At 41.7% G+C, this 60,948-nt stretch overlaps 3 protein-coding genes across 14 annotated transcripts; 2 read left to right on the top strand and 1 right to left on the bottom strand.

Annotated features, from left to right (window-relative positions):
- The first annotated feature begins 1,688 nt into the window (after window positions 1–1,688).
- On the top strand, window positions 1,689–9,692 carry NFE2 (nuclear factor, erythroid 2). Of its 6 annotated transcripts, XM_079141560.1 has the most exons (5): window positions 1,864–1,983; window positions 4,543–4,782; window positions 6,206–6,355; window positions 7,110–7,279; window positions 8,404–9,692. In XM_079141560.1, exons 4-5 carry the CDS (start codon window positions 7,166–7,168, stop codon window positions 9,412–9,414), a joined length of 1,125 nt encoding a protein of 374 aa, XP_078997686.1. In that variant the 5' UTR covers window positions 1,864–1,983; window positions 4,543–4,782; window positions 6,206–6,355; window positions 7,110–7,165; the 3' UTR covers window positions 9,415–9,692. The 6 variants fall into 6 exon arrangements, with proteins under 6 accessions (XP_078997689.1, XP_078997688.1, XP_078997685.1 ...); XM_079141559.1 differs by lacking the exon at window positions 6,206–6,355 and having other exon boundaries at window positions 1,847–1,983; window positions 4,603–4,782; XM_079141558.1 differs by lacking the exon at window positions 6,206–6,355.
- A 3,625-nt stretch (window positions 9,693–13,317) lies between these two features.
- Window positions 13,318–20,047, bottom strand: HNRNPA1 (heterogeneous nuclear ribonucleoprotein A1). 4 transcript variants are annotated; one of them, XM_079140959.1, is made up of 12 exons: window positions 20,024–20,047; window positions 18,879–18,995; window positions 18,440–18,586; window positions 18,129–18,339; window positions 17,943–18,035; window positions 17,764–17,856; window positions 17,484–17,558; window positions 17,122–17,280; window positions 16,372–16,527; window positions 16,063–16,127; window positions 13,653–15,829; window positions 13,318–13,455 (listed from the first exon to the last, which is right to left on the bottom strand). In XM_079140959.1, the coding sequence occupies exons 1-10, from the start codon at window positions 20,030–20,032 to the stop codon at window positions 16,072–16,074; spliced, it is 1,116 nt and encodes a 371-aa protein (XP_078997085.1). In that variant the 5' UTR covers window positions 20,033–20,047; the 3' UTR covers window positions 13,318–13,455; window positions 13,653–15,829; window positions 16,063–16,071. The 4 variants fall into 4 exon arrangements, with proteins under 4 accessions (XP_078997085.1, XP_078997084.1, XP_078997083.1 ...); XM_079140958.1 differs by lacking the exon at window positions 20,024–20,047 and adding an exon at window positions 19,539–19,877 and having other exon boundaries at window positions 13,653–13,727; XM_079140957.1 differs by lacking the exon at window positions 20,024–20,047 and adding an exon at window positions 19,539–19,870.
- A 151-nt stretch (window positions 20,048–20,198) lies between these two features.
- Window positions 20,199–53,067, top strand: CBX5 (chromobox 5). Of its 4 annotated transcripts, none has more exons than XM_079141008.1 (5): window positions 20,199–20,348; window positions 38,338–38,517; window positions 43,720–43,906; window positions 47,298–47,395; window positions 49,065–53,067. In XM_079141008.1, the coding sequence occupies exons 2-5, from the start codon at window positions 38,381–38,383 to the stop codon at window positions 49,213–49,215; spliced, it is 573 nt and encodes a 190-aa protein (XP_078997134.1). In that variant the 5' UTR covers window positions 20,199–20,348; window positions 38,338–38,380; the 3' UTR covers window positions 49,216–53,067. The 4 variants fall into 4 exon arrangements, with proteins under 4 accessions (XP_078997134.1, XP_078997131.1, XP_078997132.1 ...); XM_079141005.1 differs by having other exon boundaries at window positions 20,202–20,348; window positions 47,295–47,395; XM_079141006.1 differs by lacking the exon at window positions 20,199–20,348 and adding an exon at window positions 36,287–36,424 and having other exon boundaries at window positions 47,295–47,395.
- The last annotated feature ends 7,881 nt before the right edge of the window (window positions 53,068–60,948 follow it).

Genomic DNA, 60,948 nt, shown 5'->3' with positions numbered 1-60,948 from the left:
ATGCCCATGTATGTGACCCAGATTCAAGCCCCAGTCAAGAGATTCTGAGCCCACATGTAATATATAATGAAGTCATTTGGATTGCCTTCTGTCCTACACAAATCATGCATGCACAGTCATGATCTGCTGGGATAGAGATGGAATGCAAAGCACTTAGCTATGGTTTGGCATGGGCATTGATTAATCCCAGCAAGGCAAGCTTGCTCATGAGGCTCCTTGAGGTATCAATATTTCTTTTCTCCTTGCTTGGTTATATTGCTGGGTTGTGGGGGTCTTAGGAGAGAACTGGGGTGGCTAAGGTAGTGGTATAATGCCGAAGGAACCTTTGGAGGGCTCACAGCAGCTGTTGTTTATCCACTGGGACAGAATATTTTCCATTATTTTCACAGCGAACACAATCTTATCAGAATGTGTTGGCTGAACGCCAGCCCTACCTTGGAGTGGCACCTGTCTGCTTCCCCAGTCTTCAAATGTTTCCAGTTTAATTTGAACATCATGAAAAGAAAAATAGAGAAAAAGTAGCTGACTGTGGTGGTGCATGCCTGTAATCCCAGCACCTCTGGAGGCTGAGGGAGAATTCCAAGTTCAAAGTCAGCCTCAGCAATTCAGCCATTTAGCGAGGCCCTAAGCAACTTAGCAAGACTGTTTCAAATTGGACAGGGCTGGAGATGTGACTCTTGGTTAAGTTCCCCTGGGTTCAATCACTGGTCCAAAAAAAAAAAAAAAAAAAAAAAAAAAAAAAGAAAAGAAAAAGAAAAAGTGTAAGCTGCAGCTCTAAGTACTGAAGCTAGACATGAAGGATTTTCCTTACAGCTGAAAACTACTCAAAATTGGGAGGAAGAAGGATTTCTCCTCTCTAATGAGAGATCTGTTTGGCCTGGAGCTTGGATCAAACTCTTGAAGACAAAAGCAGGAATGAGGGAGACTTCTAGGGGTACAGGTAGGCTGCTTGGGGACGAATCTGATAACCTGCACATGCATCCTGGTCTGTCCAAGGTATGTGGCTGCCAGGTGGCTTGGATATCTTGCCTGGAAGAAAGGAAGCAGAGGCAGAGGCTCCTTTATGGGAGGTGAATAATCTCCTTGCTGGGCAGCCCTCCACCCAGGTCCCCTCACACACTGACAAAAGAAAGCAAAACAAAACAAAACAAAAAACTTGGCCAAGAAAGAAGCCTTTGTTCCCCAACATCTGAGGCTGAGGGGGAAAGGGAGAAGTCTACAGGTGAAAGGACACATCAAAGCAGCCAGCAGCAGCCCCTCCTCCCTCAAATAGGTCCCTAACCCTGTTCTCAGGGCCTAGGTGTTCCTTAAACGAAGGCAATGCCCGAAGGCTATGCCCTATATGCCCACCTGCCCATACAACTGGGAAGCTAGACTGCTGGTCCTTACCTTTAGCTGCCCTTCACCTTGCTATGACTCAGTTTCCCTGTCCCTAAGAGAGCCACGGGGGCAGAGGAAAGCGGTTCCAACCTGCATACAGTTTAGAGGTCACTCTCGAGTGGACCATCAAGTTGAAATTCATCGTATGCATGGGAGAAACGCAGACCTGGCTGGACTCCTGGGCTGAAAAGGAGGGCTGGGAGAGGCTTGAAGCCCTGCATGCCCCCGCGGGCCGGGAGTAAGGCGGGGGCAGGGTGTGGGCAGAAACCACACCGGGCTCAAGTTTCCTCTCTTGGCCAGAAGGGGCAGGAGGAGAGGAGGGCCACGGGGAAAGGGAAGGGTTGGAGGAAGGACTGAGAACTCAGGCCGAGGGCTTCAGAGACAAGGCCGGTGCTCCAGCCAGCTTCGGGACTGCCTGCGCTCAGCGGGTTGGAACCTCCACACTCAGCGCCAGGCAATGGCCCGGGGGCGGGGCGCAGCCCTGGCCGGTTCTCAGAGGTAACAGGGATCCTCGCCCAGGAGGTGTCAGTTCTGACCTAGCCTCCCCAGAGACAACACCCGGAGCCTCATCTCTTGCCTCACCCTGCTTGGATTCTGCCACAGGTGCCTGAAGGGTGGGGTGGGGGAGGGGAGTGATTCTAAGTAGAACCCCAGGGGCACGCTGGGGAGGTGGAGGAGGTGGAGGGAGAAAACTTTCTGAGTGTTTCTAGGAGACCTTCCCAGACTGCCCCTGGTTTAGGAATTTGACATCTTTGGGAACTCCTCTGGGAGAAGATCTAGATGGCTTCTTGGGTGTTCTGGGATCCTTCTGATGGGAGGCTGTGGGTGCCGACCACATAGTGGTCCTCAGAGGCACTCCTGAGGGACTGGCGAGTAGCGAGAAGGAACCTTTCAATTGGTGGGTGGTCCTGGGGATACCAGAAGACCCTTTTGGTGTTTGTGTTATGGTAACACCCTTTCCTTCACACGTTTCATTCTGCTACATCGTCCAGCCTGCTGGGAAGACTGGGTGAATGGCGGGTTTGGAAACACTGGATATCTGGACATCTGAGAAGTGTTGCTTCAGCAGGATGTGTTTAGTCGGGTGAAGGGTGCTGGGTTCTTGCCTCCCATCGCCCCTTCTCTCTTCTGGGCCCAGTGGCAGTCGAAATCAGCTGGCACTGGAACAGAGAGGAAGGCATCCCAATCGCAGTGTCCTTCCTTCCATCTGGAACTTGGCTACTTGGGGAGTGGGGATGTGGTGGAAGGGAATGGGAGTGGGCTATGATCTGCTGAGGCTGGGAGTCTCTAGTCATTGGTCTCAGAGGAGTGGAATTTGGGGTGTAGGGATAGAATGACAAGATAGCAGAAACCTGTCTCCCTCTCTCCCTTGTTCCCATATACATGTTTGAGTCATGTATGTCCCCAGAGGACTGAGCTCACTCTGCCCAAATCTCTCTTCCCTTTTCCTTCCCTTAGTTTCTCTATCTTGTCTCTGTGTGCCTCTGGCTCTTTGGAAGTTCTTCCTAATATTTTTAACTAAGTTGGTCACCTGCCAACCCACACTCCAAGTTTTACTGATCCTTCCCCATCCTTCTCCTGTATCGACACCCAGAGAAGTGGGGGTAGGCTAATAAGCCTTAGAACAGGGACCCTGAGGCAAGCCCCCTCTCTCTATCATACCCCCTTGTCAAAGAGCCCTGGGGCAGCAGTGGGGGCCAAATGTCTTCCTCTACCCAGCATCCTTCTCCAAATGATTCTGTATCCCTGAGCAAAAGGCCCTTATCATTCTGTGAGCATTTTGGGACTGTGATATGATCTTCCTGGGGGTTGGGGTATAGCTCAGGGTTAGAGCCTTACTTAGCATGTATAAGAACTGGATTCAATTCTCAACACTGCAAAAAAAAAAATCTTCTGACTGGGAGACCATCTGGAGAGTTAGGAGGATGGATTTTAGTCCCCGATGATGGCTCCATTTCTACCTGATCCATAATGTTGAGTAATAAGAGAAGGAGTGGAGTACAGTGGTGTGTGACTTCAAGATTAGAGCTGCTTGTTACAAAAGAAAAGGGATACAGGGAAGTCCACTTCACTTTACCAGTATTTCCTTTTTTTTTTGGTACCAGGATTGAACCCAGGGGTGCTTAACCACTGAGCCACATCCCCAGCCCTTTTTAAGATTTTATTTTGAGACAGGGTCTCGCTGAGTTTTTTAGGGCCTTGCTAAATTGCTGATGCTGACTTTGAACTCACGATCCTCCTGCCTCAGCCTCCCAAGCTGCTGGGATTACAGGCTTGTGCCACCACACCAAGCTGTGTCTGCATTCTTTATGGCCATTCTCTTTGATTCAGTTCTGACTACACCCTCCTCAGGGATCTATCCACTAGCTGCCAACTTGCTGGTCCTCTGAAAGGCAGGCTCCCAGGACCCCAAAAGCCTATTGTTGTTATAAAGATCATCACTCATTCTTGAGTTTTTGGGAACATCAGGCTCCCAATTCCCCTGTAGCCTGGAGAAGCAACCCTGTTGCTTCACCAGACAGCTGGCTCATGCTGGTCCAGAGGTCTCCAACTCCTCTCAGTCTCCTGCCTCCCCCTGTTCTTCTTCCAGTTTTCTCATTTTCCTATTACAGGAAGAGGGTGGAGACCAAGCTCCATGTCTTCATTGGAAAGGGTTGATATGGCCAGGTGTGGTGGTGCATGCTTGTAATCCCAGCTGCTCAGGAGCCTGAGGAGAGAGGATGACAGGTTTGAGGCCAGCCTTGGAAACTTAGCAAGACCCTGTCTCAAAATAAAATAAAATAGAAGAAAGGACTGATATCTAGGCTCAGAGAGGAACTGCCTGGATCAAGTTTTGTTTTGGTGGTGCTGGGAATTGAACCCAGGGTCTTGGGCATGCTAGGCAAATACTTTTACCAACTGAGCTATATCACTAGCCCCTGAATCAAAGTTTTGAAGCTAGAAGAAGTATAGACAAAATTTGCTGATCTCCTTTCTGGCTTTGTGTTCTTACCTGTAAATCCATACAGATGGACTCTTTTAGTGTTTCTCATGGTGAAATTGGCCTGTTGCATGATGATCATCAGGCACTTGTTAAAAGGCCGGTTCCTATTTCCTGCACTATGAATTCAACCCTGCAGGTTTTTAAGAGCTTTCCAGAATCTTTTTTTACATGTATCCCAGGTGAACGTGGTACACAAAGTCTGTGACTCCCAGAGCTAGATGCAGTCTATTTCCTCTCAGCTATGAGGTCTTCAGTCTTGTCTCCATCTGATGGAAGAGACTGAATGTGAGATAATTTGTCCAACGTCCTGCATCTTGAAGGCCAGAGAACCCGGTCTCCTGCCTCCTAGGGCAGAATCTTTGTACTGCACCTTAGACTCAGATCCAGGAAGACAGAAGGAGAGACAAAGGAGGAGTGAGGTGGGTGAAGAACTGTGAAGCAAGAATCAATGTCCCTACCCTCCAAGTCCCCTTCTCCATTCACTTTGCCTTTGGGCAATTTCCGCCAAACCTGGGTGGGGGAGGGTGGGTTTCCGGTGTTGAAATGGCATCCTGGACAGACATAAACACCCCACCCACTCTGCCCACTGGCCAAGGGCCTGTGCCTACATCAACTCCTAGCTCTGGGGATGGCACTGTAACAAGGTGGGGAGGCGAGGTTCAGGGAGATCCTCTTTCAAAAGAGGATCTTGCCCCTAATTTTGTGGTAAGTCCAAGAGTAAATTTCATATTAAATATTTGTGATGGTCTATCCTTGTGGTGATTGGCCCAATGTTATACATATGAGGTTATCCAGTCCTGTCCTCTGTCCTTCTATAAGTTTCCTTCATGGCTAGCCTGCTTTTCTTTACTTATATGGCGGTGGGGGGGGGGGGGGGCGAGCGTGGGCACGCAGTGTCTGGCCCTAAGAGATCAGGAAACCACTGCCAAAGCTACACAGAATCTCTTGCTGAAGACAGGGTGAAAAGATGAAGGGAGAATAGGTGTCAGGGAATAGGAAGGTAGGACAAGGAAAGGGACTGGCAGAGAGAAGACAAACAGGGATGAGAGTTTACTGAGAATTTTAAGTTGTCAAGCAGAAAGAGACCTACCTCCAAGTTCAACTTGTCCAACTCCCTAGTTTTATAAATGAGGAAAGAATAGGCGGTGGAAGGGAGTGTGGTACTCAAAGGTCTAAAGAGATATTGCCCAGTGGGGCATGGTGGTGCCTACCTGTAATACCAGCAATTCAGGAGGCTGAGGTAGGAGGATTGCAAGTTTCAGGCTACTCTCAGCAATTTAGTGTCTCAAAAAAAAAAAAAAATGTTGGGAGGCCTGGAAATGTAGCTCAGTGGTAAGGTGCCCCTGGGTTCAATCCCTGGTAATAAAATATAAAAAAATAAAGAGATATTGCCAGAAGAGAAAAGAGACTGAGACACCACAGAAAGAACTGGCTGAGATAGACTGCCAATAGAGGCCATAGAATGGAGACCCAGGAATGGTACCTGGGAGGCATTATGGGTGAGCAGATCACATCCTGCCACTTTTCAAGCTTGGGTCAAAGACCTTGTAGGATCTGTGGAAATCTTTTTTTTTTTTTTTTTTTCTTCGTACTGGGGATTGAGCCCATGAACTCTTTAACACGGAGCTACATCCCCAGTTCTTTTAATGTTTTATTTTGAGACAGAGTCTTGCTAAGTTGTTGCAATCCTCCTGCCTCAGCTTTCCTAGTCACAGGGATTTCAGGTGTGTGCCACTGCATCTAGCTGTGAAAATCAATCTTATAAATTAATAATGCTTGTAAAGCATTGAAATAGTTCTTTTTCTTTCTTTCTTTCTCTTCTTTTCTTTTTCTTTGAGACAGGGTCTTGCTCAGTCACCAAGGGTCTCACTAAGATGATGGGGCTGGCCTTGAATTTGTGATCCTCCTGCTGAAGGCTGAAGTCTCCCAATTTGCTGGGATTAAGGGAGTGCACCAACATGCTTGGCTTAGAACAGTTCTGACAAGTACTTAGTAAGTCTTTGCTATGCTTGTCATATTTACTTGGAAGAGGAAAGACCCCTGTCTATGTGAGTTGGGGTATGGCCAAGATGACCCTGTGGGAACACAGGGAAGAGGTCCAGTGTCTCCAGAGCCCATTCCTTTTTTGCCTCTGCTGTCTGTGGCTGATAAACCTCTTATCTGGCCCAGGCAGGGGAGCCCAGGGTCAGGATAGGAGGAGAGGGCAGGGCTGCTATCAGCCACCAGGCCTGGGCCCTATCTCAGAGAAGGGGAGGGGCTGTCTGCACTTCCCAAACACACTCCTTGGGGATCCCCACTCACTCTCATCTTGGGAAGAAAAGGCTGAGATCCTAAAACTGAAGACACAGGAGGAAAGCTGGGATGACTCCTGATATTTCTTACCCAAATGGAAAACCAAACCAAGTTTAAAAGATTCAGAAGATCTGACCCTGTCTCTGACCAGGAATAGAATTTTGGAGAGTAAGAAGTAGGGCAAGGAGAAAGCACCTTGTTTGAAATTAAGGTAAAAGTTTACTGTGCTCCTAAGGGAACTGGCCATGGCCATGGTAGCTGAGAGGGAGACCACAACACACAAAAGGACTTTCCAGCCTAAGGAGGTGGTTGATGAGTCTAGCATCATCAACCACCTGAGGAGGCAAGGTCTCCCTCCCCTCAGGTAAAGCTGGAGGGAACACCACCACAGAGAAAGGACAAACTTGTTGGCCCTAGCAGAAGCTTCTTTAATGCCTCTCTTTCTTCCACACAGGTTGCTGGTGCCCTTTGGGCTTTGGGGGAACCTGGACCAGACCCTGGCCCAGTAGGATGCCCCCGTGTCCTCCTCAGCAGAGCAGGAACAGGGTGACACAGCTGCCCACTGTGGAGCTGGGCGAGATGGAACTGACTTGGCAAGAGATCATGTCCATTGCTGAGCTGCAGGTGAGCAGGAGGGGAGAACTGGGAGAGGGGTGGAGGGAGCAGGCCTCAGGCTGGCGATGTTGCTGATTCTGGAAAAGAAGTGCTGGAGAATGGGAGATGTGGATGGAAACATCTAGGGACAGTGGGGAGAAGGGAGCATGGATGACAGGTAGGGGTGATGGGGAGGGAAGTGTTTGATTAGGGTGGAGGCCCCTCTCAGAAACCAACTGCTCACCTCTCTCTACCCTCTCTCCTTTTCTGCCCTCCCTTTCTCACCTTCTCTAACCTCCCTCTCCTCCAGTCCTGCTCATCTTCCCTTATTTCCTCCCCCTGCCCTTAGCAACAGGGCCCCTTTCCCCCAGGTAGCAGAGCAGTCGTTCAGGGGCCTCAGGAAGGGGAGTCAGACTATGCCGGGGTCCTCTCCTCCTACAAGTTGGACAAAGGGGTGTCTGTTGGCCTAACAATGATGCCTTTGTCCCCAGCTGAGTTGGAGCAGGGTGGCTCCTCTACGTGGGTTGGGGGCCTTGTTTCCAGCATGTTCTCTCCTTGCTGCACCTGGGCAGATACAGAGGGACTGAAGAGTTAGAGGGTAGCGCTTGTGCAGGCTCCCAAGGTGCTTCTTAGCCCCCAGTCCTGGCTCTGTGCCTGCCCTTTTCCTTTCCCAGCCACCAGGCCTGGCACCTTCAGGATCTGCCCTAGGCCCTCCTTCCACACAACAGCTCCCTCTGCTGGCATCCAGAGCATGGCTAGGGACTGAACTTGACCCTTTGACCCTAGATTACCATAGCAGAATGGGGTTCTGAGGGGTCATCTTAGCTAACAATAACTTGCCTTCCTGAAGGAAATAATGGAGCAGGAACCATTTTAATCCAGTAAGAGCTTCTCTTGAGGAGGAGGTTCTATACTTGTTCCAATGTTAGGTGGCCTTCTCTGAAGTCTGACCCCAGTGACCTCTATTCTTGCTTATGCTGCTTTCTTCTTGGAATGGTTGCATCACTACTTTGCAAGAAGCTTACAATTTGGGGTACATTTCTGTCCTCTTGTTACTGCTCATTGGGTCTTTTGGAAGGACCCCATTTGATTCTGAGATAGGACTGGCTTCTCTTTGGTAGCCTGTCTCCGAACTCTTTTCTCTTTCCTTGCAGGGTCTAAATGCTCCAAGTGAACCATCCTTTGAACCCCAAGCCCCAGCCCCATACCCTGCACCTCCACCACCCCCAACCTACTGTCCCTGCTCAATCCACCCAGATGCAGGTTTTCCACTTCCTCCACCACCTTATGAGCTCCCAACATCTGCGACTCATGTTCCAGAAGACCCCCCATACTCCTACGGCAACATGGCCATTCCAGTCTCTAAGCCACTGACCCTCTCAGGCTTGCTCAGTGAGCCCCTCCCAGACCCCTTAACTCTTCTGGACATTGGGCTGCCAACAGGGCCACCAAAGCCCCAAGAGGACCCAGAATCAGACTCGGGATTATCCCTCAACTACAGTGATGCTGAATCTCTTGAGCTGGAGGGGACAGAGGCTGGTCGGCGGCGGAATGAGTATGTAGAGATGTATCCAGTGGAGTACCCTTACTCACTTATGCCCAACTCTTTGGCCCACCCCAACTATGCTTTACCACCTGCTGAGACCCCCATGGCCTTAGAGCCCTCCTCAGGCCCTGTGCGCCCTAAGCCTACTGCACGGGGGGAGGCAGGAAGTCGGGATGAGCGACGGGCCCTGGCCATGAAGATTCCCTTCCCTACGGACAAGATTGTCAACTTACCGGTAGATGACTTTAATGAGCTGTTGGCACGGTACCCGCTGACTGAGAGCCAGCTGGCACTAGTTCGGGACATCCGTCGCCGGGGCAAGAACAAGGTGGCTGCCCAGAACTGTCGTAAGAGAAAGCTGGAAACCATTGTGCAGTTGGAACGAGAGCTGGAGCGGCTGGGCAATGAGAGGGAAAGGCTTCTCAGGGCCCGGGGAGAGGCAGACCGTACCCTGGAGGTCATGCGCCAACAGCTGGCAGAGCTGTATCGTGACATTTTCCAGCACCTTAGGGATGAATCTGGCAACAGCTACTCCCCTGATGAGTACGCTCTGCAACAGGCTGCAGATGGGGCCATCTTCCTGGTGCCCCGGGGGACCAAGATGGAGGCCACGGAGTGAGCTGGCTCAGAGGAGATGGGAACTGATAATGGGGATTTCCCTCTTTCCCTTCTGATAAAGGGAACCTCGAGATCCAGAAGACACTGAGTTTTCTAGAACTAAAGAAGAAAGGGGGAACCCTGGCATTTGGAAGCTTCAAGTTGTGTTTAAAGAGGCTTGCCTTGACTGGGGACTCAGCTCAGTGTCTGCAGCTCAGTGGTAGAGGGTTTGTTTGCTTGCATAGGATGCTTAGCATGTGCAAAGCCCTGGGTTTAATCCTCTGCACTGCAAACAAACAAGAACAGGGGATGGGAATGAAAATGAGGCTTGTCTTTAGGCCAGGGGAGGGGTTTAGCTTACTGGCCTCCAACCTCCACCTCTAGTATAGACTTTGGTCTATAAAAAGTTCTGCAGAAATAGCTTTCCATTGTGTTTTCTTTCTTGAGGGACCTGGGCAATGAAGTTGAGCATTCCTAGGGCACTGTTTGTTGGGGGTGGGGAGGGAATGCTGCCAAACTCATTTCAAGTACACACAAAATTTAAGCTTGAGCAGTTTGGAGATCTACCCATTTTCATCCCCCTTTACAGAATCAGGGGCAATGGATGATCTGAGGAACCCCACACTCCCTGGTGGCCAGTAGAGCTGCCAAAGCATGGATGGACCCTCCATGCAAGGTCCCTGAGGTTTAGATTTTTTTTTTGGATACTGGGGATTGAACCCAGGGATGCTTTACCACTGAACTACATACACATACTCCAAGTCCTTTATTATTTTTGAGAGAGGGTCTCACTCAATTGCCCTGAACTTGCAATCCTCCAAATTGCTGGGATAACAGGTGTGTGCCTTCATGACCTGTTTAGATAGACTCTCCTCTCTCAATCTGTGTAGCACAAAAAAGACAGCCTTTTTTTCCGTCTCCTGCTTCTCAACTTTGGTCATGATGTGCCAGCGCTCTCAGAAAACTGAGTTTGATTAGATACCAAAGTTTCAGAGCATTTCATACCCAAGCCCTGGTAAAACCCACTCCACAGTGAAGTAAAATGTGCATTCCTATAAAAACTTTGGCTATGTTAGATAAACACTACCCATCCTTGTTCTGGGACCCTCTTCAAGACCTTGAATATCTTTATTAACCTTATTCCAAAAAAGTCAGGATATAAAACTAAGTTTTAAATTCTTTAGTCACATCAAAGTTCAATCAAACCTCCCTGACACCATACAATCTCTTTGTTTGGAGTTGGGTATTTCTCAATCTTCTCAGTCACTGAATCACACTGCTTACCTCTTTGCAATGTTTTACCTCTAGCCTACTATACAATTTTACAAACTCCATCCCAACAGGGAAAACACACTTTCAGGTTCTGATAGTACAGAGTTTGAGACCTAAAAGACAAGTTATGTGGGACATGGGAGATGTAGAATCTTCAAGCTTACAGATTCTCAAACATGTGGGCTCTAGCCTGGGTTTAAGGAATAAAAGAAGCCTCAAGCTTCCTATTTCTAACAGGTTTGAAGATATTCCAATTTGCCAACATTATATTTTCTCAAAATACTGAAAATATTCCCACATTTCAAGTCATAAAGTGCAGCAGGGTCTTAGACTCACTGTTCAGAAGTTTGATTGTATCCATGAAGGACATCAGATATTGAGGATTTTTCTCTTCCTATCCAAGCTCACTGAAGGTAATTCACAGGCATATTTAGATAGTCAACATATATTTACTCACTAAGCTTTAGGTATTGGAGAGTGAAAAGGAAAGCCCTGCTTTCATGATCACATTCTAATGGGAAGACAAAACATGTAGTTGGTATGTGCTAATCTAAAGCAAAAGTTGTAAGTTATCTGGGTTATAAGATCAAGTGGTTACAGGATCTCAAACATCATTAGTCTTATTTCCTCATGTGAAAAATATGGAATTTGGGCTGGGGTTATAGTGCAGTAGTATAGTGCTTGCCTTGCCTAGCACTGAGGCACTGGGTTTGATTCTCAGCACCACATATAAATAAAGGTCCATTGACAGCAAAAACAAAACAAAACATATATATATATATGTATATACATATATATATATATATATGTATATACATATATATATATATGTATATACATATATATATATATATATATGTATATACATATATATATATATATGTATATACATATATATATATATATGTATATATATATATATATGCGCGCATGGAATTTGCCAGGTATGGTGGCGCACATCTGTAACCCAGTAGCTCTGGAGGCTGAGGCAGATCACAAGTTCAAAGCCAGCCTCAGCAATTTAGCAAGACCCTGTCTCTATAAATAAAATATAAAAAGGACTGGGAATATGGTACTGTGGCTAAGGCTCCTGGGTTCAATCCCCAGTACCAAAAAAAATAAATAAAAAAAATTTACTTTTCATAATCTTGTGCAAGTAAAGCATGTAGCAAAGTAGAATATGGTAAAACTCATTTTTCAATAGGAATTATATTAGCAATCTATGGGGTCCTAGAATTGTCCCTTCCCTCCAAATGATTATCCAAAAGAAATCTTTTAGCAAATCCAAGTCATGAACAGATCCCTGACATCACTCTTCAGAAGACAACTTGGATCCATACCATTGGATATTTCCAAATAACAATATGAGCAGAGGCAGAATTTTCCCTGTACCTCACCTTGTTCTTAAGAATTTAGGGCCGTTAGCAGTGGTACACACTAATAATCCCAGTGGCTGGGGAGGCTAGGCAGATTCAAAGTCAGCCTCAGCAAAAGTGAGGAGCTAAGTAACTCAGACTGTCTCTAAATAAAATACAAGGGCTGGGGTCTATTAAGTATTGGGTTCGGTACCACAAATGACAGCTTAGACTGGATACATGAACTTTCCTTGAATATAAACTCATACATTTGCTTCTAGGCTGCCCTTTTTTTTCCTGGTACTGTGAATTAAACCTAGGGGTGACCTACCACTGAGCCACCCCACCTAAGGCCTTTTTAAAATTGATCTAGGTCATGGATAGTTGGCTTAACTCCCATTTCCCTGTTCTGTTGTGTTCTAGCGTTAAATCATTTGGCAAAAGTGTATTTTAATAACTACTGTCTAACTTCTCTGTGTTGAGAGGTTCCTGTCCAGATAAAAGTTGTCTTGAAATTAAAAAAAAAAAAAAAAGATCCAAGTTACTCAAATTGGTCTCCCAACTTGTGATACTCTTGCCTTAGCTTCTGGAATTGTTAGAACTAGGCATGAGACACCATGCCAAGCTTCCCCTGAGTTTTGCTCATCTTTCACTTTGGAGATGGATCTTGCTGCATAGGCTAGCCTCGAAATTATGATCTTGCTTCAGTCTCCCAGGTAGCTGGGATCACAGGTATGTGCCATGCTTGGCTGGCTTAGTACCTTTGAGAAATACTTCCTTTCCATAACTAGTTCATCTTTTTACTCCTGGCTTGAGGTCTTAAATCTGACATATCTAGTAAACGAATACTTGCTAATCAAACATGAGTTCTATCACACTCCTCCACAATGGACACACAGCTCCCAGAGATTCACTGAACTCAGTGCCACAAGTTAAAGCTTATATTAACTTGATCTTTCCTTGCCAGGGAGCTAGAAAGAGGACATACATGCTCTGACAGTGATAATAAACATTCTTCTATTGGGTCATATTATATTATTCCTACTATGCTTTTCTGTTTTTATTAAAGCATGACTCAGTGGGAATAAACCTGAATATATCACAAACATATAGGTTTAAGGGTACAGTACATGCCTCCAGTTAGCTTAAGGCCCTGGGTTCAATCCCTAGCACAAAACAAAAAACCCATTTCCTATTTCCTATCTTCCAATTTGAAATGGTCTCAAAGATTGCAGCATCAGGTCATTTACTGTAAACATGGGGGTGGGCGGGGAGACAAGGAAAACAAGAAACAAAGCTAAATATAAACAGTTTATTAGAAAGCTCACTCACAAAATTGAATGATTACAGAACTGCAGAACAGCTAAAACCCAACTGCATGGCAGTGAAAATGAAGTACAGTGACTCAGATAAAGGTGGTCCTCACAAGGATGTTCCTGCAGAAAGAAAAAGATTTATCAGTATTTATGTAAGCAGAGTGGAAAAGACTACAATTTCATCCACTCATTGATAACACTGAGTTGCTCTAATTATAATTACAAACAACTGAACATCACAAAAGCTTTTTGTTTTGGTTTGAGAGGCAACTTCTCATTCTTAATCTGAAAAAGTGCTCTTGATTGTCAAAACTTACCTTTTAGCAATGAACTTGGACAGAAGATTCTGTTTTAAAAACTGAGCTGTTAAACCTGTGGTAGCAGATTCCTCCCTAGAAAAGTAAACAGCCTTTTAGAACTAACTCTTTTTTGAGACCAAATCCCATCTTCAAGCTATACCTCCCACCTCCCATTAACAGCCCACCCAACCTCCCACCATTTTGGGGAAAGGATTCTAATCATTACTTTGAGCCACTGTTTTAAGATAATGGGTCAAAGGAAGGTAATAAATGAAATTAAAGGGCAAAAATATACTTTCACAATGGAAATAATTTAATGTGCTCTCTTCCTTCAATTGGGAGCCAACAAAGAGTAGGGTGTTAATTTAAGACAATTCATCTCCAGAAAAACCAAGTGCAGCTTTACTGGACTAGTTTGGCTCAATTTATTAAAGGAGAATACAACAGAAAACTGGATTTTAAGTAACTAATGGATGTAAGTAAAATCTGTTCTTACCTACCAGCATAGCAATAAAACCTTTCCTCCTGGTTCTTACTGCTAGTCCTAAGAGTCAGGTGTGCCTTACTCTTGTCTGCCTCCTTCCTTGCGATGATCACTGAAACTTCACTCCCTCCTAGCTTTCATGGAGCGTGCCGTGGCCTGCCCCTGGCTTATCTGTACTCCACATACCACAAGTGTCTACTCTCAGCTGCAGAGTGTCTGAGCTCGGAGTCATTCGCGCTATACTTGCTAGCAGTTCCTAGTAGCTGAACATCTCCTGGATCTTTAAAGGCATTGTCACGAATCCTGAGGTATCTGCAAACTCCCTCAATAGTTAAGGTTCCACCTGCTATTGCAAACTCAGCCAGTATCATGGAACTATCATCCATGCTTCCCCACCCCCACCCACCCTCCCACCCCCACCACCCTCCTCCCCAGAACTTCCAAGTAACACACCCATGGGATGGAATACAGTCCTATAGAATGAACAAATATCTATGCTACTAGGTACAATGGCACTGAAATTGAGAGGGCACCAAAGGGAAGGCTCAAAAGGATCTACGCACAAATAACAATTATTGGGTCTATTTGGAATTTCTATACAATTAACACTTTAGGATGATTGTGTCATCTTTTGTGTTTTATTTAAAGGAAAACTGCAGTTAACATTAAATTACATAGAGAATATGGATCCTCACAGTTGTAGTTTTATTCTCCAGGTAACTGATTGATCTACGATATAAACCTTTTTAGGCCCACCCAACCATGACCCAGCAAAACTGCAGTTTTCCTTTAATGTAAGCCTATTTTCATATAAATTAAAATTCTTACTGGTACTTGTCATTTTATAAAAGGTCTCCCAAACACTTCTAATCTGTGGACTTAAGGGGTGGCACTAGCCAGCAACTGGTTTCTATTCTCTGGCAGAGCTTTGAACTTGCATTGTGATAGAAGCATTCAACATTTCTCAGGGGTAGTGGGTAGGAAAAGTACAAATCTCTGCCAGTCCCAAATCCATACAGTTTTCATTCCATTCAAGAGAATTAAATCGTTTATTGATTACACATGATAATGGATGATACACAAGCTTCATTCCCATCTATTATTTATCTGGTACCATTATTCAATTTAGGTATTGCATAGGATGTGCCAACAATCATTTTTATAACCAAATAATTCCATAACTGTGCTTGGGTGACCCTTTCAATGGTGAACTTCAGGTCACAAGAACTACAACCAAGGTTTCTGAGCCTGGCATCATCCTGAATGAATTCTAACTTCACACTGTTGGGGAAGTTTTACCAAGATGGCTTCAGAGTAGACTAACTTTACACAGCACATTTAAAAAAAGACACATTTATTCAGCGTCATGATCAGACTATTACATTTAGCAATCAACAGCATGGGTGCAAAAAAAAAAAAAAAAAAAAAAAAAAAAAGAAAAAAGAAAAAAAAAAAAGTCTACATTAAAACCCTTTGTTGGAATGCTTTACACTTTCCACAGAACAGAAACTAAAATAACCTGTTATACAATTAGTCACAAATACAGTCCTCGAGTTTTTTTTGCCCATACACATGAGTATTGTCTAAACCATGTCTTCTTTGTAGCAGCTAGGCCCTGCCACCACTGTGCTTGGCTGAGTTCACAAATCTGTTGTAACCTGTAGCTTCCCTGTCACTTCTCTGGCTCTCCTCTCCTGCTAAGCTTTGTTTCCTGTTGAACAATATGGAATAAAGTTGTTAATCTAAACATATTAAGACTCAAGGCTATAATCCAATAGCAAGTTGTTTCCCACAAATTTTGCTAATCTGAATATTAACTTAACATCCACAATTTACTGCAATTATAATGTTAACTATGTTGCACTGCTCAGCTATATTAGGGTTACTGGGTTCATCAGCAATTATAAAATTAAGCCAACACATAAAAAGGTGCTTACTACTTACCTGGCAATATTAAAACCTTCTGCCACTGCCATAGCTACTGCTGCTGCTGGAACCGCCATAGCCACCTGCAAGAAAATTGAGGTAATGAGATGTTCAAAGGCTATTAAATGACCCTCACCTAAAGCAACAAAGATTTATGAAGAGGTCATGAGTTTTTTCCAATCTGATTGCAAATTGCTTACAATTTAAAAACTACCAGTTTTTTGTTGTCTACACACATACCACCTTGAAAAGTTAACTCCTTACTAGTTTTAGCTATAAACTGGCTGTCCTATGAAATCAACCAATGTTACAAATATGTGATACTACCTTGGTTTCGTGGTTTGGCAAAGTATTGGCCTCCACCACCGTAAGGTCCAGAGCTTCTGCCTCCAAAGTTTCCACCCTTCATGGGTCCAAAATTTGATGACTGATTGTTGTAATTGCCAAAATCATTGTAGCTTCCACCACCTCCAAAATTGCTTCCTAGGAATGGAAAGAGGGACTTGTCTGTTACTTGGGGAAGATGACTGATAGTACCCAATTCTGATTAGTGTTCTGAATAAAAGAGGTTATATTAGCTGCCTGCCTTTCTCCCCAACTGGTGGCTCTAAATCCTTGCATTTTATTCTCTGGGCAAGGCATTCAGTTGAACAATCCAGCCATTTTAAGTACATCAATTCAACTCACCACGACACAATGTTTTCCTAGTGGCATTTACAAGCACTCTCTAGCCTTAAGGCCTTTCTCTTCCACATCCAAGGCAAGTGCAAACACGAGCTTTTTGCATAAATCAACTAAGTGCCTAAGGTTCCAAGGAAGTTTCAAACTAAATATCCTGCCATGGTACTGCTCATCTAACTCAAATTTAAGACACCACTATCCACATACCCATCTACTTATAAGGGAGTGAGGCGGCCCCAGCTTAAAGCCAGGAGGAGGTAGCACAGCAAGCTTGTTTTAAATGTACCATGCAGTGTACCACACAATGCTTCAAGAGCTCCAAATTCCAATACAGGCACAAACACTAAAAGTCTAATCTAGCTATCACACCAAGTACTTGGATCACTGGATACCTACCACTACCACCGCCAAAGCCGCCTCCGCCTCCTCCGTTGTTATAGCTGTCATAGCTGCCACTCCCGCCATAGCCACTGCCCTGGTTTCCATAACCCTGTCCACCACTTCCATAGCCTCTGCTTCCTCCAGAGTAACCAGGGCCGCCTCCTCCATAACCACCTACAAGAATACAATTCTTCTCAATAAGACAAAAGTATTTAACAGCAAACACCAGTGCAAATTTAACAGCTAAAAGCCTCCTTACAGCATGCGAATTATTGGCCAAGTTGAATTTATCATGCACTAGTTTTAGTCTCTACCAGCCTATTCTAAAGGTATAGGTTGCCAAAAATCTTTACTTACATATTCCTTTAAAAACTTACCATCATTACCAAATCCATTGTAGCCATCCCCGCTGCCACCATATCCACCACCACCACGGCTGCCACCAAAGCCACCTGTAATAAAGGTTTTACACCAGATGTACAGTATGTCAATTGCATGCTAAAACCAACTTCTGGTTAGTGACAAGGCAGAACCACAACTAACTTTCAAGTGTAGGCTAGTAGGAACTACTGTGGGACGCAAAAAGGATGTCATCTACAGCAATGGAATTACACGGTCACTATCAACTTTCAATAAGCCTTAGATAGCAATACATACCACGACCACTGAAGTTTCCTCCACGACCAAAATTGTCATTTCCACCAAAACCACCTCCACGACCACCACCAAAGTTTCCAGAACCACTTCGACCTTAAGATAAGGAAAAATTTTTAAATGTTCAACCACATATTGATTTACAGTAACTCAAAAAGTTATCTCTAAAGTAGTAAATGTACCTCTTTGACTAGATGAAGCACTAGCCATCTCTTGCTTTGACAGGGCTTTCCTCACTTCACAGTTGTGGCCATTCACAGTATGGTATTTCTGAACTAAAAAAGTTCAAAGATAAAAGTTTGGTCCCAAGACTGAGAATTCACATGGATCTTAGGAGCCTTAGTAAACATCGGCAACGTGCTACTTACTGACAATCTTATCCACAGAGTCATGGTCGTCAAAAGTTACGAAAGCAAAGCCCCTCTTCTTTCCGCTGCCTCTGTCAGTCATGATTTCAATAACTTCAATTTTCCCATACTGTTCAAAATAATCTCGTAGATGATGTTCTTCAGTGTCTTCTTTAATGCCACCAACAAAGATCTTCTTCACAGTTAAGTGGGCCCCTGGTCTCTGAGAATCCTAACAGGAGAAAAATTAAGTTTTTTAGAACACCCCCAAATCTGATGTTATCAGCAGCACACCTCTAAATGAGTGTGGGGGCGGTGGGGAAATCACTCACTTCTCTTGAGACAGCTCTCTTTGGTTCCACAACTCTTCCATCCACCTTGTGAGGTCTTGCATTCATGGCTGCATCCACTTCCTCCACAGTGGCATAAGTGACAAACCCAAAGCCCCTGGAGCGCTTGGTGTTTGGGTCTCTCATTACCTGTGAACATTGGTAATTCATTTAACACATAGCCCAACTCCACAACGCAATGTCATTTCTATTTTAAGGCCAAGAAGAAACTTTATATATCAATCCTGCATACAAAGCTGTCCAGTTTCGCGCTACTGTAGATTTAAGGAATAGCTTTGTAGACTGAAGAACACAGTCAGTCCCTTTGTCACGATATTTCTATTTTATTAATCACCTTCACAAAGCATTCAGACAGGAGTAATATCAGGGTAACCAAGGAAATGAACTAATTCTACTGCCCTTTGTCCCTTCCAAGCCTTACCACACAGTCCGTGAGTGTTCCCCATTGCTCAAAATGGCTTCTCAGACTCTCATCAGTTGTTTCAAAGCTCAGCCCTCCGATGAATAGCTTTCGCAGCTGTTCGGGCTCTTTAGGGGACTAGAGTGGGGAGAAAACGCGTTTAAGTGGGACTATATCGCGGAGGCTTCCCTTTAGGACAAACAAAACCAGACACCAACGTGCATATAACTTATTGTTCGGTCAAGCCCCAACAAGCCACGTGGTTGTCCCTATCACGGGGGGAGTTGGTGAGTGTGTTGAGGGCTGGGCAGCACCAAGCGCATGCGCTCCTACTCCAGACGCACGCGCAACAAAAGGACTGGGCGAAGGGGTGCATCGTCAAGAATGCACTAATACCTCTATGAAACTAGCCCATGAGACAAAGCAAAAACAGACCGTATGTGTCTATGAGTTTTGCCACCAGTAATGATCCCAGCGTGATAATTAACGATTAGCGGACAGCGGCCTCATGGCGACGACGAGGACAACAAAATGGCGACCTCAACTTTGGGAGGAGTAGGCCCTGCTAGCGACCGAAGAACTGTTGAAAGCGCTGGTGCAAGCCGCGAAACCACGCAGCATCCCACCGAACTCCGGAAGTGCGAGAAAGCCAAGTCAAGTTTTAAAGAGTGTCTGACTCACCTCTGATTTAGACATGACGGCAGCAGGAACAGAGACTTCAACGATGCTTTCTCGGCGGCGTCCACGGGCAGAAAGGAGTAAGCTAACCAACGTATCCACCAGCCTACCTTCAGCCTCGCCTTTTTATCCCGCCTCCTCGCTTTCGGCATTGGCAGACTCCGCCCTCCCAAATCTCTGATTGGGTATCTGAAACCACTTACTCCTACTATTGGTCTGTGGTGCCGTACTGCTATGTAACGTCATCCGTTTGGGCGTTCTACGCAAACTCCGCCCCCTGGAGTCCATTGGTTCCTGAGCTGCGATACTCTTAAACAGTCTGATTGGCTAGATCGCCAATCATTCATATTTGAATAAACCCTGGGTAGATAAATGCCCTTTTCGTCCTTCACACCCATATAATACATTCATCTCGCTTGGCAAAACATGATTAATGCTGTAAGTTAGATAAGTAGCTTATAAAAACTTTTTTTGCAGCCACTACTTACAGAGCGCATGTGTAGTAAAATGGCGAGTATGCGCAGGCGTATTGTGAAGTTCCGCCCGCTTCTAGGAACACGTGAAATGGCGGGCGGGAGAGGGCGGTGAACCTATGGCGCCTGCGTAGTGGCGGGAGTTGTGCCCTGTTTTGCGCAGGCGTTATGGGCGGAGAAAGGGTCCGGTTCCAGGATTGGTTGCGCAGGCGCAGGGAAGGATCCGTTTTGGCGGGCGGTTGGCGTTGCGCAGAAGGCGGCGGCAGCGGTGGCTTGTGGTTCGGCCCCACCACAGAGGAACAGGGCAGACGTTAGTGTGAGTGATCACTCTCGATCCCGGGTAAGTGGAAGAGAGTCTTGTCTACGCATACGAGGTCTTGAATCGGCTCCTTTTGGGCCCGTTATTGTGTGAAAATGAATGGACCGCGGGGTGGGGGGATAGTGAAAGGGCACGATGCAACGGGCCAACCAATAGAAGAACAGGGGGCGGGATATTTTGTCCCTGCAGGTTCTTTGGAGCTGTGCAGCCGAAGAATTTGACTGGCAAGTGTATAGGCCAATTGGGTCTGCTTTGAGCTGCCGACTGATCGGCGCTTGGGCCATCGGAATGTGGGAGGCGGGTTTTCCCCTCCTGAGCAGCGTCTTACTGAGCCAATGAGCACGAAGCGCGCGGTAGGTTGGCCTTCCCAAAAGAGGCAGCGGTTTGACTCCAATGGGGAGCGCGGGAGTCGGGCAGTTGAATGGATGGACCAAGTGCGGAGCCAGTAGGCGGACGTGCACTCCAAAAGAGGGAGTTCTTAGACTTGGAGTTAAATACCTGTGATCGTGCGTGGGGAATGGACATTTTATCCATAATGACTAATCTGATGAAACCTTTAGGCTTCCATCCCATACACCATTTAGGGAAAATGTTTACCCCACATCGGTACATCACACATCTGCCACTTTAGATTTTGGGGAACGAGGAGTCTATAGACTTACTTTTTTTTTTTTTTTTTTAAAAGACTTAAAATGTTAGAACAAATAGGAGAAGTATGCATGTACCTTTATGGAAGGCATCCACGAAAAAATCTACATCATAATCACATTTCCACGGACAAATAGGTATGTCTGTAGATTCACAGAGAAAGTTTTGAAAGACTACATATCTGAATGTAACACATGGGATCGAGGCAGATTGGATTTCTGATGTTTAAATCTTTTCAGAGATAATTTGTCATTAAAATTAAATAAAAAATCAAATCAGTTGTTTTTGTGTTTCCAGTCATCACATTTCTCATTACCTCCTTTCTCTTTATATATGTCCTCGCTGCTTTTCTCTTGCTCTCTTTCACTGAGGAACTATCCTCACATAAATGTATCCTTCTCACCATTAAAGATTTCCCAAGCCCCTCTTTTCTGCTGTTCTTTGAGGATGTCTGGTTTTGGGTAAAAAAGTTGCTTAACGAGGGTGTTGGGGACTGAAGAACCATCCATCACCTGGATCACCATTCATTGCCTTTTGGTTAGATTTCGTTCAAAGTGGATTTTACTGCTATCTTCTGTTGATAATACCCACTGTGCTTATTCTAGGGTTTTTTGTTTTTTGGAAAAAAACATTTCTTATTACATATTGGCTGTATCAGAATCTTTTTTTTTTTTTTTTTTTTGTACTGGAGATTGAATCCAGGGACACTTTACTACTAAGCTTTGTCCCCAGTCCATATTTTTTTAATTTGGAACAAAGTCTTGCCCAGTTGCTGAGGGTCTCCACTAAATTGTTGAGACCTTCCTCAAACTTGCAATCTTTCTGTGATTTCAGGCCTGAGCTATCTCACCCAGCTATATCAATCTTAATATTTCATTGTTCTCTGGTTAATGTAGAGTGAAGGGGGAAATATTTAAATGCTAATAAAATCAAATATATATGAAGTAAATTTAGGATGAGAGACTTTTACTGTTTTGTACAAAAAACATTTCAGTGAAGCTTATGATGAATAGAGAAGTGATATCTATGTTAACTGGTACTTGCAAAAGGATAAACCTACACTACTAGTTGTAAACCTGTTTATAGGTTATGCTAATAGTGCAGTGGCTAAACTTTAAAGAACTAAAGTGGTAGTGGGTTAAGGATATGTATCCTTGATTTATTTAGGTTTGAAAGGAATACCAAACAACTATTTAAAATAAATAAATAAATCTTGATCTAAAATGACCAATGCTGGAGTTTATTTTCTTCAGAATATCTTATCAATTGGAAATTAGGAAATGCTGGAGATGATGGATGAGGTGTTGAGAGAGTGACCTTTGGTAATAGAGCACCATATCTCACCTGATTTAAGTATTTTGACTTTGGATCAGAGTCTCAAATTCTCTTTTGACCTTGACTCAGTGAGAAATAGATTTTACACTGATTCTGTATGCACATTGAAACAACTTTCACCAAAGGTGCAAAGAACACTGACACTTTCTCATTTACAATATATGTTAATTTTCTTAAAATCAGGTCAGTTTCCACTGATCTGATTTCACAACTGATCCACAGTTTTGTTTTTGGGGGGGTGGGGTGGGGGGAGGTGGGGAGACCCTGATCTGAAGAATGGACAACCAGATCATAGCACCTTAGATTACTCTATGAGTGAATTCCTCCCATCTCCAGAATAAGCTACCTAAATTTATAAATAAATTTATTGGTGGTCCCTTATTTGGCATTTTTACCCACGTATTTATTTTACTTTGAAAGATTTTAGCATGTGAATTGAGCATTTCTAGTTGTGAAGTAAAAATTGCTTATTTTATTATGAAGTTTGTTTTAATGTGATAGTAGGTTTGATGAACATTTCTCAATGGTGGGAATATTTTAGTGGATAATTCTTCATTGAAATTCTGAGACTATCACATGGAAAATCCTAACTAGACTTACCCTTTGCAAACTTGGTTTGGTTGTTAACTTAAAACACTCTGCAATAAGACAAAGTTTTGGGCCTCCATTAACAAAAGTTAAAGCACTTGCACTTAAGAGTTTAGAGGCCTACTATTGCAACTTAACCTAATAGGATTACTTATTAAGAGTAAATAACACCTGTTCACTGGTTTGTCTGAAAACTCCTAAATAGAAGGCTTCTATATAGGTAGTACAGAATTTGCCATCCTCCTCCTGTCCTAGCCTCTGGAGTTGCTAGGATTATAGGTTTGTACCACTACCCATGTCCAGCTGTTTCAGAGTCTTAAGTAAGCAGGATGGTAATTGGGAGAGAAGGAAAGAGCATATACATCTGAAGTGACTTTTTTTTTTTTCTTTTCTTTAAATGTCTAAGAAAATTTTGGAGATTTTCATAGCATTTAATAGAAAAGAGAATGGTTACTCAGGATGCAAAGGCTTCTGAGGAAGACTAGTGAGTATTTATTTTTGGTGCTGGGGATTTATACCCACCAGAACCTCTTGCATGCTAAGCTAGTACTTTGTCATGCCCCCAGCTCCTTTTTTAAAATTTTTAGGCATTTTAGTAACCACACATGATTTCCATATTTTACTGGAATCACTCATTTCATAAGTCCATGTGGTAAAGCAGGTTTAATTTTTATTTTGTTCTTTTACTTGGTCTATTTTTGTTTCATTTAGTTTACCTGAAATTGGGCCTAAAGCTGTGCTATGGATATTGATTTTAAAAGCAAAATATTAGTGTGGTTACCATTTGATTCAGTACGGGTATTTACACATTGTTATTCATGAACTTGGACTCTGGGCAGTCATCTTTTGTCACTAACATAAACTTTGATTTTCCTTTCTTGCTCATAGAGGGTGATTTTAACTGATCATTGTACTAATAGGAAGAAGTCCAGGTCGTCCTGAGAAGAGTGGCTTATGCAGAGTTCAAGATGCACATTTGTTGAATTTCTGTAAGCCATTTGAAGCCACATATTCATTTCTGATGACAACTTTACACTTGTGCTGGCAGAACACCCACAGTGACAACTGCTGTCTATGTTTAGTCTGTCCAGGACCTCAACCAGCTAGTGTGTTTGTGGAAAAACCTACACTGTTCTTGTTAGCAGCTATGTAAATATTAGACCTCTCTGAGTTTGTCTTCTCAGGTCTGCCAATTTATTTTTGGCAACTTAGATCCTGTGGTTGCCTCAATTTACCCTTTGAAATGAGGGATTAAAGGTTTTAGTTATTCTTTGGGTTAAGTGAATGCACAATTCTTTTTGAATCAGTACACGGTTTTATGTATGTCCAATTTATGATGGGGTTTTGTGTTGGGGAATGAACCAGGGCTTTGAGTACATGCTCTTACTTCTTGAGTTACACTTCAGATCCCTTGTGTTTATGAGGTTTTTTTTTTGTTTTTTTGTTTTTTTCCTAGTGCTGGATGTCAAACCCAGTGCCTCACGTGTGTTGGCAAGCACTCTCCCATTAAACTGCATGCACAGTCTCCCAGTTTATGATTTAAAAAATTTTACTTCCACTGTTTATTTGCTTCCTGTGGCTCCTACAACATCCTACCACAGACTTAGTAGCTTAACACAATAGGAATTTAGCTGGGCACTATAGCGCCTGCCTGTAATCCTAGTTACTCTGCAGGCTGAGGCAGGAGGATCACAAGTTTGAGGCCAATGTTGGCAACTTAGTGAGACCCGGTCTCCATAAAATGTAGAAAGGGTTGGGGGGTGTGTAGCTCTAAAAAGAAAAAGGTCTAGGGACATAGCTCAGTGGTAAAGGGCCCCTGGGATCAATTTCAGTATCCCAAAAAGACAAAACAAAAAAAATCCCAAACAACAACAACAAAAATCCAGGAATTGATTCTCATAGTTCTTAAGACCGGAAGTCTGCAGTCAAGGTTTTGAGCCCCTTGTGGCGGCTCCAAGGGAGAGTCTGTTCCTTGCGTCCTCTAGTTTCTGGTGGTAGTTACCAGTCCTTAACTTATGGATTCATCTCCCTTTGTTCTGTTTTCATATTGTCTTGTTCTTTGTGTTTGTTTCAAAACTGCCTCTGCCTCTCTCTTATAAGGATATATATCACTGCATTTAAGGCCAGATGATCAGGACTAATTTCTCTCAGATCTTTTTTTTCCCATGTATTTATTGGTGCCTTATAATTACACATAATTGTCAGATTCTTTGTTACATATTCATACATGTATGCAATGTAATATATTGTTCTCCCATTCTTCCCTTTCCTTCTACCCCCTCCCCTGGCCCACATCCTCTACTCTTCTTGTCTCCCTTCTGTTTTCCTGAGATCCCCCCACCATTTTTCTGTTTTTATTTTTAGCTCTCACATGTTCTCTCAGATCTTTTAATCACCTCTATTGCTATATAAGATAATCAGAGATTTGTGGGGTTAGGAATTGAATCTCTTTTGGAGGACCACCATTTGGACCCCTATACCTTGGTTCCTTAACCCCTGCACAGATAAATTTGATCTGCCTCAAAAAAGAAAAGTTAATTTTAAAAAAGAAGAGCAGCAAGTGAAAAATAAAAGGCTCAGAAACCTTCGTTCTTGTCTTGTTTCTGCCATTAACTAGTGGCATAATGGGGGAGCTCTTTGCCCTCTGGTCTGGAGTTGGATAAGTGATAGTTAATAACTTTTGAGACTAAAACTTACAAAGTGGCTTCTAAGTCATCTTGGAGTTTATTTTTTATGCCAACAATTACAAATGCCAATCAAGAACTTATTCTAAAAAAAGGTCACTCAGAAATAAAAAGTGTTACTTCACACTGGAAAAAAAAACAACTTGTTCTAACACCTGGGCCAGTGTAGTCCTTTGATAGTCTTTCCTAGGACTTGAGAGAAAGAGACTGACTTTCTGGCTGGTTGTCAACTCCCCAGGTCATTAACACAGGATAACAAACCTGTACTTGTGCTTAAAACCTTTTTAAGGAAAAGATTTTCTGTAGAGGGTGTAACGGACTAAGTAGGCCATTTTCGCTCTTTTCCTAGTGAGACTAAGGGCTATATTGAATTTCCCAGTAATAGTAGTCCATCCAAATTAAACACTGACAAATTTTTCTATCTGCAACTAGGTCATGAACAGAAACAAATTTCACATAAAATTTTAGTCTTCAGACTTACTGTGTGCCTGTTCTGTTGTGCTTCATTGCTAGGAAGGATACTAGCAAGCATGAGATCAAGAGCGATGGTATACTTGAAAGGACTGTTTTAAGACAAGTTTTATAACACACTTTATTTATTTCTTCCATGGAGTGGAGAAACCAAATTGAATTCAAGTATTTCTCTGATCGTAATCTGTGTTTCTTAGAATAAAGCAAGTTCATATCTGAGCCAGCGGGCATAATTATGTCGGAATAAAACGCCCTGTGCTAAAGGGGTCAACTAACAGGCTGGGAAATCTTGAAGTTTAGTTTCTGAGGCAAATCTTTGAACTCCATGTGCCTTGTTTCTCGTCCCTAAATCAGTAAGACTCACCTCACAGGGAGTTGAGGAGGGTAATATACTGCTAATTTGTTCAGTATTTTACAACAATAAATTATGTCTAAAGATCTGATAAAACATAGGCAAACTTCATTTATATGAGTAGCTGGAGACAAGCGTAGATAAAACTTACAGATAATTCAGAAAATTAAAGTTATTTTTAACTTCCACTATTAAACATTTTACCTTATATGTCCTATATATTTTCCAAATGTTTTCTTTCTTTCTTTTTTTTTTTTTTTTTTAAATAAAAGACCTAGGAGATAGGTAGGGCAAATAACAGCAGGTTAAGTAATAAAGGAATCAGTTCATCAAGAGGACACAACAATCCTGTGATTATACAGCTAATAATCAAAGCTTCACAATACATGAAGGAAAAAATGAAATAATAAAAATTTGTAACTATATTTGGAAATTTCAATACCTTGCTAATTGATGACAAGTAGGAAGATCAATGGGGGAATGGGGTTGTGGCTTAGTGGTAGAGTGTTTGCCTAGCACATGCGAGGCACTGGGTTCGATCCCCAGCACCACATAAAAAAACTAAATAAACAAAGGTATTATGTTCATCTACAACTAAAAATATTTTTTAAAAAATCAGGGAAATAGAAGACTTCATGTAATTGGCATTTGCAGAATAGTTCACACAACAGCAGAGTACTTTTCAAATATACAGAGAACATTTACCTACACAGACCATTCTCTGGATCATAAGACAAAAGGATTCACATTCAAAAGGTTTAGTTTCAGTTGTGCATACTGTGTTTTCTTTCTGTTTTTGCATTGCTGGAGTTCAAACCCACATACATGCTAGGCAAGAACTGTTATAACTGCGCTACATACATCCCTAGCCATGTGAAGGTTTTATGCTTTTTTTTTTTTTAAGCCATAGTGTGATTGAGTCTAAAATCAGTAACAAAGACATCTGGAAAGTTCCCAAATATTTGGAACTATATAGCATGCTTTTAAGTAATTCCATGAATTAAAGAGGAAATCATGGACGGGGGGTGTAGCTCAGTGGTAGAATGTGAGCTTACCATGTACAAGTCCTTGGGTTTGATCCCCTGGCACGCACACACTCACAAAAAAAGTAGAAAATATTTTGAACTGAATGCAAATGAGAGCATGACATACCAAACATGAAATACAGTTAAAGCAGTGCATAGGGGAAAAGTAAGGCATTAAGTACCTAACTACAAAATCAGATCTAAAGTCAGTGACTTGGTTTCCACCTTAAATCCCAAGTATCCTCACAACCTGTAGTCCCAGCCACTTGGGAGGCTGAGGCAGGAGGATCTCTTCCTCTCACTCACGCTTTTTTTTTTTTTTTTTTTTTTTCCTTTTTTCTTTTTGGTACCAGGGATTGACCTCAGGGCTGCTTAGCCAAGCCACATCCCCAGCCCTTTTTTGTATTTTGTTTAGAAATGGTCTCACTGAGTTGCTGAGGCTGGCTGTGAGCTTTCAATCCTTCAGCCACAGTCTCCCAGGGGCTGTGATTACATACCTGTGCCACTGCCCTAGGCCAGGAAGATCTCTTGAGTCCAGGAATTCAAGACCAGCCTGGACAACACTGACCCTATCTCAAACCAACCAGCCAAAATTCATCCAAAGGAGGCAGAAGAAAAATAGTAAAGGTAAAAGCAGTAATTAGTGAGATATTAAAAAAAGAAAAAATAATGAAAACTTAAGTTATTTGAGAAGATCAGAAAGTTAGTTCTTTGAGATAAATCAGGAAAGGTGGACAGATGACCAGCCAGGCATGTTAGCACATCACCTATAATCCGAACTACTCAGAAGACTGAAGCAAGAGGATCACTAGTTAAGGAAATTTAGTGAGATCCTGTCAAAAAAGACACAAATTACCAGTATTTGGAATAAGAGGAGGGGTATCACTATTGATCCCCCAGACATTTAGTTTTTTTTTTTTTTTTTTTCTCTTTTGTGGTACTGGAGATTGAACCCAGGTAAGATCTTTATCATTGAGCTATACCCCCATTCCTGATCCTACAGATATTAAAAGAGGTACTAAGCAGTGGTAGATGCCTATAATTCCAGCAGCTGGGGTGGCTGAGATTGAAAGATCACAAGTTCAAAGCCAGCATGGGCAATTTAGCAACACCCTGTGTCAAATAAATGGAAAGGGCTGGAGATATCGCTCAGTAGTTAAAAAACTGGCACTATATTCCATGTCTTAGTGAAATTAATTGCTTCCCGGAAAGACAAACTACCAAAGCCCACTTGAGTATGGAACCTCACTAGCTGTATATCTGTTAAGAAAAATTTGTGGTTAAAAACATTCCACAAAGAAAACTCCAAACCTAAAATATTTTGTTATTTTTCCCACAGCAGACCTATGAAACGAGTAGGGCAAATAACTAACACCCTTAATGTTAAGTGAACTTTCTAATTCGATATTTTAGAGATCTTCCACATCTACTTATTCCAAGTTCTGAATAACACTGTTAAGTTGCCAGTTAAGTAGCTTTTTTGTAATTGTAACAACCTTTTAAGGTGCTAATCAGTGCTGACTTAACTAAGGGAGAAACTTAAAATCCACTTAAGTTGAAGGCTGTAGTAGACTGCAGTTTTAGACCCTTGATAAATATTCCATAACCAACCAAACAATTTCAGAGCAAGAACAGAATGACTTTATTAATCATCCCTTTGGCATAGGATATGAATTGGGAAAGTAGTTGGAAACTGGACAAAAAGAAAAATCTTACTTGGCTTAAGTAACACATCAAAAACAGTCAAAGAGCTGGGTGGTCTGAGATTGGCCATCCCTTTAGCCATTTATCTGATGGTGGCCTTTCTTTGCATTTAACTATCAATATATCTGAAGTGTAGAGCACACTTTTATGATATTGTGGCATAGTAACTCACACTTAAATGTCAATAGAGACACTTGCAAAGACCTGCAAGGTTCAATAACTTCTGGTGTGGGTTTGTTTCTCCTGTCATCACCCATTATGTATTTTTTTACAGCTTTTAAATTGCCACAGAGTGAAACTGGTCACGATCATAATAGATGGCCCAGGAGCTGCCAAGGATACCCTTGTATGGGATGGGGAAAATTCAATACTGGCTTGATTTTATTTATCTAAATTGTAGGCTATGAACTTCAATATAATTCATGTTGCAAATACACCAAGGTGATGGCAAAGCACAAAATCATGCCATATGTTGAAGGAATGCTCTTTTACTCCCAGAAGTTTATAGTCTGAGATTTTTTTAATTTCAATTATATAAAAACTTCTTGTCAGCATGTAGTAATTAGAATTTGGCGTATTGGTCTAAATTCTAATATCTTCTCAACAGTGAAATTAGAGAGATTTTAGAGATTTTAGTTTATGGTTATGCAAGTTAGTTTTTATGTCTCTTGAATGTCTTCACTAAGATGACTTTTGAAAGGAACAAAATTGTCTTAATGTAGGTTCTTCCTTAAAATAGATGATTTGTTGAAAGGATCAGAAGGGGTCTTTGTAATCCTTACACTGCTGATGTCCAAAAACTGCAAGCTAATACCATGGTAAGGAGTGAGTTTTAATTTTATGAATAATTTTTGAAAAATGCTTTATAACTGTGATTTTATTTTGGTGTAAACATTTTAGTTGTCTTTTAACCCTTCCATATTTTGTGAGCATCTGCCAAAGTGGTATGTGTAAATCTACAATTCATGGTGATCTACTGAACATTGCTATTACCCATTTTTCTTAAGGTTTATTTATCCTGGGGACTGAGATTGTGGCTCAGTGGTAGAGCACTTGCCTTGAATGTCACTGAGTTCCTTTCTCAGCACCACATATAAAAGAATGGATAAATTAAAGGTCCATTAACAACTAAAAAAAAAAAAGTTTTTATGATGAAATTGCCAGATTCTTTGTGAAAGGGAGCAAGGTCTTTAAGTTCATGCTTCATCACATTCTAATTGAGAGGAGTGGGTGTGAGATTGACACCCATCTGAGAATGGGGTGCCTTGAGATGAGTTAGTACATTCCAGAGAGAGTTGTTGGAAAGCATCATCTGGAAGACATTTTCCTATAGTGGTGCCAAGTTTACTTTCTCATAAATCTTAGAACAGTTGGATATCTAACCTTTTGCCCAATGATTGGATTTAGATGTGCCCTAACTAAATTTTAAGACCAACACTTGGGAAAAGAAATTGAGTAGATTTTAATAAAAGGAAAAGAAAAACTGATAAAAATAATTATGAGATAATAAGAATTTGTTTATTATTGCTAAGTATACCAATTTATCAGACATAACTTAAAGCAGTTTGAGATTTGCATTTTATAGTACACATTCATTTATAAAATAATGGTGGTCCGTACAGCCAAATGGAATTTGTAAGGCAGCCTTTATATCTGCTTACAATAATATATTTTAATCTAAAAGGACAAAAGGTCTTTACTCCCTTGCTCACTGTAGCAGGAGGCCTGGGTATTCAACAAATGGCATACATTGCCTCACAGTAGCTGGTTGAAGCAGTGCCTTAGTCCCTGATTATTTTTTTGGTGCTGGGGATGGAACCCAGAATCTTGCAGACCACATCTAAGCATGTGCTCTACCTCTGAGCTGCAGCCACTCCCCCTGCCCACTGTACATCCCCCTTGATTTTTCAAGGATCATGAACTCGTGCTTTGCTTGCTAAAGGGAGAGCATTTCTTCTCTAGATACTCCTCTCTATTAATAAACTTTGTGTTGTCTATATGTGGCTTGTTAATGATAGGGGTGTTAATGACCACAGTTAATCTTCCTCCTCAACTCTTTCCCAATCCAGTCTCTTAAACAGACATTTAAAAAGCTTTTAACTCCTTTTGAATTGGGTGCTCATGGACTTTTGGTGGCGGTGGAGTGATAGTTATCAGCCCATTTAACAAAATCCTAGACAGCCAGGACAGCTGTAATGTGCATCTCTATGCTGTGTTTTTCGTTGAAGTGTCACATGGCTAATACTTTGGAAATCATAAATCCAGTGCAAGAAAACATCTTTATAAAGGGTATTTTAGTTTTATGCTGTATGGGTTACATACCTAAGACCATTGGTACTTTTAATATCTATAAAGAGCAAACAACATAGAGCAGATTAATATGGTTCTGTAAATTTGGTTTGTTTTCATCTGTTTTATTTGCTGAATAAGACTACATAGAGGACGGCTGGAAGACAGTGCTGTGTCTGACAGTTTAATCTTTCCCTAAACTACTGTCTTTCCCCAAGGGCCTTTAGGGGAGAAATGGGAATCAAGCCTGGGTCAATTGAAGCCACTCATCAGTAATTAATCCAGCTGATATGGAACTTTGCATATGCCCTCTGCTTTCCTTGTTCTTTAACCATGGCTTTCTGGAGGATTTTGCCCACTTAAAATTTATTTTGAAACTCTAAAATGAAGAGATCTTACTTATTATGCAACTTGACAGTTGGTCTGATTACTACCTCTAAATACTACAGAGAGTAGTTCAGTGAAAGCAGCTTATTCATCGGTTTTCATTCTTTCTGAACAATAAAAAGAAAACTTGGAGAAAGATCCAGATTTCTTTTATTTGTACTTTTTCTCATAGTGGTGATGTAAATAAAATGTGCTACACCAGACCTAAGAAAAGCCACGAGGCAACTGGCACTGAAAAGAAGTTATAGTGGGTCGCCCACCTGTAATCCTAGTGACTGGGAGGTGGAAGCAGGTGGAGCAAAAGTTCAAAGCCAGTCTCTAAATAAAATACAAAAGTTCAACCTTGTCTCTAAATAAAATACAAAAGTTCAACCCTGTCTCTAAATAAAATACAAAAAAGGGCTGGGATGTGTCTCAGTGGTTAAGTGTTCCTGGGTTCAATCCCCTGTACTGAAAAAAGAAAAGAAAAGTAGTTACAGAGGGACCAGGGACTTCTGGTAGGTAGTTTTATGATTCTCAGGTTGCTTATGCCAACGGCTAGCCTTTATATCTGTTGTTCTGGATAGCCCTAGCTTCCCTGTAATACTAGCATGTGATTGCTAGGGACTAACAGTTTCTAAATGTTTTTCTTTTACCCTCATAATATATGAAATTATTTTTTTCTCTCTTTTCTACTTCTTCTCTCCCCTTCCACCCCCGTTTTTTTCTTTTGGTGGAATATTCAACTTTTAAGAGTTCCCTGTCAGTGGCTTGGAATGTGGGCTCTGACTGTCTGACCACAAAGTTCTTTGATGATTTTCCAAGATCTTCTGTCCAGATCCCTGGTTTAGGTGTTCTCCTATAGCATTCAGAGGCCTGTAAGGTGAATTTGCCTTGTGTCGTTGATAGGAAAGATTGCTGAGGCTGCTCTTTTCAGTGTACTTATGGGCTCTACTTGCTGCTGTCTATCTTAATGGTTAATCCATTTACCAGAGAATTTTATCTATGTTCAAGAAAGGGCTGGGAACTGTCTTGCTTGAAAGACTCTAGAAACTCGAGAAGCTGTTCACCCCTTCCCATGAAGATTTCCACAAGGATAAGGTTGCAGAGGATCGTCCTCTTCCTCTGTCGTGGTATCAGGATTCTACCTTAATCACTCCATCATCCTGCCAGCCGATTCTCATTTCTCATACCAGAAAGCTCCCTCCTCCCAGTCTCAGCATGAACCACCAGTCTTGATGCTTTATCTGGTCCAGGCTCTAGCCCTTAAATTGTCTGTCTGGCTTTGTGTTTCATTTGACCCTAATACACTGGGTCGCACTGTCTAAAAGAGAATTATGTCCCCTCCAATGTCTGAGTGCATTTCTCATTTCTTACTGCTGCTCCTGAGCAGATCTGTAACTTCAAGGTTAAGATAAGACACATTCCATCAGAACTATGTCGTCATCCTTGCCAGCTTCTGATCTGTGACTGTCCAGGAGATTTACAAGACAATTGCATGCCATTCTTTAAAGAATATTATGGTTGGACTCTGACTCCTGGCATCAGGCCCAATTCTATTTGTCAGCTGTTAGAAAACCCATTTCCCAAAGAGAAAGGGATGTCAGCCCATGTGCCCTTTAAGGGAGTTCTTAAGAATGAGAAGGTGGGAGCAGAACTGAACCTTAATTTCCTGATGTTTTAGGGGGAAGAGTGCACACTAGAATATTTAGTCCCGTTATTGGTTGAATTCACTTTTTTGTGCTATGATCAGACACAGGTCTCATGATGCTAAGTATGCACTTTGCAGTGGAGCTACATCCCCAGCCTGAATTTTTTTCTTTTTCTGAACAGTTTCACCAAAATGTTAGTGTTTTTCCTGTCTTTTATTCCTTCACAGAATTACTGTTAGTTTTTTCATTCTGCCATCTCCTGTGCTTTTCTGAGTTTTAAGACACAGGAATGAGTACTTGCTTGACCCTTGAGAGAACATACCTACTCTGTTCTCTGAAGTTTTATTAGTTTTTCCATTGCCTTTACAAAGGTACGGTTCCTCCTTTTTGTGCTATCTGCTAACATGTTGAACTGCAGGAGTTACTGCATGTGGTATGGTTTATGGGCTTAGGAATTTGGAAGGTCACATATTTCCTTCTGCTGTTGTATTGGACCCTAACATATTTTTACAAAAGGTTCTCTTTGGAGGACATAATAGCTCTTTGATTTCAACATAAACTCACTCTTTCCCCTAGGAGGTAGGCAGTGGGGATTTATTTGGTCTGTTTTAATGATGCTAGGGTTAGATCTAAAATTTATTTACTCGTGATCACACATGGCAAGTTAAGGAAGAATCAGGGTACTATTTGAATTGTTTTTAAATCCCTTAATTATGAAAGGTTAAGCAAAGGTAAGAAGAGTTGAAAAAGGCAGTTTTTACTCAGAGGTTACCTGATGGGTCCTTTTACATTTGAAGAAATACCCTATAATTACAAATTTTGATTTTGCTATTCTGACCTGTAGTAGCTGTTTTTTTTCACAACCAAAATAGTCACCATTGTCTGTTTTTATTTCAATCAGATTCTTTGCTTTTTATTATTTTTATTTTTCCAGTGTGCAGGATTGAACCCACGTGTCTCACACACTGAGCTATATCATCCCAGGTCTCTCTGTATTTTCTTATTTGAGCAGAGTCTCATAAATTTCCTGAAGCTGCCTCAAACTGGCAGTCCTCCTGCCTCAGCATCCTGCTGCTAGAATTACAGACTTGTGCCACCAGGCCCAACAGATTTTTTGCTTTTGATTTTTCTTTTTCCTTAGTCTCCCATGGCAGCAATCTCTGGCTGTAAAGTTCCCATATTGTAACTGGGAATGGTGGTGCACATCTTTAATCTCAGCTATTTTGGAGACTGAGGCAGGAGAATGGCAAATTCAAGGCCCGCCTGGGAAATTTAGCAGATCCTGTCTCAAAATTTTTAAAAATATAAAAAAAAGAAAAACACTAAAAGGGAGATGTTGTTTAGTGGTAGCGTGCCCTGGGTTTAATCCCCATCATAAAAAAACAAAACAAAGCTCTGGGGTATAGCTCAGTGGTAGAGTGTGCTTAGCATGCACCAGACCTTAGCACCATAACCAGTAAAATAAGGTAAAGTTCCCATATGTAAAGCAGAGTAGGATTTTGGAGCTCTAAAATGCTTGTTAGAGCCAGGTAAAAGCAAATTTGTGGAATTTAGTCTCTTTTCTTCATCCCATTTCTCCTTTTCTCAAGTATTAGGGATTGTTGATAAAAGGAATTATGTATGAATGTATCAAATGATTAATAATTACTAAAAGATCTATTTCATAACAATATTACAAGAATGAGCAGGGCATGGTGATGCAAACCTATAATTCCAACAGCTCTGGAGGCTGAGGGAGGAGGACTGAATTGCCAGTTCAGAGCCAACCTCAGCAACTAAATGAGGTAGCAAGTCCTAGTCTCAAAGTTAAAAAAAAAAAAAAAAAAGGGACTGGTGATGTGGCTTAGTGGTTAAGCGCCCCTGAGTTCAATCCCTGGTACCAAAAAAACAAAAAACAAAAAAAAAACCCAAAACAAAAAAGAATGGGAAGAAACTGGCGGCGGTGGCTTGAACCTGTAATCCAGTGTAGAGGTTGGAGGATTGTAACTCCAAGGCCAGCCTCAGCAATTTAGGGAGACCCTGTCATACAACAAAAGGATTTGGGATGTAGCTCAGTGGTAAAGCACCCCTGGGTTCAATCCTCAGTACTAAAAGAAAAACAAAAATTCAAATGAGTAGAAATAGTTCAAAAATAATGGTTGTGGCTGACCTGCTATCCTTCCTTTTTTTAACTACTACTGTATTAAGGATTTTTCCCTAGCTATAATTTCAGTTGTAAGTTTCTTTTGGTCAGTGTTTCAATGAAAATATTTGGATTCTAGTTCTGTCTATAGTGTTCCTCCCAAGAAGGAACCTCACATGGTATCTATAAAATACCTCCCCTCCCCCTCTTTCCTCTGATCACCCCCCAAGTAATTTTAATAACTGTACTGTTCACGGGGAATTCTTTTCCCCTCGGTGTGGGGATCAAACCTAGGGCCACACACAGGCCAGGCAAACACTTTGCCATTGAGCCACAACCCCAGCCCCGTAACCATACCACATAGATGGTGAAAAAGGCCTTGTCTAAAGTGCTCCTGGCGGGCTTGGGTAGGGATGTTTTGTACAGATCTTATTGTAGAAGGACCTGGCTTTTCCCTTCCTCCTTCCAGTGAGCTATAATCTTATTAGATGATCTTAAATTGCTATTGATTAATTCACAGTGCTTTTAGAGTAATAATAAGCATAAGTTTTGAACTTAAAACCCAAGAACCAGTTCCCTTGGTTTCTGAATGCCTTGTCTTGAGGCCAAGGGAGGTACTGTCCAACTTCTCCACCCAGTCATCACTGAAAAGGAAAGTTAAGCCTTTTAACTTTTCCATTTGCCTCTCCCCCTCAGCCTAGTACGGCTGCCAGTTGCCATGGCAACGGACTGGGACAGCTGCGCAGTGGCGCCCAGGCAGCTGGGTGGGGGCGGGGGAGCTGCCAGCCCGCCAAGCCCCAGACCTGGGAGGGGAGGCCCCTCCTGTTAGCCCAGAGGGAAAGAAAGAACTGGGGCGATCCGGTAGGTAAAGGAGGGAACCCCCATTCATTTTCTACTTTGGGGGCTTCAGCATGAAGGGATAAAGGGAAATTTTCCTTTTCCCTCCCTCAAACTGAAGAACACATACGTAAATCCTTGTTTTTCCTGCTGAGGCAGGGGAGGCCATAGCCACAATGCCTAACTGCATGCATCTAACATGGGGCTGGTTTTTACCCCAGCGCTCTGACCTAAACTGCTCAGCTCCCGGAAATTCCAAGGTGAGTGGGGGTGGGGGTGGGGACTCTCCCAGGAATATGACATTTCCTGTCTCTGGTGAGGTCGGAGGCTGTTTTTATTTAAATAAACCAAATCAGATATGTTTTCTTGCAGCTTAGGAGTCTCTTCTAAATTCATGGGAAGATTATTTTAAAAACTCCTACTTACATTCTCCCATACTCTCTTTTCCAAATAAAGCATTTTAATGAAAACTTAGTTTTATTATAGGGCAGTGATGGGTACAGGCAGTTTTTTAGATGTGCATACCTATTGCAGAAAGTTCTAGAAATGTGGTTTCCAATAATATATTGCAATAATTTCTGAAAATCTAATTTGAGGTGAATTGATATAACTTTTTGTGTTTACTTGACATGAACATAATTCTGACATTAGTGTCCCTTATTCCTGGGAGTGGTTTTCTGGTTAACATGGTAATGTTTTAGGAGTGCTGAAAAAACATCTTTAAAGATAGCAGCAAATAAAAATGAAGTTCAGCTAAGAAAACAATCCCTGCTACTCTATAATCCAGACTGTAGGCACCATTTAACATGGTTAAGGAAGAATTCTAAAATATGATTATGGTAACAACAGTGTTGAATTTTAAAAATTTAGATTCTCTGTGGAGCACCCCCTGTTGTGCATATTTCTGAGCTTAACTCAATTTCCATTAGCTTTGCCTTGCTTCAGCTTTCCTTGGGCCTATGAATGGTTCCTCTGTGCTTTGAGGAGGCTTCATGTTGATGCTGAGTCTGGGGCCAGACTTCTTTTTCCTCCTCTTCCTTTGGCCTAATGTCAACTTCAGTTAAGAGGAGAGGAACCTCCTTAACTATTTGGGTTAGTTGAGCCATGGGAATTATTGAACAATCCAGTGACTAATTTTGCATTTTAGGACTAAAAAGTTTTTTCTTCTTCCTACTTCCCTCCCATCCCCAAATGAGCAGGTTGAAAAAGGAGGCTTAGTGTGTTTGAGATGTCAGCCTCGCTCTTGTAAGCTGATGGATGCTCTGGAGGGACAAGCTCAATTTGTTTCAAGGAAATGTACCGAGTCACTGAAAATGTGGTGAAAGATGCCTAAGCAAGGCCTTTTTTGTGCTGCTAAGGGACTGGTCAAGATACTCGGATTAGAGAAAAGTTACATATTGGTGGCTTCTTTTTTCATTTTATAAAGACTCTATTCACCTTGGAAAGAAATGTTTTCATTCTGTCTTGGTTCATTTAACTGAAGTTTTTCCACATTTCTCTCTGAATTCCAGGCTTGAAAACAGAAAAATAACCAGAAGTTAGATAACTGCCATCTAATAATTTTCATCTCTTTCACCAAAGAGAAAAGTGTAGCTGGGGGAGTGAGGAATGATCCATTTTTTTAATTAAATTCTTTTTGTTTAAATTAAGTTCCTAAGACTGTCTATATGGAATGATCATAAATCCAGGAGAAGGATATGTGGCAACTTTGTGTTCTTTCTCTTCCAACTGCATTGAGCATTGACAAGAGACAAGGTTTTGGATGGGGGTTGTGGCTCAGTGGTAGAGCACTTGCCTAGCATGTGTGAGGCAATGGTTTTGATTCTCAGCCCCACACATAAATAAAGGAATAAAATAAAGGTTATCAACATCTGAAAAAAAGACAAAGTTTTTAATCTTCACAAAGGTTGTAATCATTTCATCTTTCCCCTTTGCAGGAACCCCCGTGGCCTTAGTCCTTCAGGTGGAATAGTGTGCGACATGGGAAAGAAAACCAAGAGGACAGCTGACAGTTCTTCTTCAGAGGATGAGGAGGAATATGTTGTGGAGAAGGTGTTAGACAGGCGTGTGGTTAAGGGGCAAGTGGAGTATCTGCTGAAGTGGAAAGGCTTTTCTGAGTAAGTGGTTTTTTCAGGCTTTAGGACTCTGTAGAGGTAGATGCCATTGGTTTATTCACCCTTGAGCCACCCCCATGAGCCACCACCGTCATTGTCTTCCCCCCCTCCCACCCTTTTTCACCTTTCCTAATAATCAGAAGGCACAGAAGCCAACTAAGTAGTCTCCCTTCTCATGAAGCTGATGTTTTGATACAGCTTTTGAGGGGCTGGATAATGGATTGGTTAGGAGCAAAGTATCTGGGTCCACATTCTTGCTCCCCCACTTAAGATGCAAGCTGGATGATCTCTTTTTCTCATCAATAAAACTGGGATAAGAAAGAGCACTTAAGAGTTGTTGAGTAGATGCACGGAGCCTGAAAAATAAGCTTAGTGTAAGTATAAACTGTTAGTTGTGGTAGTATTTGAGATACAACTAATATAAAATATTTACATTTTAGCAAAGAAAGAAGTCAATCCCCTAACTGTAATTGGATCTTAAAAGAGTACCAAGATGAATTACACATTGTAATTTGAGGTCAACATTTTATTTGTAGATATTTCAAACGTAGCCTAGGTGTGGTGGCACATGCCTCTGGTCCCAGCAACTTAAGAAACTGAGATAGAAGGATCACAAGTTCAAGGCCATCCTGGGCAACTTAGTAAGACCGGGTCTCAAAATAAGAGATAATTCAAGCATTGCAGGATACCTAGCATTTCTAGTACCCATAGTGCTATATGTGGGTAGGACAACAATCTGATGATGATCTCCATATTTTTAAAAAGTGGTAATAATACAACTTCCACTTGAAGAGATGAGAACCTTTGAGTTTGAGAGGCTGAGAGCACCCTGAGATAGGAATTAAAATAGTAACTAAAGATTTTGAGGGTGTTCTTTAGGCCCATTGAATCACTACTAGAAGTACTTGGGTGTTTGAAAGTTACTTAAAACTATCTCTTTGAGCTACTGGTACCTCACCATAGGTAAATAGGAGAAAGACGAAGTTTGGGGTAGATGAATTAAATGTTGGTCCTTACTTTGTCATAAATACCTAGAATTTCATAAAAGACTGGAACAAATTTTGCCCTGTACCCCAGCATTTGACAACAAAAGTACCTGCCTGAGTACTAGTGGTTACCCCCAGTGGATGCTGAAACCATGGATAATATTGAATCCTATATGTATGCGCTATGTTTTTTTCTTATACATATATATCTATGATAAAATTTAATTTATAAGTCAGGCACAGTAAGAGATTAACAACTAATGATAAAATAGAACAGTTGTAGCAGCATACTACAATAAACATTATGTGAAGGGCTGGGGATATAGGTCGGTTGGTAGAGTGCCTGCCTTGCATGTACAAGACCCTGGGTTCAATCCCCAGCACCACCAAAAAAAAAATTATGTGAATGGATTTCCCTCAAATATTTATTGTACTCACCCTTCTTATGATGGTATGAGATGATACAGTGCCTATGTATTGCGATGAATTGAGCTGAATGATGTAGACTTTATGATATAGTGATAGGCTACTACATGAGGGCTTTTTGAACATAAGCTCTGCGATGCCATATCATCTGATAGCAGAGACAACTACTAAATGACTATTGGGCAGATACTTTGTAGATACTTTGGTCAAAGGATGATTGACATTCTAGACAGAACGGTGGGTACAAGATTTTATCATGCTGCTAAAAACAGAATGCCATTCGAAGTGTATTAATTGTTTATTTCATGGAATTTTCCAATTAATTTTCCAATTAATACTTTTAGACTGCACTCAACCACAGGTAAATGAAATTGCAGATAATGAAACCATAGATAAGCGGGGGGGGGGGGGACTACTATATGTGCTAAGCAGTGGTCAGATTCTACTTCCTCTGTTCTATTTAATTCTCATAAAAGTCTTTAAAACTACTGGGTTCTAAACTACATGGTGGTACATGTCTGTAATCCCAGAACTTGGGAGGCTGAGGCAGGAAGATCACAATTTTGAGGCCAGCTTTAGCAACTTACTGATAACCCTGTCTCAAAAAATAAAAAAGACTGGGGATATAGCTCAGTGGTAGAGCACCCTGGGTTCAATCCATAGTAACATACATAGGCAAAGCCTTTAGAAATATTTTCAGTTTCCAAATGAGGAAATTAGTGAAGCTCTTTCTTAAAGATCACAACTTGTAGACAGTGGAACAAGGATCCAGTATCAAGATTTCTTTGAGCCTGGGGTTGTGGCTTAGTGGTAGAGCACTTGGCCTAGCATGTATGAGGTACTGGGTTTGATCCTTAGCACCACATATAAATAAATGAATAAAATAAAGGTCTGTCAACATCTAAAAAATTTTTTTAAAAAATATTTCTTTGGTTCTAAAATCCAGGCCCTTTTAAAATTATACTATGCTGTCTTTTGGGTGAAAATTATTAAAATAGAAACAGCAGTACCAAAATGGTAGGAAAAGGGATGAGCCTATCATAGGTCTGGCTTTTTTGCTATCAGTACTCTTCCCCACTCCCAAGTCTATTTCTTGTGTTAGTGTTGGCATGATTCTTTATTTTGGTGCCTTAATTTCCCCTGGGAGAGTAAACTGTATGGTCTGTGGTTTTGGGAGAAGAGTTGTGTGAATAATTTCTTGTTGAGAGAAGGGATACAAAGGAAAGGTTTCCAGCATTAGCTAAAATGATTTAGAAATTTTGTCACATTCTTATAAACTTTTCTGTAGAAAGTTAAGTTTAGGTCTAAAGTAAAGAACTCAGATTTTTCCATTATTTTGCTTTCTGTTTGAGTCAGGAGAGTAAGGCATGTGTTCAAGCCATTTTCAGCTAAAGATAACTTATTTTAAAAAGGCAGGACTGGGGTGTAGCTCAGTTATAGAGTGCTTACCTAGCATGCATGAGTTCCCAGGTTCAACCCTCAGTACTGTGAGACAAAAACATAATGGATTTGATCTCCAGAACACCCACCCAAATTTCTAAAATGGGTAGTACATAAATTAAAAAATTTTTCCCCCAAGTCAACTGAGGGATTATAGAAACTGCTTCTATGGTATATTTCCGGGTTCAGGTGTATCTTAATATAAAGTACTAGTTTACTTCTGGGGGGAGATACTGGGACTTGAATCTAGGGGCTCTTCACCATAGAGCTACATTTCCAGCCCTTTAAAAAAAAATTTTTTTTTTTTTGAAACAGGGTCTGGCTAAATTGCCCAGGCTGACCTCAGACTCGTGATCCTCCTGCCTTAGTCCCCTGAGTCACTGGGGTTCCAGGTGTGCACCACTGTGCCCAGCAGCTAGTACTTAACATGTAACCAGAAACTTTTCCACTAAGGGTAAAGGGGATATCTGGTGCAGTCTTTTCATGGATATATTTCTTGCTTCAGTTCTGTAAGCTTATGATGTATTTTGTAGTCTTCTAAAGCCTATGCCAGGAATAGAGATCTAAGTTTAGTTGGATGCATTATTCAGTCTTTTTTGTTTGTTTATTAATATAAATTTTTTTTTTTTTTTAATGACTAGTGACAGTAGATTTGAGTCTAGAGCATTTGGATTAATACACTCCAAATCCTACTTCTTGGACTGGGGTTGTAGCTCAATGGTAGACTGCTTGCTTTGCATGTGTGAGACACTGGGTTCAATTCTCAGTATCACATAAAAATTAATATCCTACTTCTTTGTCTTGTTTTAGTTTGCCTTTATTTTGATTTAGTATACTACTGTATTGCCTTTTTTTTTTTTTTTTTTTTTTTTTTTTTTTTTTTTTGCCTCTAGGGATTGAATTCAAGAGCATTTTACCAATGAGCTAAGTGCCCGGCCTTTTGTATTTTTTAAATTTTTGAGACAGGGTTTCACCAAGTTGCTTAGGTCCTCACTGAGTTGCTGAGGCTGGCCTTGAATTTGTAATCTTCCTGCCTCAGCCTCCTGAGCTGCTGGGATTACAGGTGTGCAACCACCCCCCTCAACTGTATTGCCTTTTTCTATATAACTATTTACAATCCTCCAACACTTAAATTTTTTTTTCCAAAATATGAGTAACATTTAGGACAATGAAAACGTGAGGTAAATGATTATTAGACTTTCGTTCTTTCAAGAGTTGTACAAATAATTGATTAGATGTGTGAAATGACACTGTTTTCTTAATAAGGCAGAATTCAAATTTCAAAAAAAGATTTTTAATATGGTATACTAGGAATTGAACTCAGTGCCTCATGCATGATAACCTTCTGCCCCAAATTTGAATTTTTGAACAGCTTTATTAAGGTGTAGTTTATATATTGTAAAATTCACTGGATTAAATTATACAATTCAGTAATTCCTCATAAAATTTGTAGAGTTGTGCAGTTATTACCACATTCCAATTTCAAAACATTTCCATCCTCCAAACCCCCAGAATTCCCTTGAACCCATTTATAGTTAATACCAAATCCCACCTTCAACCTCAGGCAACCACTAATCTACTTTCCATCTCTTTCACTTAGTTTAATGTTTTTGAGCTTCTTTCAAGTTGTAGCATGTGTTTTTTATTTCTTTTTGTTGCTGAATAGTATCCCCTTGTATGAATGTACCAGTTTGTCTACTTACCAGTTAAGGGACATTTGTTTCCATTTTTGGCTATTAAAATGCTGTAAATAATTGTGTACAAGTCTTTGTGTGGATAGTTTTTTCATTTCTCACAGTAAAAATCTAGGATCAGTGCCAGGCATGGTGGTACACCTGTAATCTCAGTGACCCAGGATGCTGAGGCAGGAGAATTGCAAATTCAGTCAGCCTGGGCAATTTAAGGAGACTCTGTCTCAAAATTAAAAAATAAAAAAGGCCGGAGATGTAGTTCAGTGGTAAGGTGCCCCTGGGTTTAATCCCAGTACTGTAAAAATTAATTTAAAACTTAAAAATAATAATTAATAAAAGTGAAACAATGTAGCTTAGTGGTAGAGCACCCCTGAGTTTATTTGCCAGTACTGCCAAAAATTAATGAGAATGAAATGCCAGGTGTGGTGGCACACACCTGTAATCTCAGTGACTGCGGAGGTTGAGGTAGGAGGATTGCCAGTTCAAAGCTAGCCTGGACAATTAGCAAGACCCTGTCTCAAAATCTCAAGGAATTTATTAAAAAAGGGTTGGGGATGTGGCTAAGTGGTTAAGTGCCCCTAGGTCAGTTCCTGGTACCAAAAAAAAAGCACCTGATTTCCCCGCCCCCCTTCATTTCCTCTTTACTTCATTTTCTTGTTCAGGGAGCACAATACTTGGGAACCAGAGAAAAACTTGGATTGCCCTGAGCTAATTTCTGAGTTTATGAAAAAGTACAAGAAGATGAAGGAGGGCGAGAATAACAAACCCAGGGAGAAGTCAGAAAGTAACAAGAGGAAATCCAATTTTTCGAACAGTGCTGATGATATTAAATCCAAAAAAAAGAGAGAGGTAAGTTTACGTTCCCTGTTACCTTTTGTTGCTGTAACAAATACCTAAAAGAAAAAATAACTTTGGAGAGGAAGGATTTGTTTTGACTCTCCGTTTCAGTTTTTATTTAGTTCCTGGTTGTTGGCTCCATTGCTTTGAGTCAGGCTGAGCTGTCTATCGTGGAAAGGGAATGGCAGAGCAGAGCTGCTCAATTCATGGCAGCTGAGAAGCAAAGGGATAAAAGGAAAGGGGAGGCCACCAAGGGCATGCCCCAGTGACCTACTTCCTCAAAACCATACCCCCCCTGCTGTAATTTACTCCAGCTCCTAGTAGCCCATTCAGCTATCAATGGATTCATCTTCCCAAAAGCCCCACCTCTGAACATTGCTTCATGGGGACCAAGTCTTCAATACATGAGTCTTTGGGGGACACTTTCTATGCAAACCCTAACATCCACAATGTTCTTACCTAAAATAGGGGCCTTATTTTAGGAATTTCTGTTCTAAGGATATATGTAAATTGTTGAACAAAGAGCTTCCAGGAGGTTTGATGATTAACTATAGCGCCCCCTCCTGGCTGAGTGGGAAATGTTATTTGTGGTCAATGGTTTTGTATTGAAGTGGCAAAATTAATTCTGTAAAACATTTAACTACTCTGCCTTCTCAATAAATAGCAGGTGTAGTTATTTTAGAGAGGGAGGACCTTTGATGAGTTTTTTAAGGATGGAAAAGACCTTTATTTTTTTCAATGTTGGTACTTGTTTTCAACCCTTTATATTCCTTTTTAAATTGAGATGAAATTCACATAATATACAATTGACTGACATTTATCTTCTCTCTTGATCTTATTATATTTTCATACTTCATAGGAAAAATTAATTTTCATCTTCCTTTTGAATATTGTTTAGTTTGGGAAGTATATTTATAAAATTTTTGTTTGATTCAGTTGCTTTAATCCTTCTGATGTTAGCTCTCAAGTAACTAGCATAAGCACTGTTATTGCCTCTTTTTTCACCTGCATGTGTGCGTATACACACACACACACACACACACACACACACACACACACACACACACACACACACACACACACACACACACACACCCCCCCCCCCCCCCCCCCCCCACTGCTCAGCTTTTACTCCCTTCATTTATTTTAAGGTTGCAAACCTTTTGTGGTGAAAGATATATCATGCACTTAAAGTTTAATAAAATAAAAGCATAAGTCCACTTCTGAATCTTCTAAGCATTACTGCCACAAGCACCTCTATTTGTCTTCATTCGGCTTGGATATCTATCCTGACTGCACATTAAAATCACCTGGGGGTGCTTTAAAAAAATCTCCAGTGCCCAAGATGCACCCCATACTAGTTAAAGGAGAATGTCTGTGGTTTGGATCCAGGAATCATGGTTTAGAAATCTTTCACAGGTGATTCTTGGTCTTCATAGGGCAAGATATGGGAAAATAGCTATGAAAAATTGGAAGCTGCAAGTGAAAGGAGACGCTCAATTTGTGTCTGTATCCTTATTTGTTTCCCAGAATAATTGGGGTTTTTTTGCAAATTATTTTAAAAACTACCCTGCTTTGGTGAGGTCTGTATATTATTATGATATACTGTACCGATAAAGGATTTGAGAATGTTTTCCTTTCTCTCAGGAGCTAGGACTTGAGTCTCTTTTTTCTTTTTTATTAGTCCTTTGTATTCTGGCTTTTGTTATTTGATTCATTTTCTTGCTAAGTTAAGAGAGCAAAAACAACACTGTATAAAACTTTTGACTAGGCATCTGTGACAGATAGTGTATATGTCCTCAATCTAGGGTTTCTGTCTTTTAACAAAGGAGCAATCTTAGTAATCTGGTTTAGTACCACTGGCCAGTGCAGAGTTTTTTGTTCCTAGGCCTGGTAGAGACTGCCGACCTTGAAAACAACCCCTACCCTTACTGTTCACCTGAGGCCCTTGATAGCGTTCTCAGCAGTGCTGGTGGCTGTCAGGTAGGCAGCTGGGAAGATAGGCGATTGTATGTTTAAAAAGTATAGAAGAGGATTGAATTTTTTTTAATCACCGCATTAGAAATTGGTTAGTTGGTATTTTGCTGATTTAAGATTACTATCTGTATGATGATTTTAGCATTATCCTCGTCTTGGCTTCTTTTAGCAGCTTGAACATTTTTCTTCCCTTCCCCTCCCCCACTTCCCTCCCTATGTGGCAAACTGTTTTCAGCCGCCAGCTATGATTTACTACCCAGTCAGTGCGCCAGCATTCCAGCTGTGAGCAGCTGTGTGCACATCTGGGAACCTCTTCCCCTTAAGCACCCCCAAAAGAGGCTATGTTTTTAAAAGCCAGTATCTCCCCTTGATCCATGCCTTGGAATTTCCTTCCTGTTGTGGGTTCTGGTATCTTTGGGAACCACTGGGACCCTGCATCTCTTAGAGAAAGTAAGGTGAATATCAGATCAAAGAGATCTTATGAAAATTAGATATCAGGGATTTCATTCGTTTGGATAGTTTCCCTAATTTTTTTAGTGTGCTGCTACTAGATAAGCTTGCATTATCTTCCATAATAAAGTTTTTAAAAATTATGTTTTATATAAAATTTTACTTTTTTGTTCTCACCAGTGCTGTTTCGCCTGGATCAGACCCTTTCTAGATTATGATTGCATTTAGAACAGGTTTCAATAGTTCTCTCATGAATTATCAACTAGACTAGTTACTTAGTAATCACAGTCCAGTTCTACCTTCACTAACTGCTCATCCACATTGGCAGGGATAGGCAGACCAGGGTCTCCAGCCATGTACAGGGTATTAGTGTCTGTGATCTTTGAAATTTGCTGTTTTATGTCATCAGCCTTATATCGTTCTTACATCTGTTCATTCATAACATAGATGACTATGAAAAGAACTATTAAAATTATTGTTCAGTGTTAAGGGTAAAAGCCTAAAATGAAAATTGAGATGGATGGTATATTGGAAGTTTTTAAGGTGAGAAAAGATTTAGGTAGAGTAAACATGAATTTGCTTATCATTTCAGAAGCTATAGGACAGGTGCAGCCACTTGGAATATTAGGGAGATTCAGAGTGAGTAGGATTAGAGGAATTTCTAAATAATGACTCTAGAACATCTCATGGGACATTAAAGACTTCTAAGGGTCACTCTGAATCTTTTAAAGATCTTCCTTAAATCTTCCTTGAATACTGCATTTTCTTGCAAAAAAGAAAAAAATCTCATGGCATTATTGTTTTCACTGTCTGACTTAGTATTATATTTCTTAAATTCTAAGAATTTTTTTGAATCAGTGACAGAAATGGTATCACATGATATTAACATGGGCTGAGCTTGTTGTGCTGAGAAACAGACTTTTTGACTCTTTCTCCAAGCTGTAAGTAACCTTTCTTCATCGTCTATTTATAGCAGAGCAATGATATCGCTCGGGGCTTTGAGAGAGGACTGGAACCAGAAAAGATCATTGGGGCGACAGATTCCTGTGGCGATTTAATGTTCCTAATGAAATGGTGAGAAAGATTGGGCTTCGCTTCATGATTGGGTTTCTTTGACTTTGTGTGGAAGAGAGGGTGGCAAGACTGAGAATTCCCAAACTAAGAAATTTTGAATTTCAGAGGTCCAAAACCTATACCAGCTATCTGACATTAAATGGGAATTATGATTCACAATGTATTTATGACATTCTCAAGCCTTCAGTATGAAGCCAAATTATATATAGCAGTCCATATATCAGAAAAAAGTAGAAAACATAAATATGACCTTTCTGTTTCTATAGTTCTGACCATGACCCTGTGACAATAGGGTAGGAGTTGAGTTAGACTTTGTACCATTCCTGAGGGTCAAGACCACTGAATGATGTCTAAAAGAGAAAAATAACCTCAACAAAAAACATTAAGACTAATACTGAGCAAAGCACAGGTTATTTTGGCCACTATAGAGAGAGTGGCTTTTGGAGCAAAATGCAGTACTTCCTTCAGTTTGATTTTATTTATTTATTTATTTTTATTTGGTACGAGGGATTGAATCCAGGGGTACTTTGCCACTGAGCTACATCCCCAGTTCTTTTTATTTTTTATTTTGAGACAGAAACTTGCTAAGTTACTGAGGCTGGCCTTGAACTTGAGATCTTCCTGTCTTAGTCTCTTGAGTCATTGGGATTACAGGTGTGCATCAATATGCCCAGCTTGATTTGGTTTCTTAAAGGCAGGGTGATTAGCCGAATAGTCCCAGCCATTTGGAAGCTAAGCCAGGAAGATCACAAGTTCAAGACCAGCCTGGGCAACTTAGCAAGACGCTGTCTCAAAACATAAAAGCGGGGCTGGGTGCAGTGGTCCATACCTATAATCCCAATGGCTTGGAAGACTGAAGCAGGAGGATCACAAGTTCAAAGCTAGCCTCAGCAATTTTAGTGAGGCTCTACCTCAGTGTCCTGAGTTACTGGAATTACAGGTGTGCCTACCTGCATTCATGTATTTACTAGTTTTTCTCACCGTAGTCCAAAATTTAAGTACCTGCTGTAAGTATGCATTTTCCAATTCCTCTTCTCCATAACACTTACCTCTATGAACTAAACACTCAATTTTCTAGAAAAGAAAGTATAGCTATGTTTGTCCACGTCTCAGGAGACTTCTGATTTTTTTCTTAATTTGGAATCATGGTTAAGGAATTGTGTTGCTAGATATTTTTGTTATGTTAATGGGGCCATGTAACTTGGGTGATTCAAATTTTCAGCCAATTTTCCATTTTCTTATTGTTTCAAATCACAGTTCTTGGGCTGGGGATGTGGCTCAGTAGTAGAGCATATGTCTGGCATGCATGAAGTTTTGATCCTGGCACTGCAAAAAAATTTAAAAATTACAGTTCTGACCAAAGGGTAATGAGTATTTAAAAGGCTACAAAGTGAGGAGGTTTGGGACCCCTTTGCTTAAAAATGATTCAGAAACTGGATTGATCAACTTATATATAATCAGTTATGCTGAATGTAGGTTTAATTGTATTTACTGACATGTTTAGACACACAAATAAAACTTAAATAAGTAGAATAATATATTCCTTCTTTCACCATGAAATAAAGCTGAAGAGGACATCAGGTCAGCTCAGTGCACATGATGACATAAACTCTGGACAGATTCTCTCTCTCACTTCCTTTCTTTCTAAGTCTTTTATTATTCTCTTTAGGAAAGACACAGATGAAGCCGACTTGGTTCTTGCAAAAGAAGCTAATGTGAAATGTCCACAAATTGTGATAGCATTTTATGAAGAGAGACTGACGTGGCATGCATATCCTGAGGATGCGGAAAACAAAGAGAAAGAAACCGCAAAGAGCTAAAGGAGGGGGTGGTCTCTGTCATGTCTCTTTGTACATAATACATTCACCTCCCTGCCTCTCCCTTCTGCCCACCCTCTTCTATCCTAAACACATCCATAAAAAAATGTGCTTATCACTGTGCTCCACAGGAGAAATGTTGGTATTGGTTCTCTTGTAACATAACTGATGGTCTGATTCATGATAAGTGTCTTTCTGTGAAGACCAGGCATTTACATACTGTGTGTAATTCCCACAGTTTTTTCCTTTGCCCTTATCTCTTCCTTCTGCTCCCCTGTGACCTCAAGATGAGTTTTTAACTTTTTAATCACCTTAGAGTCTTGATCTTTTCAGGGTTGGTTGCTTTTTAGATTGGGGATTTTATTACAATAATGATGAATTTTGGTTTCTTGCTTTGTTTCTTAGAATGTGTTGATGACCAGCTGGCCTTTGTTTTGACATGTTGGGATGGAAAGAATATTGCCCATCTTTTAAAAAGCCAATAGCAACTGCCTACCTGTTGGGACTTTCCCAACCTTCCTTAGCTCTACCCAGGAGAATACAGGGTCCCTGGCGTGGTCTTCTTCTGGGCCACCCTCTGTTTTTCATCCTCAACCATCCTCCCAAAATGACTCCGTCCTTTGGAGGACTTGAAATTTTATGTTGAAATTTGTCAAGGCTCTCCTTTTAGCCCTGGGACTTTTCGGCCTTGTTCTTAGTAATCCCTGATTCTCCTTCTGAAAGTTTGTCATAAAATGGCAAGATAATTAACTGTGGATAGTCTAAGCTATGGAACAGGAGGATGATGGGGTAGGGGCAAGATACAGTTGTCTTTATCACACATGGTATGTATGTATTCTTTCCTTCCATCCCTCATATTTAGACTGTATTTATATAGGTGTGAGTGATTGCCTGGTGCTTGCTTGTGCCAAGGTGCTAGGCACCCTCCAACCCTGCCAACTTTTGTGGCCTCCCAAAGCATTCCTGTTACCAAAGAGGCTTCAAATCTGACTCTCACTTCTCAGTGAACCTATGTTGCCCTTCCATGCCATTATTTTCAGTGGGGAATTATTGGAGGGGAGCCATTGGCCCCAATATCAATTTTAAATATTCATTAATAATTATAGTCATAGGTTTCCTGCTTTTTTGACTCCTGGATTTGCCAAAAGTCCCCAAATTATTAATGCTCTTCTCCTTTTCCACCCTCAAAGTTTTATTTGTATCTTATTTTTAAAAACCCATTTCCATGGAAAACTATCATCTCAGAAAGTGGCAGGTCCTGGCATTAGCATGTTGACACAACCTTTACTCCCTACTGAGCCAAATAGTTCCCTTTTGCTTTGCTATTGAGAGATTTTCTGATCATATCCTTCTGCCTTTGTTCCCCAAACAATACCCTACTTCTCTTTATCCTTTTCTTGTAATTGAGAGGGCTAGAGAATCAGGACTAAAGGAAGTAGCAGGGTTTGAGCATCCTTGTCCCAGCCTCAAAGCTGAGGAAATAAGAATAAATGCTTAAAGTAGCCTTAATTTTAGAGTTTGCCAGCCACTGAGGCTGTTTTGTTGTTGCTTTTGATTTTTAAAACATGTAGCTATCTGTCCAGGAGCATTAAGCCATTGCTAGATTATTCATAGTAATGAGGGGAATGGTGGATTGCTCCAGTCCACAGATGAGCCAAATAATATGCAAATCATATACCCATTCATAGCATTTGTTACATTGCTTCCCTGCTCAGCTGCTGATTGAATTCTGTATGCTTGTATAAATTATGTCAAAAATTATACTGCACAGTTGAGAAGACAGCTGTTGCTGCAGTGACAGGACAGTCTGGAACAATGAAGCTCTTGGTTTAAGTCAGCTAGGAAAATCTTTCTGAATGGTAATGTGATTGGGGGAGAGCTCAAAACCCATACCTCACATGGGTAGGAAGGAGTTTTATCTCCATATTCCTTTGCTCTCTGAAGGAATTAAGTGCTGGATAACTGTTGACAGTCGTTTGTACTTAAATCTGATGAGTATCAACAAAGTGATCAGAAAACAGATTTTTCCTACAAGTAATGTAGGATATCAGGGTAGAATAGGGCAAAAGATGTCCAGAGCTCCTGGGGAGGGGATCACCTAGGTCACCTTGACTTGCTGCTGGAGAAAATGCTAACCTATTTAAGTAACCAGTGCATGCCTCCCAGTGATAGCAGGTATATGAACTGCAGTGAGCATATTTTTAAAACCAGAAATATAGCACGTGGGCAAGGAAAACAGCAGTGTTTGGTACTGAGATTGGTCCAATTGGTTTTTGAAACCTGATACACAGTGTTTTGCTGTGGCTATAGATGATATTTAACACATTCATCGAAATCTGAATTTCTTTTACCAGAATAACCCTAGTGTCATCCATCACCCTTTAATGCTCTTCATTCCATCTTCTTCTGTCTTCAGTTAATGGAATCATGGTTTTCTAATGAGTTCCGTCAAAACAACTATTGTTCTCTCCTTGCTACTCACAGCTGGCTCTGTCGGAATGTAGGGAACCAGAGTGCCAATACTAATTTCAGCCCTCAGCACAAAGGAAATCAGATGCCTGCCTATACCTCCAGCATTTGTTGGTGCTGAGTAGTTTTCTCTCCCTTGGAGAATTGCAGCCTCAGACAAATTTGTTTCATGGAACTTTCTCCTCTCTGTGGAGTTTGTAGCCATGGGTAAAGCACCCACTCACACAGACACATGCATACTGAGGATTGAACCCATGGGTGCTCTATCACTGAGCTATATCCCTAGACCTTTTTATTTTATTTTGAGATCGGGTTTCGCCAAGTTGCCCAAGCTGGCCTCCAACTTGAATCCGGTCTCATCCTCCCAAGTAACTGGGATTACAGATGTGCCATTGCACCCAGTTTGCAAAGAAAGCACTCCTAAATGCATAGGTCTCAGGTGCTCAAGGTGTATTTTTCTTGCAGTTAGTCCTCTTTCAAAACATCTTCCTAATGCTGAATTTCTTCCAGTAATCGGCAGTAAGCGATATCCCTTTCTATAGAGTTTATCAGAGTTTTTTGGAGTAGAGTCTACTAGGGACAGCTTAGCAGGTCTTCTGATCCCCAGGACTGCACATATGGCTCTCATGTTAAGGTCCACTGTTGGGAAGGTTGGTCTGGATGGCAGTGCCCATTTTAAACCTGAGACAGCCATATTGGTTTTTTCTTGTTCAAACAGCTCTCAGGAGCACCTGTGGTGCTCCCAGCACTGACAACTCTAGATAGATGGTCCTTGGCTGTCCCCCGACCGCATTTGCATACTTTCTGTTGTTGAAGAAGGGTTGATCCTGTTCCCAAAGCTGGGGCAGTTACCCTTAACTCTTTTCATTCCTATTCTGGAACTACCTGCTATTTACTTTACATTCAGGCCAAATCACAGAGCACTGGGAAAGTTTTTAGGACTTCCATCTTGAGTGTTTTTGTGCATGTGCTTTAATCCAGCTCACTAAGGAACAGTGAGGGAGCAGTGTTTGAGCTGAGGAATCATTGTCTCTGGCACTAGGTTTCCAATTTGAGGATCTAAAACTACTTTGTGATGATGTGAGAACCCATTAGAGTTGAACTGAGGAATCTCAAAAATGGGTTAAAGGAAAAGGATTCATGTCCCCCATCCTTTTGATTTAGATTTTGAGAGTAAAAGTTACGGTTAGTTACAGGCTAACTTAGTTACAGGCTAACTAACTACAATACAGACTTGAGGTCTGTATTATAATTGAATCATCAGGCATGCCTGTACCAAGGCAGAGAGAGAGGAAAGGTCTGGAGTCACTGTTACAGTTTGACATTGACGCCACTCCCTAATGAAGATTGTTTTCAGAAACAGATCATCCAGCCTTACATACAAAAGCATATGCTCTGAATTGGGTGCCCCAAGTTTTGCATTGAGCCATCTGAATTCCAGCCACATTAATGTACATCAGCATTGGTGGTTTCATTCGAACATTTTTTGATCTTGGAATACAAAGTTCTAAAAAGGGCCTTCCATGTACACAAAGAATTTTCATACTGGTATGGGATGAACTGATCATTAATAATTTAGTAAATGTTACATGTGGGTGTAAAGTTCTGGTTTAGGGGCAGAGACAGCTGGCTGATACGGTTTAGTTTGGGGCTGTAGAGTAGGAAGGTGACATTAATTAGTTTAGATGTGGAAAAGACCTATGGCTTTGGATGAACTAACTGGGACCTAACAAGATTGTTTTCCAGAAAATAAATAAAGCTGAGTTACTTAGAAATGCTATTATTACCAAGAGAGAAAACAGGTGAGTGGGTACTGAGAACCCCTGACTTGAGTCCCTGGTTTGGACTCTTTGCCAAAGTATTCAGAGCTGTCATTAATGCTTGTGTGTGGAAAGCCTTAGCTCTGTTGCAGATCCAGTTATGTGTAGATTCAGTGACACTTCTTCATGGATGTGTTATTGAAGTTGCTGACACTATTTCAGTTTATCATCCCTTTTGGAGGAGTGGATGTGAGGGGGGCTTTAAGCTTAAAATGTACTATCTAATGGGATTTGTTTAAAAAAAAAAAAAGGCTGGAGGCACACCTGTTAATACCTGAGCATCTACCTCTGTGTAGTGCAGTTTTATTCAAGTACAACAGGAGACTGATTTCTCCCTTGTGTCAGTTAATGTGGTAACCTTTCCCAAAAAAACACATGACCTGGAGTCTCAAATCAGTAGGACGAATTCTAACCCAGTATGAAACAGTATGATCCTAAGTAAATTGTCCATTCTAACCTACATGATCACAAGAAAAAGATATTTAGCTCTGCCTGGGTTACCAAGAGTAAACTAGCTTTGGAAGTCAGAATTCCCAGGATTTAGACTAACTTCTAGAAAGTTCAAGTGTGAAGTTCTTTGGATAGCTTCGTAAAAATAATTTGTTTCATTTTTCACTTGTGCTGGATTTCTTGAATTTTAATCTACCTCATCTTGTCTTCAGAGTTACTTCTGCCTGTCATTGCCACTTGAACATCGTGCTTGACTGGTTGTTTTCTAAGGTGGATTTTTCCCTTTTGATAGCTCCTTTTCTTCTGGTTCTCATTTCACCTAACATCATCTCATATTGCTTCTCTGTCAAAGACATGTTTTAAGATAGTTTAAAGTCTTGTTTTATGGGAAAAAGTAATCCTTCAGTGCTATTTGTCTCTGAGGTCAGTAAGGGAAGGAGTTAAAACAAGGTGTTGGGGGAGGGACGGATCCTGCACTGGAGGCGAAGGCTGACAAGGAAAGAGCCATTAATTAAGACAATTTCAAAGTCAACTGATTGTGATCATTAATGTCATAATAGATCAAAACCTAATTATCACAGTCTAGGTAAGAGCCATCAGTATTAATCGGAAAATCTAATAGGAAACTATTATCAAGAAATTAGGCCAAATTGAATGCAATGAACTTTTTATCTTGTCATTCTCTATTTTTTGTGTGTGATGTCCCTTGGCATTGACAGGTGTGACCCTAACAGCTGATCCAAGTCCAAATGGCCAGCTCATTATACTTTTTAAGGAGTACATTTTGGGGGGTTGGGAACTGTTCAAACTGAACCTGAACTGTCATTGCTGAAGATCAGTTTTGAACTTCTTATCATTTGGATTTGTCCATGTGATCAGCCATTGATGAAAAAAGTTTATATTGTATTTAAGTCTTGGAATGGTTCCTGGAACTCGAGTGTCCCTGATGAGCATTGTACTGCTTTGATGATTTTTGAGCTTCTGTCATGTGTAGAGAGGCCTGCTGCACTGGCTGCTGTGAGGGGCATGAAGGAAAGCAGCGAGTTTGCCTGGAAATTAGTTTCCTGTGTCACAACATTCTCAAGGCTCAAGTCAGTGTTTTCTAGTTTCTGGTAGCTTTAGAATTCGATTGTCAACCAGGGCTGGCTGGGGTTTGGTGCCCCTTGCCCCCAACCCCTCGTCCTAGTTTTTGGGTAAGAAATAGTAGTTTCTACCAGAACCAGAACTCAGAATAAAACCAAAGTGGGTGGGAAGTGCATGAACTGGGTTTTTTCCCCCGCTTTTGTGTTAAAGAGCTAGGCCTCTGGCAGAGGTAAGGATATTACAAGAATGTATATGACGAGTCATAGATGTCACCATTTATATTCTTAATCTCCAGCTGTTTATGCAATTCTGGGGGTTGAGCTGAGGCAGAATGGTTGAGAAAGAATGCCCTCTGGGTTGTCCAGGAGGGGTGTGCAGCTGCTGGAGGCTAGCTGGCTCCTGAGCTTTGTGACTTGCAGCCCTATGAGACTACCAAGCCCACCAATGGGGTAAGGTTTTTCTTGTTCCTACCTGAGAGTAGTCTTGTTTGTTTCTGGGTTTTAGGAATTGGGGTTATTCAGTACAAACCTTTTGAGTAATCAGTGTGACTTAGATCTTCATCTACCAAGTGATTTTTTCTTCCCCAAAGGAATTCATGTTTTTAGTGTTTAAAATGTAATTTTATTTTCAAAACATCCACTAACATAATTTTCAGAAGCAGTTGGTTTCTCCTAGGTTCCTCACATTATACTAGATAAATAATAAACCCTTAGGTAATACTTGTGGGTTGATTGAACTCATCTCATTTGTGGAGTGAGGTGTACCTGTCAACTTCCTTTTGCTCCCAAGTGTATCCTGAGAAGTAAAATACTTCTAAGAAGCAGAATATGAGTTGAGTGGATGCTAACTATGTGTGCCAACCTCTTCAACTGATTTAATAATGGCTGACCTTGGGCAAGTCATTCCTTTCAATGCCTCAGTTCCCCATCTGTCAAATGGGGGTAATAATACTGACCTACCTCACAGGGGTGTTGTGAGGCATTGTAAATCAAAGATGATAGAATACTTTAGGTTCCTCTGTGGAGGATTCCTTGAGCCGAAGTTTAAGCCTGACACAGGCTGTAGTCCTCGCTGAGCTGTCTCCAAGTTTGGAACTACTTAGTGACTTCGGCAAACTCTCTGCCCCCCACCCCTCATCAAAGCTGCTAGTTCAGATGTTGACAGTGTTTTTTTGAATGTTGGAGTCTTTATAGTTCAGACTTACTTAGGATGTTATGGGGGAAGGCACTAGTATCTCCTGTGTCTTGCATTCACAAAGAGAGACTTTGGATTAGGGAATCATGAGGGAGGGATGCTACTGCTTGTTTTTCTTTGCAGGTTGGGAATTAAGTTTCCTTTACCCATGGATTTGGAGCCAACAGACTGTCTCAGGAAGGTCTCCGTGGTTTTGACTTTTATGGCTTTCCATTCCCCCCAAATGATCCCAGGACTGCTAGGTCACTGAACCCCTTCATGCTCCTAAGCCTCCACCTCCTTGCAGGAACCAGATGGTTCAGTAAATGTAACCCCCTCCTCATTCCCCACCAGAAAGAGCTACATTGGAATTTTTCCCCCCATAAATATGTATAACAATTCGAATTGGGCATTGATCCTTAAGACTTCATCCGATTCACTGTATTTAGGATTTGTCATCTCTTTCTCTGAACCTGACCTTGACCTTTTTTCCCTCTGGTTTCAGAAACCCTTGGAAGCTATTTCTATTTGTCCAGGTGTGGGCTCAAGAACTGTCCTCTTTCCATCTCATTTTAGAGACTCTCTTCTTCCCCTTCCTTAGTCCTACATTGGTAACCCATGAAAAAGCACAATGTCCTGGCTCCTTGCAGTCACATTCCAGTTCTCTGTGTTTTGTGGACTCTGCTTCTGCTGTTCACCTGGCACTGGGGGTACTGGAGGATGGAGAGAGCACAGTCTGACATCCTGCCAACTAGCCAGGAGTTGACTTGCCCATGGCCTGCTGGCCTGCCACCACTTCCCACGGGATGGGATCTAAGAGACTCAAGAAGCTGGGTTTCTTCCAGCACTGCACCATCCTGAGTAGTAAAGTCACACTTTGTAGCCAGATTTCTGAATGGAAATGAGTTGTTGAATTCTCTATGGACTTTTTGGTTTGTGGGGGAGTTTTGGTTGTATTTTAGTTTTATTTCAGCCAAACATGTCTGCTTTTGATTTTTTAAAAAAGGATAAGTGATCTATATGTATGTTTGCCTTTTAAATGTAAATGTTTAAAAGTAGGCATTTATGTGTTTCCACAACTGACATCCAATTCAGACCTCATTCTCTCCCCCTCTTCCACCCTCTTTTCCCTCTTTTCATACTCTTGTATTGGTTCTAATAAATGGTTGCTTTTCAAATATGGATCTTGAGTGGTGGTTTGAAAATCTAGATCTAACACCCTTTCTAAGTTTGGGTCCTGGAATGTCAGCCAATAGTCAGCCATACATCCCACTTCCAAAAGAGCAGCGGCACTTGGAGAAGAGGGGCGGTTGGGGAGGTGTAGGGTGTTGGGGTCCGTTGCTGGTTTCCTAAGGTTTGTTGGGTCTCTTGGTTTCTGTCTTTCTACAAATAGCCACAGGGTGGCGCAAGCCCACGGGAATATGAACATGTCCTGTTTCTGGTTTCTGTGAACTGGTTCTATTTGTATGACTTCCTGGTTTCTGTGCTCTTCTGGCTCCTGGTGATTCAGAGAATAAACATGATCCTTCAATAACCTATGGCACTATATAAAAGCCAGCACATGGTGATTAGAACTTCAGAAATACCACATCAAGTAAACACAGTCAATCAAGTTTAAAGATTCCAAAATATGTGTTTGTACATATGACTTTGTATTTCATCTTCCTGATTTTCTTGACAAATAACCAAAGAATCTGTCTTCTCTTGAGGACTAAATGTTTGGGGGCCAGGAGTGTGATGGAGGCCAGTTGGAAGCTGGGTTAGGAGGGGAGGCACATGCTGGATAATCCAGCATTTTTTGGATAATCTAAGTCCCATGCAGCCCTGAATCTAGTGGAGATAGGCAGAAACTCCCCGAAGAGTGAGAAGTGACAAAGATGGAAGGATCCCCAAATCCAGGCATCCTCCCACAGAGATGTGACTCCTCTAAAGCAGAATCGTCGTTTCTACCAGCTCTTATCTGCAATTCTCCTGTCCTGTTTTCCTTTCTTGTTCTTGAGTTATAGGGTCTCCCCAGTCTAATCTCGTAAAGTCTTATGAAGACATCTGTAGGTTGGCTGACTTAATGGTCCATGACCCCATAAACATGGGACAGGAGAGCCATTTGGTCCACTTCAGAGCCAGACCCTCTGGACGTTATTTATTTCCTACCTCTGAAGCCTGGGACTGCGTGCCCCCTTCCCCTTCCATCTCTTTCTAGTTCTCGCACCATTCTGATGGTTTGTTTCTGCCTCAGGCCCATCGGGAAGCACAGCCTCAGGGTTTTGACACCAGCATTCTCACCCTAAACAACTGTCTTGGTTTTCCTCTCCTCCAGTGAGGGTGTGTCTGCATGGCGCTCACTCAGATGAGCTCATCTCTGCTCAGAACTCTTCCCCCAGGAATCTTGTCTCTTGGGTCTGCTGGAGAGGTCCAGAACTGGGCAGTTTGGCCTCTCTTTTTGACTCCATCAAGGGCTACAGAGCTAGTGAGATCCATGCAGCACTGACAGCCTGGGAAAAACGGAGGATCACCACGTGGGGGTCTGTTTTATTGGATCACCGTGCATGCAGCTCTAACTCGTCCTGTTAGAGTCAGCAGCCTTCAGGCAGCCTCTGCCCTTTGGAAGGAAGTGTGAACCAGAGCTAAGAGCCCCATTATTTGTGGGCTGCTGGTCATGACCATGCAGAGGGGAGCCCACTACAGTCCATGGATACACCCAGGAGCTACCCAAACCTTGATGTGACTGCGTGTGTGTGTGTGTGTGTGTGTGCACGCGCGCGCGCGCCACACAGGCACTGTGGGGCTCTATTTAGGCAGAGGTGGAGATTGTGGGGGAGCTATGGAACGTGAGAAAACCCTGTGAACTCACCTGCTTAAAGCTGAAGACAAATGAAGGGAAGGGCTATGGCGAATGGCTGTCTTTCCCTCCTTCCTATTGCTCTCCTGTTTCCCTACCCGCTCTGCAGCTGTAGCATCTTGCTTTCCAGGTGCTGGCTCCCTCCTCGCTCAGTTTCTTTATTTGTGCTGCTGTATTTTTTATGGTCTCTCCCCTTTGTCTACTATATTGTGTGTATTTTTCTTGTTCTCCATCTTTTTTTTTTTTTTTTTCTCCTCATTCCCGGTCTCTCCATCACATATTCTGTCCATCCCTTTAAATTCCACAAACAACCTGCATTTGGACACTTAATTTCAACCCCATCAAATGAATATTTCTTGCAACAATCTGGGACTCTCAGCTCTTTCTACCCTATGCAGGTGCATCCTTTTCTGTGTGTAACGTGATGCCCCCTTCTAGACTGGGAGAAGAAACTGGCTCAACAGCCTCATGCCTCCTCTGGGCAAAGCCTTTGGATCATTTGGTTATGAGCCAGAGAGGGAGGAAGAGATACTGAGAATTGAGCTTGCTGATAAATTTAAATTTGGGGTCTGCTGAGATGAACAGGGTTGGGGTTATTATTGCACCTTTTCCTTTTCTTTCCCCTGCCTGCTGCTGCTGTCTTCTGGAGAAAGAAGCTGGTGGGGAGTTGAGGTATTGGCCACAGCTGCTGCAGTTTATGAAATTCTGCTTCTACATCTGCAGCAAGGTGCAGGGGTGGGGGCAGGTGAACTGGAGCTGACAGCGATGGGATGGACCATTCCTTCCTGTTGTTTCCCAAACCATGCAGCAGGGGCCTGTGTAACATGAGCCCCCACCCCCAACCCCCACTACTCCTCTGCTTCTTTGTTTTAGCTATTCCTGCAGGAGCCAGGTGAGCCCAGTCCTAGGGACTTGGGCCTGACTGCTCCTGCGATTTCTATCACATACCCACTTGCTCTGAGCTGCCCTGATGCCCCCAGGGGAGAGCGAGGTGTGGTTGGGGGGCCGCTGCTCCAGGTGCAGTGCAGCCACGACTGCTTCTAGACCAGGACACGCCCTCTGGCTTTCTCTGCCCTTCCGTTATTTCTTTCTCCCTGACCTTTTTCCTTGTTCATTGTCCGTCCTTAGTTGCTGGGTATTTTTTTCCCTTTATGTTAGAGAATAAGGGGGATTGAGTGACAGGGTTAAGAAGGAGGGAGAAAAGATTGTTTTCCTCTAATCCTTTGGAGTCGTGGGGAAGGGGGAAGTTGCCACCTTCTATTCCTGGAGATTGGGTCTTCTCTCCATCCTCAGCCCACCAGAGTGAGCAAGGATGTGTAAAACAGGAACTCTTAACATTGAAAAAGAAGCTTCAGGACTGGGGATGGAGCTCAGCGGAGAGCACATGCCTATATGCACAGGCCCTGGGTTTAGATTCCAGCACCACAAGATAAAATTGAAGATAATCAATTTTGAGGCTTTCATAACAGTCCTTGGGGTGACTAGGGCCATCTGGGGTGTTGCCGTAGACTAGACGTGACTAAACTTTAGTGTCTAGCTAGACCAGTTGAATCCTTGTTTTGTCTGGACTTCTTTTCCCGGTAGCACAGGAATGAAAGCTTCCTTCTTTGGGGGTCTCCCACCGCCCCATGCATCAGTCTAAGGGATCACGGGTGGTTTAGTAGAAGCCATTTTTCTCATTCCCACCCCTGTCCCCGCCTGCTCCAGATAGATGAAGGCGAGGAACTAGGTCTGTGCTTTTGGATCTCTCATTTCGACCTTTTACTTCTATACTTTTGCTCAAAGCGGAGAAGAGGGTTTTTGGTTTGGACTAAAGAGCTGAGTCAGGTGGTTCAGAGACCAGGTTGCAAGAATAGAGAGAGGAGGTAGAAGAGAAAGAGAGACACCAGGATGTCCCTGTAA

The sequence above is a fragment of the Sciurus vulgaris genome (assembly GCF_902686455.1).
Source record: "Sciurus vulgaris genome assembly, chromosome: 5".
NCBI lineage: Eukaryota > Metazoa > Chordata > Mammalia > Rodentia > Sciuridae > Sciurus > Sciurus vulgaris.
Note: the sequence above shows the minus strand (reverse complement) of the source record. Positions and strands in the feature narration are given on the sequence as shown.

Bases quoted from the DNA above. Each gene is read 5' to 3' on its own strand.
- CBX5 (XM_079141005.1), top strand. From the start codon at position 38,381: ATGGGAAAGAAAACCAAGAGGACAGCTGACAGTTCTTCTTCAGAGGAT. The intron at 43,907-47,294 runs GTAAGTTTACGT...GTCTATTTATAG, and splicing joins AATCCAAAAAAAAGAGAGAG to CAGAGCAATGATATCGCTCG. The intron at 47,396-49,064 runs GTGAGAAAGATT...TATTCTCTTTAG, and splicing joins TTAATGTTCCTAATGAAATG to GAAAGACACAGATGAAGCCG.
- HNRNPA1 (XM_079140958.1), bottom strand. The intron at 18,340-18,439 runs GTGAGTGATTTC...TTCTCCTGTTAG, and splicing joins AGAGAGCTGTCTCAAGAGAA to GATTCTCAGAGACCAGGGGC. The intron at 17,559-17,763 runs GTATGTATTGCT...CCTTTATTACAG, and splicing joins AGGAAACTTCAGTGGTCGTG to GTGGCTTTGGTGGCAGCCGT.
- NFE2 (XM_079141563.1), top strand. From the start codon at position 7,166: ATGCCCCCGTGTCCTCCTCAGCAGAGCAGGAACAGGGTGACACAGCTG. The intron at 7,280-8,403 runs GTGAGCAGGAGG...CTTTCCTTGCAG, and splicing joins TGTCCATTGCTGAGCTGCAG to GGTCTAAATGCTCCAAGTGA.